The sequence below is a fragment of the Hemitrygon akajei genome, chromosome 15 (assembly GCF_048418815.1).
Source record: "Hemitrygon akajei chromosome 15, sHemAka1.3, whole genome shotgun sequence".
Lineage (NCBI taxonomy): Eukaryota > Metazoa > Chordata > Chondrichthyes > Myliobatiformes > Dasyatidae > Hemitrygon > Hemitrygon akajei.
Window position 1 is genome coordinate 89974402 of NC_133138.1, and position 72089 is coordinate 90046490.

The following is a 72089-nucleotide window of genomic DNA, read 5'->3' on the forward strand; positions in this document are numbered from 1 at the left end:
TCTAGCAGGGATGTCGCATTGGTCTACAGGGATCTAGCAGGGATGTCACAGTGGTCTACAGGGATTTAGCAGGGTCTACAGGGATCTAGCAAGGATGTCGCAGTGGTTTACAGGGATCTAGCAGAGTCTACAGGGATCTAGCAGGGATGTCGCAGTACTCTACAGGAATCTAGCAGGGATGTCGCAGTGGTCTACTGGGATGTCAAAGAGGTCTTCAATGATCTAGCAGGGATGTCACAGTGGTCCACAGGAATCTAGCAGGGATGCCGCAGTGGTCTACAGGGATCTAGCAGGGATGTCGCAGTGGTCAACAGGGATCTAGCAGGGATGTAGCAGTAGTCTACAGGAATCTAGCAGAGATGTCGCAGTGGTCTACAGGGATCTAGCAGGGATGTCACAGTGGTCTACAGGAATCTGTCAGGGATGTCACAGAGGTCTACTGGAATCTGGCATTGATGTGTCAGTAGTCTACAGGGATCTAGCAGGGACCTCACAGTGGTCTACAGGGATCTAGAAGGGATGTCACAGTGGTTTACAGGGATCTAGCAGGGATGTCGCAGAGGTCTACAGAGATGTCACAGTGGTCTACAGCGATATAGCAATGATGTCACAGTGGTCTACAGGTATCTAGCAGGGATGTCACAGAGGCCTACAGGAATCTAGCAGGGATGTCACAGAGGTCTAAAGGAATCTGGCATGGATGTGTCAGTAGTCTACAGGGATCTAGCAGGGATCTCACAGTGGTTTACAGGGATCTAGCAGGGATGTCGCAGTGGTCTACAGAGATGTCACAGTGGTCTACAGCAATATAGCAGGGATGTCACAGTGGTCTACAGGGATCTAGCAGGGATGTCACAGTGGTCTACAGTGATTTGCAGGGATGTCGCAGTGGTCTACAGGGATCTAGCAGGGATGTCGCAGTGGTCTAGAGGGATCTAGCAGGGATGTCGCAGACGTCTACAGGGATGTTGCAGTGGTCTACAGGGATCTAGCAGTGATGTCGCAGTGGTCTACAGGGATGTCGCAGTGGTCTGCAGCGATCTAGCAGGGATGTCGCAGTGGTCTACAGGGATCTAGCAGGGATGTCACAGTGGTCTACAGGGATTTAGCAGGGTCTACAGGGATCTAGCAGGGATGTCGCAGTGGTTTACAAGGATCTAGCAGGGTCTACAGGGATCTAGCAGGGATGTCGCAGTACTCTACAGGAATCTAGCAGGGATGTCGCAGTGGTTTACAGGGTTGTCAAAGTGGTCTTCAATGATCTAGCAGGGATGTCACACTGGTCTACAGGAATCTAGCAGGGATGTCACAGTGGTTTACAGGGATCTAGCAGGGATGTCGCAGAGGTCTACAGAGATGTCACAGTGGTCTACAGCGATATAGCAGGGATGTCACAGTGGTCTACAGGGATCTAGCAGAGATGTTGCTGTGGTCTACAGGGATCTAGCAGGGATGTCGCAGCGGTCTACAGGGATCTAGCAGGGATGTCGCAATGGTCTACAGGGATCTAGCAGGGATGTCGCAGACGTCTACAGGGATGTTGCAGTGGTCTACAGGGATCTAGCAGGGATGTCGCAGTGGTCTACAGGGATGTCACAGTGGTCTGCAGCGATCTAGAAGCGATGTCGCAGTGGTCTACAGGGATCTAGCAGGGATCTCACAGTGGTCTACAGGGATCTAGCAGGGATGTCGCAGAGGTCTACAGAGATGTCACAGTGGTCTACAGCGATATAGCAGGGATGTCACAGTGGTCTACAGGGATCTAGCAGGGATGTAGCAGTAGTCTACAGGAATCTAGCAGAGATGTCGCAGTGGTCTACAGGGATCTAGCAGGGATGTCACAGTGGTTTACAGGGATATAGCAGGGATGTCGCAGAGGTCTACAGAGATGTCACAGTGGTCTACAGCAATATAGCAGGGATGTCACAGTGGTCTACAGGGATCTAGCAGGGATGTCACAGTGGTCTACAGTGATCTAGCAGGGATGTCGCAGTGGTCTACAGGGATCTAGCAGGGATGTCACAGTCGTCTACAGGGATCTAGCAGGGATGTCGCAGACGTCTACAGGGATGTTGCAGTGGTCTACAGGGATCTAGCAGGGATGTCGCAGTGGTCTACAGGGATGTCACAGTGGTCTGCAGCGATCTAGCAGGGATGTCGCAGTGGTCTACAGGGATCTAGCAGGGATGTCACAGTGGTCTGCAGGGATCTAGCAGGGTCTACAGGGATGTAGCAGGGATGTCGCAGTACTCTACAGGAATCTAGCAGGGATGTCGCAGTGGTCTACTGGGATGTCAAAGTGGTCTTCAATGATCTAGCAGGGATGTCACAGTGGTCTACAGGAATCTAGCAGGGATGTCACAGAGGTTCACAGGAATCTAGCAGGGATGTCGCAGTGGTCTACAGGGATCTAGCAGGGATGTCGCAGTGGTCAACAGGGATCTAGCAGGGATGTAGCAGTAGTCTACAGGAATCTAGCAGAGATGTCGCAGTGGTCTACAGGGATCTAGCAGGAATGTCACAGTGGTCTACAGGAATCTAGCAGGGATGTCACAGAGGTCTACAGGAATCTGGCATGGATGTGTCAGTAGTCTACAGGGATCTAGCAGGGACCTCACAGTGGTCTACAGGGATCTAGCAGGGATGTCACAGTGGTTTACAGGGATCTAGCAGGGATGTCGCAGAGGTCTACAGAGATGTCACAGTGGTCTACAGCGATATAGCAATGATGTCACAGTGGTCTACTGGGATCTAGCAGGGATGTCACAGAGGTCTACAGGAATCTAGCAGGGATGTCACAGAGGTCTAAAGGAATCTGGCATGGATGTGTCAGTAGTCTACAGGGATCTAGCAGGGATCTCACAGTGGTCTACAGGGATCTAGCAGGGATGTCACAGTGGTTTACAGGGATCTAGCAGGGATGTCGCAGTGGTCTACAGAGATGTCACAGTGGTCTACAGCAATATAGCAGGGATGTCACAGTGGTCTACAGGGATCTAGCAGGGATGTCACAGTGGTCTACAGTGATCTAGCAGGGTTGTCGCAGTGGTCTACAGGGATCTAGCAGGGATGTCGCAGTGGTCTACAGGGATCTAGCAGGGATGTCGCAGACGTCTACAGGGATGTTGCAGTGGACTACAGGGATCTAGCAGGGATGTCGCAGTGGTCTACAGGGATGTCGCAGTGGTCTGCAGCGATCTAGCAGGGATGTCGCAGTGGTCTACAGGGATCTAGCAGGGATGTCACAGTGGTCTACAGGGATTTAGCAGGGTCTACAGGGATCTAGCAGGGATGTCGCAGTGGTCTACAGGGATCTAGCAGGGATGTTGCTGCGGTCTACAGGGATCTAGCAGGGATGTCACAGTGGTCTACAGTGATCTAGCTGTGGTCTACAGGGATCTAGCAGGGATTACGCAGTGGTCTACAGGGATCTAGAAGGAATGTCACAGTGGTCTACAGGAATCTAGCATGGATGTGTCAGCAGTCTTCAGGGATCTAGCAGGGATCTCACAGTGGTCTACAGGGATCTAGCAGGGATGTCACAGTGGTCTACAGGGATCTAGCAGGGATGTTGCTGCGGTCTACAGGGATCTAGCAGGGATGTCACAGTGGTCTACAGTGATCTAGCAGGGATGTCGCAGTGGTCTACAGGGATCTAGCAGGGATGACGCAGTGGTCTACAGGGATCTAGCAGGAATGTCACAGTGGTCTACAGGAATCTAGCATGGATGTGTCAGTAGTCTTCAGGGATCAAGCAGGGATCTCACAGTGGTCTACAGGGATCTAGCACGGATGTCACAGTGGTTTACAGGGATCTAGCAGGGATGTCGCAGAGGTCTACAGAGATGACACAGTGGTCTACAGCGATATAGCAGGGATGTCACAGTGTTCTACAGGGATCTAGCAGAGATGTTGCTGTGGTCTACAGGGATCTAGCAGGGATGTCGCAGCGGTCTACAGGGATCTAGCAGGGATGTCGCAGACGTCTACAGGGATGTTGCAGTGGTCTACAGCAATCTAGCATGGATGTGTCAGTAGTCTTCAGGGATCTAGCAGGGATCTCACAGTGGTCTACAGGGATCTAGCAGGGATGTCACAGTGGTTTACAGGGATCTAGCAGGGATGTCGCAGTGGTCTACAGGGATCTAGCAGGGATGTCGCAGACGTCTACAGGGATGTTGCAGTGGTTTACAGCAATCTAGCATGGATGTGTCAGTAGTCTTCAGGGATCTAGCAGGGATCTCACAGTGGTCTACAGGGATCTAGCAGGGATGTCACAGTGGTTTACAGGGATCTAGCAGGGATGCTGCAGAGGTCTACAGAGATGTCACAGTGGTCTACAGCGATATAGCAGGGATGTCACAGTGCTCTACAGGGATCTAGCAGAGATGTTGCTGTGGTCTACAGGGATCTAGCAGGGATGTCGCAGTGGTCTACAGGGATGTCACAGTGGTCTGCAGCGATCTAGCAGGGATGTCGCATTGGTCTACAGGGATCTAGCAGGGATGTCACAGTGGTCTACAGGGATTTAGCAGGGTCTACAGGGATCTAGCAAGGATGTCGCAGTGGTTTACAGGGATCTAGCAGAGTCTACAGGGATCTAGCAGGGATGTCGCAGTACTCTACAGGAATCTAGCAGGGATGTCGCAGTGGTCTACTGGGATGTCAAAGTGGTCTTCAATGATCTAGCAGGGATGTCACAGTGGTCCACAGGAATCTAGCAGGGATGCCGCAGTGGTCTACAGGGATCTAGCAGCGATGTCGCAGTGGTCAACAGGGATCTAGCAGGGATGTAGCAGTAGTCTACAGGAATCTAGCAGAGATGTCGCAGTGGTCTACAGGGATCTAGCAGGGATGTCACAGTGGTCTACAGGAATCTGTCAGGGATGTCACAGAGGTCTACAGGAATCTGGCATTGATGTGTCAGTAGTCTACAGGGATCTAGCAGGGACCTCACAGTGGTCTACAGGGATCTAGAAGGGATGTCACAGTGGTTTACAGGGATCTAGCAGGGATGTCGCAGAGGTCTACAGAGATGTCACAGTGGTCTACAGCGATATAGCAATGATGTCACAGTGGTCTACAGGTATCTAGCAGGGATGTCACAGAGGCCTACAGGAATCTAGCAGGGATGTCACAGAGGTCTAAAGGAATCTGGCATGGATGTGTCAGTAGTCTACAGGGATCTAGCAGGGATCTCACAGTGGTTTACAGGGATCTAGCAGGGATGTCGCAGTGGTCTACAGAGATGTCACAGTGGTCTACAGCAATATAGCAGGGATGTCACAGTGGTCTACAGGGATCTAGCAGGGATGTCACAGTGGTCTACAGTGATTTGCAGGGATGTCGCAGTGGTCTACAGGGATCTAGCAGGGATGTCGCAGTGGTCTAGAGGGATCTAGCAGGGATGTCGCAGACGTCTACAGGGATGTTGCAGTGGTCTACAGGGATCTAGCAGTGATGTCGCAGTGGTCTACAGGGATGTCGCAGTGGTCTGCAGCGATCTAGCAGGGATGTCGCAGTGGTCTACAGGGATCTAGCAGGGATGTCACAGTGGTCTACAGGGATTTAGCAGGGTCTACAGGGATCTAGCAGGGATGTCGCAGTGGTTTACAAGGATCTAGCAGGGTCTACAGGGATCTAGCAGGGATGTCGCAGTACTCTACAGGAATCTAGCAGGGATGTCGCAGTGGTTTACAGGGTTGTCAAAGTGGTCTTCAATGATCTAGCAGGGATGTCACACTGGTCTACAGGAATCTAGCAGGGATGTCACAGTGGTTTACAGGGATCTAGCAGGGATGTCGCAGAGGTCTACAGAGATGTCACAGTGGTCTACAGCGATATAGCAGGGATGTCACAGTGGTCTACAGGGATCTAGCAGAGATGTTGCTGTGGTCTACAGGGATCTAGCAGGGATGTCGCAGCGGTCTACAGGGATCTAGCAGGGATGTCGCAATGGTCTACAGGGATCTAGCAGGGATGTCGCAGACGTCTACAGGGATGTTGCAGTGGTCTACAGGGATCTAGCAGGGATGTCGCAGTGGTCTACAGGGATGTCACAGTGGTCTGCAGCGATCTAGAAGGGATGTCGCAGTGGTCTACAGGGATCTAGCAGGGATGTCACAGAGGTCTACAGGGATTTAGCAGGGTCTACAGGGATCTAGCAGGGATGTCACAGTGGTCTACAGGAATCTAGCAGGGATGTCACAGAGGTCTACAGGAATCTAGCATGTATGTGTCAGTAGTCTACAGGGATCTAGCAGGGATCTCACAGTGGTCTACAGGGATCTAGCAGGGATGTCACAGTGGTTTACAGGGATCTAGCAGGGATGTCGCAGAGGTCTACAGAGATGTCACAGTGGTCTACAGCGATATAGCAGGGATGTCACAGTGGTCTACAGGGATCTAGCAGGGATGTCACAGTGGTCTACAGGGATCTAGCAGGGATGTTGCTGCGGTCTACAGGGATCTAGCAGGGATGTCACAGTGGTCTACAGTGATCTAGCAGGGATGTCGCAGTGGTCTACAGGGATCTAGCAGGGATGTCACAGTGGTCTACAGGAATCTAGCAGGGATGTCACAGTGGTCTACAGGGATCTAGCAGGGATGTCACAGTGGTCTACAGTGATCTAGCAGGGAAGTCGCAGTGGTCTACAGTGATCTAGCAGGGATGACGCAGTGGTCTACAGGGATCTAGCAGGGATGTTGCAGTAGTCTACAGGAATTTAGCAGAGATGTCGCAGTGGTCTACAGGGATCTAGCAGGAATGTCACAGTGGTCTACAGGAATCTAGCATGGATGTGTCAGTAGTCTTCAGGGATCTAGCAGGGATCTCACAGTGGTCTACAGGGATCTAGCAGGGATGTCACAGTGGTTTACAGGGATCTAGTAGGGATGTCGCAGTGGTCTACAGAGATGTCACAGTGGTCTACAGCGATATAGCAGGGATGTCACAGTGGTCTACAGGGATCTAGCAGAGATGTTGCTGTGGTCTACAGGGATCTAGTAGGGATGTCGCAGCGGTCTACAGGGATCTAGCAAGGATGTCGCAATGGTCTACAGGGATCTAGCAGGGATGTCGCAGACGTCTACAGGGATGTTGCAGTGGTCTACAGCAATCTAGCATGGATGTGTCAGTAGTCTTCAGGGATCTAGCAGGGATCTCACAGTGGTCTACAGGGATCTAGCAGGGATGTCACAGTGGTTTACAGGGATCTAGCAGGGATGTCACAGTGGTCTACAGGAATCTAGCAGGGATGTCACAGAGGTCTACAGGAATCTGGCATGGATGTGTCAGTAGTCTACAGGGATCTAGCAGGGACCTCACAGTGGTCTACCGGGATCTAGAAGGGATGTCGCAGTGGTTTACAGGGATCTAGCAGGGATGTCGCAACGGTCTACAGGGATCTAGGAGGGATGTCGCAGTGGTCTACAGGGATCTAGCAGGGATGTCGCAGACGTCTACAGGGATGTTGCAGTGGTCTACAGGGATCTAGCAGGGATGTCGCAGTGGTCTACAGGGATGTCGCAGTGGTCTGCAGCGATCTAGCAGGGATGTCGCAGTGGTCTACAGGGATCTAGCAGGGATGTCACAGTGGTCTACAGGGATTTAGCAGGGTCTACAGGGATCTAGCAGGGATGTCGCAGTACTCTACAGGAATCTAGCAGGGATGTCGCAGTGGTCTACAGCGATGTCAAAGTGGTCTTCAATGATCTAGTAGGGATGTCACAGTGGTCTACAGGAATCTAGCAGGGATGTCACAGAGGTCCACAGGAATCTAGCAGGGATGTCGCAGTGGTCTACAGGGATCTAGCAGGGATGTCGCAGTGGTCAACAGGGATCTAGCAGGGATGTAGCAGTAGTCTACAGGAATCTAGCAGAGATGTCGCAATGGTCTACAGGGATCTAGCAGGGATGTCACAGTGGTCTACAGGAATCTAGCAGGGATGTCACAGAGGTCTACAGAAATCTGGCATGGATGTGTCAGTAGTCTACAGGGATCTAGCAGGTATCTCACAGTGGTCTACAGGGATCTAGCAGGGATGTCACAGTGGTTTACAGGGATATAGAAGGGATGTCGCAGAGGTCTACAGAGATGTCACAGTGGTCTACAGCAATATAGCAGGGATGTCACAGTGGTCTACAGGGATCTAGCAGGGATGTCACAGTGGTCTACAGTGATCTAGCAGGGATGTCGCAGTGGTCTACAGGGATCTAACAGGGATGTCAGAGTGGTCTACAGTGATCTAGCAGGGATGTCGCAGTGGTCTACAGGGATCTAACAGGGATGTCACAGTGGTCTACAGGGATCTAGCAGGGATGTCGCAGACGTCTACAGAGATGTTGCAGTGGTCTACAGGGATCTAGAAGGGATGTCGCAGTGGTCTACAGGGATGTCACAGTGGTCTGCAGCGATCTAGCAGGGATGTCGCAGTGGTCTACAGGGATCTAGCAGGGTCTACAGGGATCTAGCAGGGATGTCGCAGTGGTTTACAGGGATCTAGCAGGGTCTACAGGGATCTAGCAGGGATGTCGCAGTAGTCTACAGGAATCTAGCAGGGATGTCGCAGTGGTCTACTGGGATGTCAAAGTGGTCTTCAATGATCTAGCAGGGATGTCACAGTGGTCTACAGGAATCTAGCAGGGATGTCACAGAGGTTCACAGGAATCTAGCAGGGATGTCGCAGTGGTCTACAGGGATCTAGCAGGGATGTCGCAGTGGTCAACCGGGATCTAGCAGGGATGTAGCAGTAGTCTACAGGAATCTAGCAGAGATGTCGCAGTGGTCTACAGGGATCTAGCAGGGATGTCACAGTGGTCTACAGGAATCTAGCAGGGATGTCACAGAGGTCTACAGGAATCTGGCATGGATGTGTCAGTAGTCTACAGGGATCTAGCAGGGACCTCACAGTGGTCTACAGGGATCTAGAAGGGATGTCACAGTGGTTTACAGGGATCTAGCAGGGATGTCGCAGAGGTCTACAGAGATGTCACAGTGGTCTACAGCGATATAGCAATGATGTCACAGTGGTCTACAGGGATCTAGCAGGGATGTCACAGAGGTCTATAGGAATCTAGCAGGGATGTCACAGAGGTCTAAAGGAATCTGGCATGGATGTGTCAGTAGTCTACAGGGATCTAGCAGGGATCTCACAGTGTTCTACAGGGATCTAGCAGGGATGTCACAGTGGTTTACAGGGATCTAGCAGGGATGTCGCAGTGGTCTACAGAGATGTCACAGTGGTCTACAGCAATATAGCAGGGATGTCACAGTGGTCTACAGGGATCTAGCAGGGATGTCACAGTGGTCTACAGGGATCTAGCAGGGATGTCACAGTGGTCTACAGGGATCTAGCAGGGATGTCGCAGTGATCTACAGGGATCTAGCAAGGATGTCGCAGTGGTCTACAGGGATCTAGCAGGGATGTCGCAGACGTCTACAGGGATGTTGCAGTGGACTACAGGGATCTAGCAGGGATGTCGCAGTGGTCTACAGGGATGTCGCAGTGGTCTGCAGCGATCTAGCAGGGATGTCGCAGTGGTTTACAGGGATCTAGCAGGGTCTACAGGGATCTAGCAGGGATGTCGCAGTACTCTACAGGAATCTAGCAGGGATGTCGCAGTGGTCTACAGGGATGTCAAAGTGGTCTTCAATGATCTAGCAGGGATGTCACAGTGGTCTACAGGAATCTAGCAGGGATGTCACAGTGGTTTACAGGGATCTAGCAGGGATGTCGCAGAGGTCTACAGAGATGTCACAGTGGTCTACAGCGATATAGCAGGGATGTCACAGTGGTCTACAGGGATCTAGCAGGGATGTCACAGTGGTCTACAGTGATCTAGCAGGGATGTCGCAGTGGTCTACAGGGATCTAGCAGGGATGTCGCAGACGTCTACAGGGATGTTGCAGTGGACTACAGGGATCTAGCAGGGATGTCGCAGTGGTCTACAGGGATGTCGCAGTGGTCTGCAGCGATCTAGCAGGGATGTCACAGTGGTCTACAGGGATTTAGCAGGGTCTACAGGGATCTAGCAGGGATGTCGCAGTGGTCTACAGGGATCTAGCAGGGATGTTGCTGCGGTCTACAGGGATCTAGCAGGGATGTCACAGTGGTCTACAGGGATCTAGCAGGGATGTCACAGTGGTTTACAGGGATCTAGCAGGGATGTCACAGTGGTCTACAGGAATCTAGCAGGGATGTCACAGAGGTCTACAGCAATCTAGCATGGATGTGTCAGTAGTCTTCAGGGATCTAGCAGGGATCTCACAGTGGTCTACAGGGATCTAGCAGGGATGTCACAGTGGTTTACAGGGATCTAGCAGGGATGTCACAGTGGTCTACAGGAATCTCGCAGGGATGTCACAGAGGTCTACAGGAATCTGGCATGGATGTGTCAGTAGTCTACAGGGATCTAGCAGGGACCTCACAGTGGTCTACCGGGATCTAGAAGGGATGTCGCAGTGGTTTACAGGGATCTAGCAGGGATGTCGCAACGGTCTACAGGGATCTAGGAGGGATGTCGCAGTGGTCTACAGGGATCTAGCAGGGATGTCGCAGACGTCTACAGGGATGTTGCAGTGGTCTACAGGGATCTAGCATGGATGTCGCAGTGGTCTACAGGGATGTCGCAGTGGTCTGCAGCGATCTAGCAGGGATGTCGCAGTGGTCTACAGGGATCTAGCAGGGATGTCACAGTGGTCTACAGGGATTTAGCAGGGTCTACAGGGATCTAGCAGGGATGTCGCAGTACTCTACAGGAATCTAGCAGGGATGTCGCAGTGGTCTACAGCGATGTCAAAGTGGTCTTCAATGATCTAGTAGGGATGTCACAGTGGTCTACAGGAATCTAGCAGGGATGTCACAGAGGTCCACTGGAATCTAGCAGGGATGTCGCAGAGGTCTACAGGGATCTAGCAGGGATGTCGCAGTGGTCAACAGGGATCTAGCAGGGATGTAGCAGTAGTCTACAGGAATCTAGCAGAGTTGTCGCAGTGGTCTACAGGGATCTAGCAGGGATGTCACAGTGGTCTACAGGAATCTAGCAGGGATGTCACAGAGGTCTACAGGAATCTGGCATGGATGTGTCAGTAGTCTACAGGGATCTAGCAGGTATCTCACAGTGGTCTACAGGGATCTAGCAGGGATGTCACAGTGGTTTACAGGGATATAGCAGGGATGTCGCAGAGGTCTACAGAGATGTCACAGTGGTCTACAGCAATATAGCAGGGATGTCACAGTGGTCTACAGGGATCTAGCAGGGATGTCACAGTGGTCTACAGTGATCTAGCAGGGATGTCGCAGTGGTCTACAGGGATCTAACAGGGATGTCAGAGTGGTCTACAGTGATCTAGCAGGGATGTCGCAGTGGTCTACAGGGATCTAACAGGGATGTCACAGTGGTCTACAGGGATCTAGCAGGGATGTCGCAGACGTCTACAGGGATGTTGCAGTGGTCTACAGGGATCTAGCAGGGATGTCGCAGTGGTCTACAGGGATGTCACAGTGGTCTGCAGCGATCTATCAGGGATGTCGCAGTGGTCTACAGGGATCTAGCAGGGTCTACAGGGATCTAGCAGGGATGTCGCAGTGGTTTACAGGGATCTAGCAGGGTCTACAGGGATCTAGCAGGGATGTCGCAGTAGTCTACAGGAATCTAGCAGGGATGTCGCAGTTGTCTACTGGGATGTCAAAGTGGTCTTCAATGATCTAGCAGGGATGTCACAGTGGTCTACAGGAATCTAGCAGGGATGTCACAGAGGTTCACAGGAATCTAGCAGGGATGTCGCAGTGGTCTACAGGGATCTAGCAGGGATGTCGCAGTGGTCAACCGGGATCTAGCAGGGATGTAGCAGTAGTCTACAGGAATCTAGCAGAGATGTCGCAGTGGTCTACAGGGATCTAGCAGGGATGTCACAGTGGTCTACAGGAATCTAGCAGGGATGTCACAGAGGTCTACAGGAATCTGGCATGGATGTGTCAGTAGTCTACAGGGATCTAGCAGGGACCTCACAGTGGTCTACAGGGATCTAGAAGGGATGTCACAGTGGTTTACAGGGATCTAGCAGGGATGTCGCAGAGGTCTACAGAGATGTCACAGTGGTCTACAGCGATATAGCAATGATGTCACAGTGGTCTACAGGGATCTAGCAGGGATGTCACAGAGGTTTACAGGAATCTAGCAGGGATGTCACAGAGGTCTAAAGGAATCTGGCTTGGATGTGTCAGTAGTCTACAGGGATCTAGCAGGGATCTCACAGTGGTCTACAGGGATCTAGCAGGGATGTCACAGTGGTTTACAGGGATCTAGCAGGGATGTCGCAGTGGTCTACAGAGATGTCACAGTGGTCTACAGCAATATAGCAGGGATGTCACAGTGGTCTACAGGGATCTAGCAGGGATGTCACAGTGGTCTACAGTGATCTAGCAGGGATGTCGCAGTGATCTACAGGGATCTAGCAAGGATGTCGCAGTGGTCTACAGGGGTCTAGCAGGGATGTCGCAGACGTCTACAGGGATGTTGCAGTGGACTACAGGGATCTAGCAGGGATGTCGCAGTGGTCTACAGGGATGTCGCAGTGGTCTGCAGCGATCTAGCAGGGATGTCGCTGTGGTCTACAGGGACCTAGCAGGGATGTCACAGTGGTCTACAGGGATTTAGCAGGGTCTACAGGGATCTAGCAGGGATGTCGCAGTGGTTTACAGGGATCTAGCAGGGTCTACAGGGATCTAGCAGGGATGTCGCAGTACTCTACAGGAATCTAGCAGGGATGTCGCAGTGGTCTACAGGGATGTCAAAGTGGTCTTCAATAATCTAGCAGGGATGTCACAGTGGTCTACAGGAATCTAGCAGGGATGTCACAGTGGTTTACAGGGATCTAGCAGGGATGTCGCAGAGGTCTACAGAGATGTCACAGTGGTCTACAGCGATATAGCAGGGATGTCACAGTGGTCTACAGGGATCTAGCAGGGATGTCACAGTGGTCTACAGTGATCTAGCAGGGATGTCACAGTGGTCTACAGGGATCTAGCAGGGATGTCGCAGACGTCTACAGGGATGTTGCAGTGGACTACAGGGATCTAGCAGGGATGTCGCAGTGGTCTACAGGGATGTCGCAGTGGTCTGCAGCGATCTAGCAGGGATGTCACAGTGGTCTACAGGGATTTAGCAGGGTCTACAGGGATCTAGCAGGGATGTCGCAGTGGTCTACAGGGATCTAGCAGGGATGTTGCTGCGGTCTACAGGGATCTAGCAGGGATGTCACAGTGGTCTACAGTGATCTAGCAGGGATGTCGCAGTGGTCTACAGGGATCTAGCAGGGATGTTGCAGTAGTCTACAGGAATTTAGCAGAGATGTCGCAGTGGTCTACAGGGATCTAGCAGGAATGTCACAGTGGTCGACAGGAATCTAGCATGGATGTGTCAGTAGTCTTCAGGGATCTAGCAGTGATGTCACAGTGGTTTACAGGGATCTAGCAGGGATGTCGCAGTGGTCTACAAAGATGTCACAGTGGTCTACAGCGATATAGCAGGGATGTCACAGTGGTCTACAGGGATCTAGCAGAGATGTTGCTGTGGTCTACAGGGATCTAACAGGGATGTCGCAGCGGTCTACAGGGATCTAGCAGGGATGTCGCAATGGTCTACAGGGATCTAGCAGGGATGTCGCAGACGTCTACAGGGATGTTGCAGTGGTCTACAGCAATCTAGCATGGATGTGTCAGTAGTCTTCAGGGATCTAGCAGGGATCTCACAGTGGTCTACAGGGATCTAGCAGGGATGTCACAGTGGTTTACAGGGATCTACCAGGGATGTTGCAGAGGTCTACAGAGATGTCACAGTGGTCTACAGCGATATAGCAGGGATGTCACAGTGGTCTGCAGGGATCTAGCAGAGATGTTGCTGTGGTCTACAGGGATCTAGCAGGGATGTCGCAGTGGTCTACAGGGATGTCACAGTGGTCTGCAGCGATCTAGCAGGGATGTCGCAGTGGTCTACAGGGATCTAGCAGGGATGTCACAGTGGTCTACAGGGATTTAGCAGGGTCTACAGGGATCTAGCAAGGATGTCGCAGTGGTTTACAGGGATCTAGCAGGGTCTACAGGGATCTAGCAGGGATGTCGCAGTACTCTACAGGAATCTAGCAGGGATGTCGCAGTGGTCTACTGGGATGTCAAAGTGGTCTTCAATGATCTAGCAGGGATGTCACAGTGGTCTACAGGAATCTAGCAGGGATGTCACAGAGGTCCACAGGAATCTAGCAGGGATGTCGCAGTGGTCTACAGGGATCTAGCAGGGATGTCGCAGTGGTCAACAGGGATCTAGCAGGGATGTAGCAGAGGTCTACAGAGATGTCACAGTGGTCTACAGCGATATAGCAATGATGTCACAGTGGTCTACAGGGATCTAGCAGGGATGTCACAGAGGTCTACAGGAATCTAGCAGGGATGTCACAGAGGTCTAAAGGAATCTGGCATGGATGTGTCAGTAGTCTACAGGGATCTAGCAGGGATCTCACAGTGGTCTACAGGGATCTAGCAGGGATGTCACAGTGGTTTACAGGGATCTAGCAGGGATGTCGCAGTGGTCTACAGGGATCTAGCAGGGATGTCGCAGTGGTCTACAGGGATCTAGCAGGGATGTCACAGTAGTCTACAGGGATCTAGCAGGGATGTCGCAGTGGTCTACAGGGATCTAGCAGGGATGTCACAGTGGTCTACAGGGATCTAGCAGGGATGTCACAGTGGTCTACAGTGATCTAGCAGGGATGTCGCAGACGTCTACAGGGATGTCGCAGTGGTCTACAGGGATCTAGCAGGGATGTCGCAGTGGTCTACAGGGATCTAGCAGGGATGTCGCAAACGTCTACAGGGATGTTGCAGTGGTCTACAGGGATCTAGCAGGGATGTCGCAGTGGTCTACAGGGATGTCGCAGTGGTCTACAGGGATGTCACAGTGGTCTGCAGCGATCTAGCAGGGATGTCGCAGTGGTCTACAGGGATCTAGCAGGGATTTCACAGTGGTCTACAGGGATTTAGCAGGGTCTACAGGGATCTAGCAGGGATGTCGCAGTGGTTTACAAGGATCTAGCAGGGTCTACAGGGATCTAGCAGGGATGTCGCAGTACTCTACAGGAATCTAGCAGGGATGTCGCAGTGGTTTACAGGGATGTCAAAGTGGTCTTCAATGATCTAGCAGGGATGTCACAGTGGTCTACAGGAATCTAGCAGGGATGTCACAGTGGTTTACAGGGATCTAGCAGGGATGTCACAGAGGTCTACAGAGATGTCACAGTGGTCTACAGCGATATAGCAGGGATGTCACAGTGGTCTACAGGGATCTAGCAGAGATGTTGCTGTGGTCTACAGGGATCTAGCAGGGATGTCGCAGCGGTCTACAGGGATCTAGCAGGGATGTCGCAATGGTCTACAGGGATCTAGCAGGGATGTCGCAGACGTCTACAGGGATGTTGCAGTGGTCTGCAGCGATCTAGAAGGGATGTCGCAGTGGTCTACAGGGATGTCGCAGTGGTCTGCAGCGATCTAGAAGGGATGTCGCAGTGGTCTACAGGGATCTAGCAGGGATGTCACAGAGGTCTACAGGAATCTAGCATGTATGTGTCAGTAGTCTACAGGGATCTAGCAGGTATCTCACAGTGGTCTACAGGGATCTAGCAGGGATGTCACAGTGGTTTACAGGGATATAGCAGGGATGTCGCAGAGGTCTACAGAGATGTCACAGTGGTCTACAGCAATATAGCAGGGATTTCACAGTGGTCTACAGGGATCTAGCAGGGATGTCACAGTGGTCTACAGGGATCTAGCACGGATGTCACAGTGGTCTACAGGGATCTAGCAGGGATGTCGCAGACGTCTACAGGGATGTTGCAGTGGTCTACAGGGATCTAGCAGGGATGTCGCAGTGGTCTACAGTGATCTAGCAGGGATGTCGCAGTGGTCTACAGGGATCTAGCAGGGATGTCACAGTGGTCTACAGGGATCTAGCAGGGATGTCGCAGTGGTCTACAGGGATCTAGCTGAGATGTCACAGTGGTCTACAGTGATCTAGCAGGGATGTCGCAGTGGTCTACAGGGATCTAGCAGGGATGTCACAGTGGTCTACAGGGATCTAGCAGGGATGTCGCAGTGGTCTACAGGGATGTCAAAGTGGTCTGCAGCGATCTAGCAGGGATGTCGCAGTGGTCTACAGGGATCTAGCAGGGATGTCACAGTGGTCTGCAGGGATTTAGCAGGGTCTACAGGGATCTAGCAGGGATGTCGCAGTACTCTACAGGAATCTAGCAGGGATGTCGCAGTGGTCTACTGGGATGTCAAAGTGGTCTTCAATGATCTAGCAGGGATGTCACAGTGGTCTACAGGAATCTAGCAGGGATGTCACAGAGGTTCACAGGAATCTAGCAGGGATGTCGCAGTGGTCTACAGGGATCTAGCAGGGATGTCGCAGTGGTCAACAGCGATCTTGCAGGGATGTAGCAGTAGTCTACAGGAATCTAGCAGAGATGTCGCAGTGGTCTACAGGGATCTAGCAGGGATGTCACAGTGGTCTACAGGAATCTAGCAGGGATGTCACAGAGGTCTACAGGAATCTGGCATGGATGTGTCAGTAGTCTACAGGGATCTAGCAGGGACCTCACAGTGGTCTACAGGGATCTAGCAGGGATGTCACAGTGGTCTACAGCGATATAGCAATGATGTCACAGTGGTCTACAGGGATCTAGCAGGGATGTCACAGAGGTCTACAGGAATCTAGCAGGGATGTCACAGAGGTCTACAGGAATCTGGCATGGATGTGTCAGTAGTCTACAGGCATCTAGCAGGGATCTCACAGTGGTCTACAGGGATCTAGCAGGGATGTCACAGTGGTTTACAGGGATCTAGCACGGATGTCGCAGTGGTCTACAGAGATGTCACAGTGGTCTACAGCAATATAGCAGGGATGTCACAGTGGTCTACAGGGATCTAGCAGGGATGTCACAGTGGTCTACAGTGATCTGGCAGGGATGTCGCAGTGGTCTACAGGGATCTAGCAGGGATGTCGCAGTGGTCTACAGGGATCTAGCAGGGATGTCGCAGACGTCTACAGGGATGTTGCAGTGGACTACAGGGATCTAGCAGGGATGTCGCAGTGGTCTACAGGGATGTCGCAGTGGTCTGCAGCGATCTAGCAGGGATGTCGCAGTGGTCTACAGGGATCTAGCAGGGATGTCACAGTGGTCTACAGGGATTTAGCAGGGTCTACAGGGATCTAGCAGAGATGTCGCAGTGGTCTACAGGGATCTAGCAGGGATGTTGCTGTGGTCTACAGGGATCTAGCAGGGATGTCACAGTGGTCTACAGTGATCTAGCAGGGATGTCGCAGTGGTCTACAGGGATCTAGCAGGGATGACGCAGTGGTCTACAGGGATCTAGCAGGAATGTCACAGTGGTCCACAGGAATCTAGCATGGATGTGTCAGTAGTCTTCAGGGATCTAGCAGGGATCTCACAGTGGTCTACAGGGATCTAGCAGGGATGTCACAGTGGTCTACAGGGATCTAGCAGGGATGTTGCTGCGGTCTACAGGGATCTAGCAGGGATGTCACAGTGGTCTACAGTGATCTAGCAGGGATGTCGCAGTGGTCTACAGGGATCTAGCAGGGATGACGCAGTGGTCTACAGGGATCTAGCAGGAATGTCACAGTGGTCTACAGGAATCTAGCATGGATGTGTCAGTAGTCTTCAGGGATCTAGCAGGGATCTCACAGTGGTCTACAGGGATCTAGCAGGGATATCACAGTGGTCTACAGGGATGTAGCAGGGATGTCACAGTGGTTTACAGGGATCTAGCAGGGATGTCGCAGTGGTCTACAGAGATGTCACAGTGGTCTACAGCAATATAGCAGGGATGTCACAGTGGTCTACAGGGATCTAGCAGGGATGTCACAGTGGTCTACAGTGATCTAGCAGGGATGTCGCAGTGATCTACAGGGATCTAGCAAGGATGTCGCAGTGGTCTACAGGGATCTAGCAGGGATGTCGCAGACGTCTACAGGGATGTTGCAGTGGACTACAGGGATCTAGCAGGGATGTCGCAGTGGTCAACAGGGATGTCGCAGTGGTCTGCAGCGATCTAGCAGGGATGTCGCAGTGGTTTACAGGGATCTAGCAGGGTCTACAGGGATCTAGCTGGGATGTCGCAGTACTCTACAGGAATCTAGCAGGGATGTCGCAGTGGTCTACAGGGATGTCAAAGTGGTCTTCAATGATCTAGCAGGGATGTCACAGTGGTCTACAGGAATCTAGCAGGGATGTCACAGTGGTTTACAGGGATCTAGCAGGGATGTCGCAGATGTCTACAGAGATGTCACAGTGGTCTACAGCGATATAGCAGGGATGTCACAGTGGTCTACAGGAATCTAGCAGGGATGTCACAGAGGTTCACAGGAATCTAGCAGGGATGTCGCAGTGGTCTACAGGGATCTAGCAGGGATGTCGCAGTGGTCAACCGGGATCTAGCAGGGATGTAGCAGTAGTCTACAGGAATCTAGCAGAGATGTCGCAGTGGTCTACAGGGATCTAGCAGGGATGTCACAGTGGTCTACAGGAATCTAGCAGGGATGTCACAGAGGTCTACAGGAATCTGGCATGGATGTGTCAGTAGTCTACAGGGATCTAGCAGGGACCTCACAGTGGTCTACAGGGATCTAGAAGGGATGTCACAGTGGTTTACAGGGATCTAGCAGGGATGTCGCAGAGGTCTACAGAGATGTCACAGTGGTCTACAGCGATATAGCAATGATGTCACAGTGGTCTACAGGGATCTAGCAGGGATGTCACAGAGGTTTACAGGAATCTAGCAGGGATGTCACAGAGGTCTAAAGGAATCTGGCTTGGATGTGTCAGTAGTCTACAGGGATCTAGCAGGGATCTCACAGTGGTCTACAGGGATCTAGCAGGGATGTCACAGTGGTTTACAGGGATCTAGCAGGGATGTCGCAGTGGTCTACAGAGATGTCACAGTGGTCTACAGCAATATAGCAGGGATGTCACAGTGGTCTACAGGGATCTAGCAGGGATGTCACAGTGGTCTACAGTGATCTAGCAGGGATGTCGCAGTGATCTACAGGGATCTAGCAAGGATGTCGCAGTGGTCTACAGGGATCTAGCAGGGATGTCGCAGACGTCTACAGGGATGTTGCAGTGGACTACAGGGATCTAGCAGGGATGTCGCAGTGGTCTACAGGGATGTCGCAGTGGTCTGCAGCGATCTAGCAGGGATGTCGCTGTGGTCTACAGGGACCTAGCAGGGATGTCACAGTGGTCTACAGGGATTTAGCAGGGTCTACAGGGATCTAGCAGGGATGTCGCAGTGGTTTACAGGGATCTAGCAGGGTCTACAGGGATCTAGCAGGGATGTCGCAGTACTCTACAGGAATCTAGCAGGGATGTCGCAGTGGTCTACAGGGATGTCAAAGTGGTCTTCAATGATCTAGCAGGGATGTCACAGTGGTCTACAGGAATCTAGCAGGGATGTCACAGTGGTTTACAGGGATCTAGCAGGGATGTCGCAGAGGTCTACAGAGATGTCACAGTGGTCTACAGCGATATAGCAGGGATGTCACAGTGGTCTACAGGGATCTAGCAGGGATGTCACAGTGGTGTACAGTGATCTAGCAGGGATGTCGCAGTGGTCTACAGGGATCTAGCAGGGATGTCGCAGACGTCTACAGGGATGTTGCAGTGGACTACAGGGATCTAGCAGGGATGTCGCAGTGGTCTACAGGGATGTCGCAGTGGTCTGCAGCGATCTAGCAGGGATGTCACAGTGGTCTACAGGGATTTAGCAGGGTCTACAGGGATCTAGCAGGGATGTCGCAGTGGTCTACAGGGATCTAGCAGGGATGTTGCTGCGGTCTACAGGGATCTAGCAGGGATGTCACAGTGGTCTACAGTGATCTAGCAGGGATGTCGCAGTGGTCTACAGGGATCTAGCAGGGATGTTGCAGTAGTCTACAGGAATTTAGCAGAGATGTCGCAGTGGTCTACAGGGATCTAGCAGGAATGTCACAGTGGTCGACAGGAATCTAGCATGGATGTGTCAGTAGTCTTCAGGGATCTAGCAGTGATGTCACAGTGGTTTACAGGGATCTAGCAGGGATGTCGCAGTGGTCTACAGAGATGTCACAGTGGTCTACAGCGATATAGCAGGGATGTCACAGTGGTCTACAGGGATCTAGCAGAGATGTTGCTGTGGTCTACAGGGATCTAACAGGGATGTCGCAGCGGTCTACAGGGATCTAGCAGGGATGTCGCAATGGTCTACAGGGATCTAGCAGGGATGTCGCAGACGTCTACAGGGATGTTGCAGTGGTCTACAGCAATCTAGAATGGATGTGTCAGTAGTCTTCAGGGATCTAGCAGGGATCTCACAGTGGTCTACAGGGATCTAGCAGGGATGTCACAGTGGTTTACAGGGATCTACCAGGGATGTTGCAGAGGTCTACAGAGATGTCACAGTGGTCTACAGCGATATAGCAGGGATGTCACAGTGGTCTGCAGGGATCTAGCAGAGATGTTGCTGTGGTCTACAGGGATCTAGCAGGGATGTCGCAGTGGTCTACAGGGATGTCACAGTGGTCTGCAGCGATCTAGCAGGGATGTCGCAGTGGTCTACAGGGATCTAGCAGGGATGTCACAGTGGTCTACAGGGATTTAGCAGGGTCTACAGGGATCTAGCAAGGATGTCGCAGTGGTTTACAGGGATCTAGCAGGGTCTACAGGGATCTAGCAGGGATGTCGCAGTACTCTACAGGAATCTAGCAGGGATGTCGCAGTGGTCTACTGGGATGTCAAAGTGGTCTTCAACGATCTAGCAGGGATGTCACAGTGGTCTACAGGAATCTAGCAGGGATGTCACAGAGGTCCACAGGAATCTAGCAGGGATGTCGCAGTGGTCTACAGGGATCTAGCAGGGATGTCGCAGTGGTCAACAGGGATCTAGCAGGGATGTAGCAGTAGTCTACAGGAATCTAGCAGAGATGTCGCAGTGGTCAACAGGGATCTAGCAGGGATGTCACAGTGGTCTACAGGAATCTAGCAGGGATGTCACAGAGGTCTACAGGAATCTGGCATGGATGTGTCAGTAGTCTACAGGGATCTAGCAGGGACCTCACAGTGGTCTACAGGGATCTAGAAGGCATGTCACAGTGGTTTAACAGGGATCTAGCAGGGATGTCGCAGAGGTCTACAGAGATGTCACAGTGGTCTACAGCGATATAGCAATGATGTCACAGTGGTCTACAGGGATCTAGCAGGGATGTCACAGAGGTCTACAGGAATCTAGCAGGGATGTCACAGAGGTCTAAAGGAATCTGGCATGGATGTGTCAGTAGTCTACAGGGATCTAGCAGGGATCTCACAGTGGTCTACAGGGATCTAGCAGGGATGTCACAGTGGTTTACAGGGATCTAGCAGGGATGTCGCAGTGGTCTACAGGGATCTAGCAGGGATGTCGCAGTGGTCTACAGGGATCTAGCAGGGATGTCACAGTAGTCTACAGGGATCTAGCAGGGATGTCGCAGTGGTCTACAGGGATCTAGCAGGGATGTCACAGTGGTCTACAGGGATCTAGCAGGGATGTCACAGTGGTCTACAGTGATCTAGCAGGGATGTCGCAGACGTCTACAGGGATGTCGCAGTGGTCTACAGGGATCTAGCAGGGATGTCGCAGTGGTCTACAGGGATCTAGTAGGGATGTCGCAAACGTCTACAGGGATGTTGCAGTGGTCTACAGGGATCTAGCAGGGATGTCGCAGTGGTCTACAGGGATGTCGCAGTGGTCTACAGGGATGTCACAGTGGTCTGCAGCGATCTAGCAGGGATGTCGCAGTGGTCTACAGGGATCTAGCAGGGATTTCACAGTGGTCTACAGGGATTTAGCAGGGTCTACAGGGATCTAGCAGGGATGTCGCAGTGGTTTACAAGGATCTAGCAGGGTCTACAGGGATCTAGCAGGGATGTCGCAGTACTCTACAGGAATCTAGCAGGGATGTCGCAGTGGTTTACAGGGATGTCAAAGTGGTCTTCAATGATCTAGCAGGAATGTCACAGTGGTCTACAGGAATCTAGCAGGGATGTCACAGTGGTTTACAGGGATCTAGCAGGGATGTCACAGAGGTCTACAGAGATGTCACAGTGGTCTACAGCGATATAGCAGGGATGTCACAGTGGTCTACAGGGATCTAGCAGAGATGTTGCTGTGGTCTACAGGGATCTAGCAGGGATGTCGCAGCGGTCTACAGGGATCTAGCAGGGATGTCGCAATGGTCTACAGGGATCTAGCAGGGATGTCGCAGACGTCTACAGGGATGTTGCAGTGGTCTGCAGCGATCTAGAAGGGATGTCGCAGTGGTCTACAGGGATGTCGCAGTGGTCTGCAGCGATCTAGAAGGGATGTCGCAGTGGTCTACAGGGATCTAGCAGGGATGTCACAGAGGTCTACAGGAATCTAGCATGTATGTGTCAGTAGTCTACAGGGATCTAGCAGGTATCTCACAGTGGTCTACAGGGATCTAGCAGGGATGTCACAGTGGTTTACAGGGATATAGCAGGGATGTCGCAGAGGTCTACAGAGATGTCACAGTGGTCTACAGCAATATAGCAGGGATTTCACAGTGGTCTACAGGGATCTAGCAGGGATGTCACAGTGGTCTACAGGGATCTAGCAGGGATGTCACAGTGGTCTACAGGGATCTAGCAGGGATGTCGCAGACGTCTACAGGGATGTTGCAGTGGTCTACAGGGATCTAGCAGGGATGTCGCAGTGGTCTACAGTGATCTAGCAGGGATGTCGCAGTGGTCTACAGGGATCTAGCAGGGATGTCACAGTGGTCTACAGGGATCTAGCAGGGATGTCGCAGTGGTCTACAGGGATCTAGCTGAGATGTCACAGTGGTCTACAGTGATCTAGCAGGGATGTCGCAGTGGTCTACAGGGATCTAGCAGGGATGTCACAGTGGTCTACAGGGATCTAGCAGGGATGTCGCAGTGGTCTACAGGGATGTCAAAGTGGTCTGCAGCGATCTAGCAGGGATGTCGCAGTGGTCTACAGGGATCTAGCAGGGATGTCACAGTGGTCTGCAGGGATTTAGCAGGGTCTACAGGGATCTAGCAGGGACCTCACAGTGGTCTACAGGGATCTAGCAGGGATGTCACAGTGGTCTACAGCGATATAGCAATGATGTCACAGTGGTCTACAGGGATCTAGCAGGGATGTCACAGAGGTCTACAGGAATCTAGCAGGGATGTCACAGAGGTCTACAGGAATCAGGCATGGATGTGTCAGTAGTCTACAGGCATCTAGCAGGGATCTCACAGTGGTCTACAGGGATCTAGCAGGGATGTCACAGTGGTTTACAGGGATCTAGCACGGATGTCGCAGTGGTCTACAGAGATGTCACAGTGGTCTACAGCAATATAGCAGGGATGTCACAGTGGTCTACAGGGATCTAGCAGGGATGTCACAGTGGTCTACAGTGATCTGGCAGGGATGTCGCAGTGGTCTACAGGGATCTAGCAGGGATGTCGCAGTGGTCTACAGGGATCTAGCAGGGATGTCGCAGACGTCTACAGGGATGTTGCAGTGGACTACAGGGATCTAGCAGGGATGTCGCAGTGGTCTACAGGGATGTCGCAGTGGTCTGCAGCGATCTAGCAGGGATGTCGCAGTGGTCTACAGGGATCTAGCATGGATGTCACAGTGGTCTACAGGGATTTAGCAGGGTCTACAGGGATCTAGCAGAGATGTCGCAGTGGTCTACAGGGATCTAGCAGGGATGTTGCTGTGGTCTACAGGGATCTAGCAGGGATGTCACAGTGGTCTACAGTGATCTAGCAGGGATGTCGCAGTGGTCTACAGGGATCTAGCAGGGATGACGCAGTGGTCTACAGGGATCTAGCAGGAATGTCACAGTGGTCTACAGGAATCTAGCATGGATGTGTCAGTAGTCTTCAGGGATCTAGCAGGGATCTCACAGTGGTCTACAGGGATCTAGCAGGGATGTCACAGTGGTCTACAGGGATCTAGCAGGGATGTTGCTGCGGTCTACAGGGATCTATCAGGGATGTCACAGTGGTCTACAGTGATCTAGCAGGGATGTCGCAGTGGTCTACAGGGATCTAGCAGGGATGACGCAGTGGTCTACAGGGATCTAGCAGGAATGTCACAGTGGTCTACAGGAATCTAGCATGGATGTGTCAGTAGTCTTCAGGGATCTAGCAGGGATCTCACAGTGGTCTACAGGGATCTAGCAGGGATATCACAGTGGTCTACAGGGATGTAGCAGGGATGTCACAGTGGTTTACAGGGATCTAGCAGGGATGTCGCAGTGGTCTACAGAGATGTCACAGTGGTCTACAGCAATATAGCAGGGATGTCACAGTGGTCTACAGGGATCTAGCAGGGATGTCACAGTGGTCTACAGTGATCTAGCAGGGATGTCGCAGTGATCTACAGGGATCTAGCAAGGATGTCGCAGTGGTCTACAGGGATCTAGCAGGGATGTCGCAGACGTCTACAGGGATGTTGCACTGGACTACAGGGATCTAGCAGGGATGTCGCAGTGGTCTACAGGGATGTCGCAGTGGTCTGCAGCGATCTAGTAGGGATGTCGCAGTGGTTTACAGGGATCTAGCAGGGTCTACAGGGATCTAGCTGGGATGTCGCAGTACTCTACAGGAATCTAGCAGGGATGTCGCAGTGGTCTACAGGGATGTCAAAGTGGTCTTCAATGATCTAGCAGGGATGTCACAGTGGTCTACAGGAATCTAGCAGGGATGTCACAGTGGTTTACAGGGATCTAGCAGGGATGTCGCAGATGTCTACAGAGATGTCACAGTGGTCTACAGCGATATAGCAGGGATGTCACAGTGGTCTACAGGGATCTAGCAGGGATGTCACAGTGGTCTACAGTGATCTAGCAGGGATGTCGCAGTGGTCTACAGGGATCTAGCAGGGATGTCGCAGTGGTCTACAGGGATGTCGCAGTGGTCTGCAGCGATCTAGCAGGGATGTCGCAGTGGTCTACAGGGATGTCGCAGTGGTCTACAGGGATTTAGCAGTGGTCTGCAGCGATCTAGCAGGGATGTCACAGTGGTCTACAGGGATTTAGCAGGGTCTACAGGGATCTAGCAGGGATGTCGCAGTGGTCTACAGGGATCTAGCAGGGATGTCGCAGTGGTCTACAGGGATCTTGCAGGGATGTCGCAGTGGTCTACAGGGATCTAGCAGGGATGTTGCAGTGGACTACAGGGATCTAGCAGGGATGTCGCAGTGGTCTACAGGGATGTCGCAGTGGTCTGCAGCGATCTAGCAGGGATGTCACAGTGGTCTACAGGGATTTAGCAGGGTCTACAGGGATCTAGCAGGGATGTCGCAGTGGTCTACAGGGATCTAGCAGGGATGTTGCTGCGGTCTACAGGGATCTAGCAGGGATGTCACAGTGGTCTACAGTGATCTAGCAGGGATGTCGCAGTGGTCTACAGGGATCTAGCAGGGATGTTGCAGTAGTCTACAGGAATTTAGCAGAGATGTCGCAGTGGTCTACAGGGATCTAGCAGGAATGTCACAGTGGTCGACAGGAATCTAGCATGGATGTGTCAGTAGTCTTCAGGGATCTAGCAGTGATGTCACAGTGGTTTACAGGGATCTAGCAGGGATGTCGCAGTGGTCTACAGAGATGTCACAGTGGTCTACAGCGATATAGCAGGGATGTCACAGTGGTCTACAGGGATCTAGCAGAGATGTTGCTGTGGTCTACAGGGATCTAACAGGGATGTTGCAGCGGTCTACAGGGATCTAGCAGGGATGTCGCAATGGTCTACAGGGATCTAGCAGGGATGTCGCAGACGTCTACAGGGATGTTGCAGTGGTCTACAGCAATCTAGCATGGATGTGTCAGTAGTCTTCAGGGATCTAGCAGGGATCTCACAGTGTTCTACAGGGATCTAGCAGGGATGTCACAGTGGTTTACAGGGATCTAGCAGGGATGTTGCAGAGGTCTACAGAAATGTCACAGTGGTCTACAGCGATATAGCAGGGATGTCACAGTGGTCTACAGGGATCTAGCAGAGATGTTGCTGTGGTCTACAGGGATCTAGCAGGGATGTCGCAGTGGTCTACAGGGATGTCACAGTGGTCTGCAGCGATCTAGCAGGGATGTCGCAGTGGTCTACAGGGATCTAGCAGGGATGTCACAGTGGTCTACAGGGATTTAGCAGGGTCTACAGGGATCTAGCAAGGATGTCGCAGTGGTTTACAGGGATCTAGCAGGGTCTACAGGGATCTAGCAGGGATGTCGCAGTACTCTACAGGAATCTAGCAGGGATGTCGCAGTGGTCTACTGGGATGTCAAAGTGGTCTTCAATGATCTAGCAGGGATGTCACAGTGGTCTACAGGAATCTAGCAGGGATGTCACAGAGGTCCACAGGAATCTAGCAGGGATGTCGCAGTGGTCTACAGGGATCTAGCAGGGATGTCGCAGTGGTCAACAGGGATCTAGCAGGGATGTAGCAGTAGTCTACAGGAATCTAGCAGAGATGTCGCAGTGGTCAACAGGGATCTAGCAGGGATGTCACAGTGGTCTACAGGAATCTAGCAGGGATGTCACAGAGGTCTACAGGAATCTGGCATGGATGTGTCAGTAGTCTACAGGGATCTAGCAGGGACCTCACAGTGGTCTACAGGGATCTAGAAGGGATGTCACAGTGGTTTACAGGGATCTAGCAGGGATGTCACAGTGGTCTACAGGGATTTAGCAGGGTCTACAGGGATCTAGCAAGGATGTCGCAGTGGTTTACAGGGATCTAGCAGGGTCTACAGGGATCTAGCAGGGATGTCGCAGTACTCTACAGGAATCTAGCAGGGATGTCGCAGTGGTCTACTGGGATGTCAAAGTGGTCTTCAATGATCTAGCAGGGATGTCACAGTGGTCTACAGGAATCTAGCAGGGATGTCACAGAGGTCCACAGGAATCTAGCAGGGATGTCGCAGTGGTCTACAGGGATCTAGCAGGGATGTCGCAGTGGTCAACAGGGATCTAGCAGGGATGTAGCAGTAGTCTACAGGAATCTACCAGAGATTTCGCAGTGGTCAACAGGGATCTAGCAGGGATGTCACAGTGGTCTACAGGAATCTAGCAGGGATGTCACAGAGGTCTACAGGAATCTGGCATGGATGTGTCAGTAGTCTACAGGGATCTAGCAGGGACCTCACAGTGGTCTACAGGGATCTAGAAGGCATGTCACAGTGGTTTAACAGGGATCTAGCAGGGATGTCGCAGAGGTCTACAGAGATGTCACAGTGGTCTACAGCGATATAGCAATGATGTCACAGTGGTCTACAGGGATCTAGCAGGGATGTCACAGAGGTCTACAGGAATCTAGCAGGGATGTCACAGAGGTCTAAAGGAATCTGGCATGGATGTGTCAGTAGTCTACAGGGATCTAGCAGGGATCTCACAGTGGTCTACAGGGATCTAGCAGGGATGTCACAGTGGTTTACAGGGATCTAGCAGGGATGTCGCAGTGGTCTACAGGGATCTAGCAGGGATGTCGCAGTGGTCTACAGGGATCTAGCAGGGATGTCACAGTAGTCTACAGGGATCTAGCAGGGATGTCGCAGTGGTCTACAGGGATCTAGCAGGGATATCACAGTGGTCTACAGGGATCTAGCAGGGATGTCACAGTGGTCTACAGTGATCTAGCAGGGATGTCGCAGACGTCTACAGGGATGTCGCAGTGGTCTACAGGGATCTAGCAGGGATGTCGCAGTGGTCTACAGGGATCTAGCAGGGATGTCGCAAACGTCTACAGGGATGTTGCAGTGGTCTACAGGGATCTAGCAGGGATGTCGCAGTGGTCTACAGGGATGTCGCAGTGGTCTACAGGGATGTCACAGTGGTCTGCAGCGATCTAGCAGGGATGTCGCAGTGGTCTACAGGGATCTAGCAGGGATTTCACAGTGGTCTACAGGGATTTAGCAGGGTCTACAGGGATCTAGCAGGGATGTCGCAGTGGTTTACAAGGATCTAGCAGGGTCTACAGGGATCTAGCAGGGATGTCGCAGTACTCTACAGGAATCTAGCAGGGATGTCGCAGTGGTTTACAGGGATGTCAAAGTGGTCTTCAATGATCTAGCAGGGATGTCACAGTGGTCTACAGGAATCTAGCAGGGATGTCACAGTGGTTTACAGGGATCTAGCAGGGATGTCACAGAGGTCTACAGAGATGTCACAGTGGTCTACAGCGATATAGCAGGGATGTCACAGTGGTCTACAGGGATCTAGCAGAGATGTTGCTGTGGTCTACAGGGATCTAGCAGGGATGTCGCAGCGGTCTACAGGGATCTAGCAGGGATGTCGCAATGGTCTACAGGGATCTAGCAGGGATGTCGCAGACGTCTACAGGGATGTTGCAGTGGTCTGCAGCGATCTAGAAGGGATGTCGCAGTGGTCTACAGGGATGTCGCAGTGGTCTGCAGCGATCTAGAAGGGATGTCGCAGTGGTCTACAGGGATCTAGCAGGGATGTCACAGAGGTCTACAGGAATCTAGCATGTATGTGTCAGTAGTCTACAGGGATCTAGCAGGTATCTCACAGTGGTCTACAGGGATCTAGCAGGGATGTCACAGTGGTTTACAGGGATATAGCAGGGATGTCGCAGAGGTCTACAGAGATGTCACAGTGGTCTACAGCAATATAGCAGGGATTTCACAGTGGTCTACAGGGATCTAGCAGGGATGTCACAGTGGTCTACAGGGATCTAGCAGGGATGTCACAGTGGTCTACAGGGATCTAGCAGGGATGTCGCAGACGTCTACAGGGATGTTGCAGTGGTCTACAGGGATCTAGCAGGGATGTCGCAGTGGTCTACAGTGATCTAGCAGGGATGTCGCAGTGGTCTACAGGGATCTAGCAGGGATGTCACAGTGGTCTACAGGGATCTAGCAGGGATGTCGCAGTGGTCTACAGGGATCTAGCTGAGAAGTCACAGTGGTCTACAGTGATCTAGCAGGGATGTCGCAGTGGTCTACAGGGATCTAGCAGGGATGTCACAGTGGTCTACAGGGATCTAGCAGGGATGTCGCAGTGGTCTACAGGGATGTCAAAGTGGTCTGCAGCGATCTAGCAGGGATGTCGCAGTGGTCTACAGGGATCTAGCAGGGATGTCACAGTGGTCTGCAGGGATTTAGCAGGGTCTACAGGGATCTAGCAGGGATGTCGCAGTACTCTACAGGAATCTAGCAGGGATGTCGCAGTGGTCTACTGGGATGTCAAAGTGGTCTTCAATGATCTAGCAGGGATGTCACAGTGGTCTACAGGAATCTAGCAGGGATGTCACAGAGGTTCACAGGAATCTAGCAGGGATGTCGCAGTGGTCTACAGGGATCTAGCAGGGATGTCGCAGTGGTCAACAGCGATCTTGCAGGGATGTAGCAGTAGTCTACAGGAATCTAGCAGAGATGTCGCAGTGGTCTACAGGGATCTAGCAGGGATGTCACAGTGGTCTACAGGAATCTAGCAGGGATGTCACAGAAGTCTACAGGAATCTGGCATGGATGTGTCAGTAGTCTACAGGGATCTAGCAGGGACCTCACAGTGGTCTACAGGGATCTAGCAGGGATGTCACAGTGGTCTACAGCGATATAGCAATGATGTCACAGTGGTCTACAGGGATCTAGCAGGGATGTCACAGAGGTCTACAGGAATCTAGCAGGGATGTCACAGAGGTCTACAGGAATCTGGCATGGATGTGTCAGTAGTCTACAGGCATCTAGCAGGGATCTCACAGTGGTCTACAGGGATCTAGCAGGGATGTCACAGTGGTTTACAGGGATCTAGCAGGGATGTCGCAGTGGTCTACAGAGATGTCACAGTGGTCTACAGCAATATAGCAGGGATGTCACAGTGGTCTACAGGGATCTAGCAGGGATGTCACAGTGGTCTACAGTGATCTGGCAGGGATGTCGCAGTGGTCTACAGGGATCTAGCAGGGATGTCGCAGTGGTCTACAGGGATCTAGCAGGGATGTCGCAGACGTCTACAGGGATGTTGCAGTGGACTACAGGGATCTAGCAGGGATGTCGCAGTGGTCTACAGGGATGTCGCAGTGGTCTGCAGCGATCTAGCAGGGATGTCGCAGTGGTCTACAGGGATCTAGCAGGGATGTCACAGTGGTCTACAGGGATTTAGCAGGGTCTACAGGGATCTAGCAGAGATGTCGCAGTGGTCTACAGGGATCTAGCAGGGATGTTGCTGTGGTCTACAGGGATCTAGCAGGGATGTCACAGTGGTCTACAGTGATCTAGCAGGGATGTCGCAGTGGTCTACAGGGATCTAGCAGGGATGACGCAGTGGTCTACAGGGATCTAGCAGGAATGTCACAGTGGTCTACAGGAATCTAGCATGGATGTGTCAGTAGTCTTCAGGGATCTAGCAGGGATCTCACAGTGGTCTACAGGGATCTAGCAGGGATGTCACAGTGGTCTACAGGGATCTAGCAGGGATGTTGCTGCGGTCTACAGGGATCTAGCAGGGATGTCACAGTGGTCTACAGTGATCTAGCAGGGATGTCGCAGTGGTCTACAGGGATCTAGCAGGGATGACGCAGTGGTCTACAGGGATCTAGCAGGAATGTCACAGTGGTCTACAGGAATCTAGCATGGATGTGTCAGTAGTCTTCAGGGATCTAGCAGGGATCTCACAGTGGTCTACAGGGATCTAGCAGGGATATCACAGTGGTCTACAGGGATGTAGCAGGGATGTCACAGTGGTTTACAGGGATCTAGCAGGGATGTCGCAGTGGTCTACAGAGATGTCACAGTGGTCTACAGCAATATAGCAGGGATGTCACAGTGGTCTACAGGGATCTAGCAGGGATGTCACAGTGGTCTACAGTGATCTAGCAGGGATGTCGCAGTGATCTACAGGGATCTAGCAAGGATGTCGCAGTGGTCTACAGGGATCTAGCAGGGATGTCGCAGACGTCTACAGGGATGTTGCAGTGGACTACAGGGATCTAGCAGGGATGTCGCAGTGGTCTACAGGGATGTCGCAGTGGTCTGCAGCGATCTAGCAGGGATGTCGCAGTGGTTTACAGGGATCTAGCAGGGTCTACAGGGATCTAGCTGGGATGTCGCAGTACTCTACAGGAATCTAGCAGGGATGTCGCAGTGGTCTACAGGGATGTCAAAGTGGTCTTCAATGATCTAGCAGGGATGTCACAGTGGTCTACAGGAATCTAGCAGGGATGTCACAGTGGTTTACAGGGATCTAGCAGGGATGTCGCAGATGTCTACAGAGATGTCACAGTGGTCTACAGCGATATAGCAGGGATGTCACAGTGGTCTACAGGAATCTAGCAGGGATGTCACAGAGGTTCACAGGAATCTAGCAGGGATGTCGCAGTGGTCTACAGGGATCTAGCAGGGATGTCGCAGTGGTCAACCGGGATCTAGCAGGGATGTAGCAGTAGTCTACAGGAATCTAGCAGAGATGTCGCAGTGGTCTACAGGGATCTAGCAGGGATGTCACAGTGGTCTACAGGAATCTAGCAGGGATGTCACAGAGGTCTACAGGAATCTGGCATGGATGTGTCAGTAGTCTACAGGGATCTAGCAGGAATGTCACAGTGGTCTACAGGAATCTAGCATGGATGTGTCAGTAGTCTTCAGGGATCTAGCAGGGATCTCACAGTGGTCTACAGGGATCTAGCAGGGATGTCACAGTGGTCTACAGGGATCTAGCAGGGATGTTGCTGCGGTCTACAGGGATCTAGCAGGGATGTCACAGTGGTCTACAGTGATCTAGCAGGGATGTCGCAGTGGTCTACAGGGATCTAGCAGGGATGACGCAGTGGTCTACAGGGATCTAGCAGGAATGTCACAGTGGTCTACAGGAATCTAGCATGGATGTGTCAGTAGTCTTCAGGGATCTAGCAGGGATCTCACAGTGGTCTACAGGGATCTAGCAGGGATATCACAGTGGTCTACAGGGATGTAGCAGGGATGTCACAGTGGTTTACAGGGATCTAGCAGGGATGTCGCAGTGGTCTACAGAGATGTCACAGTGGTCTACAGCAATATAGCAGGGATGTCACAGTGGTCTACAGGGATCTAGCAGGGATGTCACAGTGGTCTACAGTGATCTAGCAGGGATGTCGCAGTGATCTACAGGGATCTAGCAAGGATGTCGCAGTGGTCTACAGGGATCTAGCAGGGATGTCACAGGGGTCTACAGGAATCTAGCAGGGATGTCACAGAGGTCTACAGGAATCTGGCATGGATGTGTCAGTAGTCTACAGGGATCTAGCAGGGACCTCACAGTGGTCTACAGGGATCTAGAAGGGATGTCACAGTGGTTTACAGGGATCTAGCAGGGATGTCGCAGAGGTCTACAGAGATGTCACAGTGGTCTACAGCGATATAGCAATGATGTCACAGTGGTCTACAGGGATCTAGCAGGGATGTCACAGAGGTTTACAGGAATCTAGCAGGGATGTCACAGAGGTCTAAAGGAATCTGGCTTGGATGTGTCAGTAGTCTACAGGGATCTAGCAGGGATCTCACAGTGGTCTACAGGGATCTAGCAGGGATGTCACAGTGGTTTACAGGGATCTAGCAGGGATGTCGCAGTGGTCTACAGAGATGTCACAGTGGTCTACAGCAATATAGCAGGGATGTCACAGTGGTCTACAGGGATCTAGCAGGGATGTCACAGTGGTCTACAGTGATCTAGCAGGGATGTCGCAGTGATCTACAGGGATCTAGCAAGGATGTCGCAGTGGTCTACAGGGATCTAGCAGGGATGTCGCAGACGTCTACAGGGATGTTGCAGTGGACTACAGGGATCTAGCAGGGATGTCGCAGTGGTCTACAGGGATGTCGCAGTGGTCTGCAGCGATCTAGCAGGGATGTCGCTGTGGTCTACAGGGACCTAGCAGGGATGTCACAGTGGTCTACAGGGATTTAGCAGGGTCTACAGGGATCTAGCAGGGATGTCGCAGTGGTTTACAGGGATCTAGCAGGGTCTACAGGGATCTAGCAGGGATGTCGCAGTACTCTACAGGAATCTAGCAGGGATGTCGCAGTGGTCTACAGGGATGTCAAAGTGGTCTTCAATGATCTAGCAGGGATGTCACAGTGGTCTACAGGAATCTAGCAGGGATGTCACAGTGGTTTACAGGGATCTAGCAGGGATGTCGCAGAGGTCTACAGAGATGTCACAGTGGTCTACAGCGATATAGCAGGGATGTCACAGTGGTCTACAGGGATCTAGCAGGGATGTCACAGTGGTCTACAGTGATCTAGCAGGGATGTCGCAGTGGTCTACAGGGATCTAGCAGGGATGTCGCAGACGTCTACAGGGATGTTGCAGTGGACTACAGGGATCTAGCAGGGATGTCGCAGTGGTCTACAGGGATGTCGCAGTGGTCTGCAGCGATCTAGCAGGGATGTCACAGTGGTCTACAGGGATTTAGCAGGGTCTACAGGGATCTAGCAGGGATGTCGCAGTGGTCTACAGGGATCTAGCAGGGATGTTGCTGCGGTCTACAGGGATCTAGCAGGGATGTCACAGTGGTTTACAGGGATCTAGCAGGGATGTCGCAGTGGTCTACAGAGATGTCACAGTGGTCTACAGCAATATAGCAGGGATGTCACAGTGGTCTACAGGGATCTAGCAGGGATGTCACAGTGGTCTACAGTGATCTAGCAGGGATGTCGCAGTGATCTACAGGGATCTAGCAAGGATGTCGCAGTGGTCTACAGGGATCTAGCAGGGATGTCACAGTGGTCTACAGGAATCTAGCAGGGATGTCACAGAGGTCTACAGGAATCTGGCATGGATGTGTCAGTAGTCTACAGGGATCTAGCAGGGACCTCACAGTGGTCTACAGGGATCTAGAAGGGATGTCACAGTGGTTTACAGGGATCTAGCAGGGATGTCGCAGAGGTCTACAGAGATGTCACAGTGGTCTACAGCGATATAGCAATGATGTCACAGTGGTCTACAGGGATCTAGCAGGGATGTCACAGTGGTCTACAGTGATCTAGCAGGGATGTCGCAGTGGTCTACAGGGATCTAGCAGGGATGACGCAGTGGTCTACAGGGATCTAGCAGGAATGTCACAGTGGTCTACAGGAATCTAGCATGGATGTGTCAGTAGTCTTCAGGGATCTAGCAGGGATCTCACAGTGGTCTACAGGGATCTAGCAGGGATATCACAGTGGTCTACAGGGATGTAGCAGGGATGTCACAGTGGTTTACAGGGATCTAGCAGGGATGTCGCAGTGGTCTACAGAGATGTCACAGTGGTCTACAGCAATATAGCAGGGATGTCACAGTGGTCTACAGGGATCTAGCAGGGATGTCACAGTGGTCTACAGTGATCTAGCAGGGATGTCGCAGTGATCTACAGGGATCTAGCAAGGATGTCGCAGTGGTCTACAGGGATCTAGCAGGGATGTCACAGTGGTTTACAGGGATCTAGCAGGGATGTCGCAGAGGTCTACAGAGATGTCACAGTGGTCTACAGCGATATAGCAATGATGTCACAGTGGTCTACAGGGATCTAGCAGGGATGTCACAGAGGTTTACAGGAATCTAGCAGGGATGTCACAGAGGTCTAAAGGAATCTGGCTTGGATGTGTCAGTAGTCTACAGGGATCTAGCAGGGATCTCACAGTGGTCTACAGGGATCTAGCAGGGATGTCACAGTGGTTTACAGGGATCTAGCAGGGATGTCGCAGTGGTCTACAGAGATGTCACAGTGGTCTACAGCAATATAGCAGGGATGTCACAGTGGTCTACAGGGATCTAGCAGGGATGTCACAGTGGTCTACAGTGATCTAGCAGGGATGTCGCAGTGATCTACAGGGATCTAGCAAGGATGTCGCAGTGGTCTACAGGGATCTAGCAGGGATGTCGCAGACGTCTACAGGGATGTTGCAGTGGACTACAGGGATCTAGCAGGGATGTCGCAGTGGTCTACAGGGATGTCGCAGTGGTCTGCAGCGATCTAGCAGGGATGTCGCTGTGGTCTACAGGGACCTAGCAGGGATGTCACAGTGGTCTACAGGGATTTAGCAGGGTCTACAGGGATCTAGCAGGGATGTCGCAGTGGTTTACAGGGATCTAGCAGGGTCTACAGGGATCTAGCAGGGATGTCGCAGTACTCTACAGGAATCTAGCAGGGATGTCGCAGTGGTCTACAGGGATGTCAAAGTGGTCTTCAATGATCTAGCAGGGATGTCACAGTGGTCTACAGGAATCTAGCAGGGATGTCACAGTGGTTTACAGGGATCTAGCAGGGATGTCGCAGAGGTCTACAGAGATGTCACAGTGGTCTACAGCGATATAGCAGGGATGTCACAGTGGTCTACAGGGATCTAGCAGGGATGTCACAGTGGTCTACAGTGATCTAGCAGGGATGTCGCAGTGGTCTACAGGGATCTAGCAGGGATGTCGCAGACGTCTACAGGGATGTTGCAGTGGACTACAGGGATCTAGCAGGGATGTCGCAGTGGTCTACAGGGATGTCGCAGTGGTCTGCAGCGATCTAGCAGGGATGTCACAGTGGTCTACAGGGATTTAGCAGGGTCTACAGGGATCTAGCAGGGATGTCGCAGTGGTCTACAGGGATCTAGCAGGGATGTTGCTGCGGTCTACAGGGATCTAGCAGGGATGTCACAGTGGTTTACAGGGATCTAGCAGGGATGTCGCAGTGGTCTACAGAGATGTCACAGTGGTCTACAGCAATATAGCAGGGATGTCACAGTGGTCTACAGGGATCTAGCAGGGATGTCACAGTGGTCTACAGTGATCTAGCAGGGATGTCGCAGTGATCTACAGGGATCTAGCAAGGATGTCGCAGTGGTCTACAGGGATCTAGCAGGGATGTCACAGTGGTCTACAGGAATCTAGCAGGGATGTCACAGAGGTCTACAGGAATCTGGCATGGATGTGTCAGTAGTCTACAGGGATCTAGCAGGGACCTCACAGTGGTCTACAGGGATCTAGAAGGGATGTCACAGTGGTTTACAGGGATCTAGCAGGGATGTCGCAGAGGTCTACAGAGATGTCACAGTGGTCTACAGCGATATAGCAATGATGTCACAGTGGTCTACAGGGATCTAGCAGGGATGTCACAGAGGTTTACAGGAATCTAGCAGGGATGTCACAGAGGTCTAAAGGAATCTGGCTTGGATGTGTCAGTAGTCTACAGGGATCTAGCAGGGATCTCACAGTGGTCTACAGGGATCTAGCAGGGATGTCACAGTGGTTTACAGGGATCTAGCAGGGATGTCGCAGTGGTCTACAGAGATGTCACAGTGGTCTACAGCAATATAGCAGGGATGTCACAGTGGTCTACAGGGATCTAGCAGGGATGTCACAGTGGTCTACAGTGATCTAGCAGGGATGTCGCAGTGATCTACAGGGATCTAGCAAGGATGTCGCAGTGGTCTACAGGGATCTAGCAGGGATGTCGCAGACGTCTACAGGGATGTTGCAGTGGACTACAGGGATCTAGCAGGGATGTCGCAGTGGTCTACAGGGATGTCGCAGTGGTCTGCAGCGATCTAGCAGGGATGTCGCTGTGGTCTACAGGGACCTAGCAGGGATGTCACAGTGGTCTACAGGGATTTAGCAGGGTCTACAGGGATCTAGCAGGGATGTCGCAGTGGTTTACAGTGATCTAGCAGGGTCTACAGGGATCTAGCAGGGATGTCGCAGTACTCTACAGGAATCTAGCAGGGATGTCGCAGTGGTCTACAGGGATGTCAAAGTGGTCTTCAATGATCTAGCAGGGATGTCACAGTGGTCTACAGGAATCTAGCAGGGATGTCACAGTGGTTTACAGGGATCTAGCAGGGATGTCGCAGAGGTCTACAGAGATGTCACAGTGGTCTACAGCGATATAGCAGGGATGTCACAGTGGTCTACAGGGATCTAGCAGGGATGTCACAGTGGTCTACAGTGATCTAGCAGGGATGTCGCAGTGGTCTACAGGGATCTAGCAGGGATGTCGCAGACGTCTACAGGGATGTTGCAGTGGACTACAGGGATCTAGCAGGGATGTCGCAGTGGTCTACAGGGATGTCGCAGTGGTCTGCAGCGATCTAGCAGGGATGTCACAGTGGTCTACAGGGATTTAGCAGGGTCTACAGGGATCTAGCAGGGATGTCGCAGTGGTCTACAGGGATCTAGCAGGGATGTTGCTGCGGTCTACAGGGATCTAGCAGGGATGTCACAGTGGTCTACAGGGATCTAGCAGGGATGTCGCAGTGGTCAACAGGGATCTAGCAGGGATGTAGCAGTAGTCTACAGGAATCTAGCAGAGATGTCGCAGTGGTCAACAGGGATCTAGCAGGGATGTCACAGTGGTCTACAGGAATCTAGCAGGGATGTCACAGAGGTCTACAGGAATCTGGCATGGATGTGTCAGTAGTCTACAGGGATCTAGCAGGGACCTCACAGTGGTCTACAGGGATCTAGAAGGGATGTCACAGTGGTTTACAGGGATCTAGCAGGGATGTCGCAGAGGTCTACAGAGATGTCACAGTGGTCTACAGCGATATAGCAATGATGTCACAGTGGTCTACAGGGATCTAGCAGGGATGTCACAGAGTTCTACAGGAATCTAGCAGGGATGTCACAGAGGTCTAAAGGAATCTGGCAAGGATGTGTAAGTAGTCTACAGGGATCTAGCAGGGATCTCACAGTGGTCTACAGGGATCTAGCAGGGATGTCACAGTGGTTTACAGGGATCTAGCAGGGATGTCGCAGTGGTCTACAGAGATGTCACAGTGGTCTACAGCAATATAGCAGGGATGTCACAGTGTTCTACAGGGATCTAGCAGGGATGTCACAGTGGTCTACCGTGATCTAGCAGGGATGTCGCAGTGGTCTACAGGGATCTAGCAGGGATGTCGCAGTGGTCTACAGGGATCTAGCAGGGATGTCGCAAACGTCTACAGGGATGTTGCAGTGGTCTACAGGGATCTAGCAGGGATGTCGCAGTGGTCTACAGGGATGTCGCAGTGGTCTACAGGGATGTCGCAGTGGTCTGCAGCGATCTAGCAGGGATGTCGCAGTGGTCTACAGGGATCTAGCAGGGATTTCACAGTGGTCTACAGGGATTTAGCAGGGTCTACAGGGATCTAGCAGGGATGTCGCAGTGGTTTACAAGGATCTAGCAGGGTCTACAGGGATCTAGCAGGGATGTCGCAGTGGTCTACAGAGATGTCACAGTGGTCTACAGCAATATAGCAGGGATGTCACAGTGGTCTACAGGGATCTAGCAGGGATGTCACAGTGGTCTACAGTGATCTAGCAGGGATGTCGCAGTGATCTACAGGGATCTAGCAAGGATGTCGCAGTGGTCTACTGGGATCTAGCAGGGATGTCGCAGACGTCTACAGGGATGTTGCAGTGGACTACAGGGATCTAGCAGGGATGTCGCAGTGGTCTACAGGGATGTCGCAGTGGTCTGCAGCGATCTAGCAGGGATGTCGCAGTGGTTTACAGGGATCTAGCAGGGTCTACAGGGATCTAGCTGGGATGTCGCAGTACTCTACAGGAATCTAGCAGGGATGTCGCAGTGGTCTACAGGGATGTCAAAGTGGTCTTCAATGATCTAGTAGGGATGTCACAGTGGTCTACAGGAATCTAGCAGGGATGTCACAGTGGTTTACAGGGATCTAGCAGGGATGTCGCAGAGGTCTACAGAGATGTCACAGTGGTCTACAGCGATATAGCAGGGATGTCACAGTGGTCTACAGGGATCTAGCAGGGATGTCACAGTGGTCTACAGTGATCTAGCAGGGATGTCGCAGTGGTCTACAGGGATCTAGCAGGGATGTCGCAGTGGTCTACAGGGATGTTGCAGTGATCTGCAGCGATCTAGCAGGGATGTCGCAGTGGTCTACTGGGATGTCGCAGTGGTCTGCAGCGATCTAGCAGGGATGTCACAGTGGTCTACAGGGATTTAGCAGGGATGTCGCAGTGGTCTACAGGGATCTAGCAGGGATGTCGCAGTGGTCTACAGGGATCTAGCAGGGATGTCGCAGTGGTCTACAGGGATCTAGCAGGGATGTTGCAGTGGACTACAGGGATCTAGCAGGGATGTCGCAGTGGTCTACAGGGATGTCGCAGTGGTCTGCAGCGATCTAGCAGGGATGTCACAGTGGTCTACAGGGATTTAGCAGGGTCTACAGGGATCTAGCAGGGATGTCGCAGTGGTCTACAGGGATCTAGCAGGGATGTTGCTGCGGTCTACAGTGATCTAGCAGGGATGTCACAGTGGTCTACAGTGATCTAGCAGGGATGTCGCAGTGGTCTACAGGGATCTAGCAGGGATGTTGCAGTAGTCTACAGGAATTTAGCAGAGATGTCGCAGTGGTCTACAGGGATCTAGCAGGAATGTCACAGTGGTCGACAGGAATCTAGCATGGATGTGTCAGTAGTCTTCAGGGATCTAGCAGTGATGTCACAGTGGTTTACAGGGATCTAGCAGGGATGTCGCAGTGGTCTACAGAGATGTCACAGTGGTCTACAGCGATATAGCAGGGATGTCACAGTGGTCTACAGGGATCTAGCAGAGATGTTGCTGTGGTCTACAGGGATCTAACAGGGATGTCGCAGCGGTCTACAGGGATCTAGCAGGGATGTCGCAATGGTCTACAGGGATCTAGCAGGGATGTCGCAGACGTCTACAGGGATGTTGCAGTGGTCTACAGCAATCTAGCATGGATGTGTCAGTAGTCTTCATGGATCTAGCAGGGATCTCACAGTGGTCTACAGGGATCTAGCAGGGATGTCACAGTGGTTTACAGGGATCTAGCAGGGATGTTGCAGAGGTCTACAGAGATGTCACAGTGGTCTACAGCGATATAGCAGGGATGTCACAGTGGTCTACAGGGATCTAGCAGAGATGTTGCTGTGGTCTACAGGGATCTAGCAGGGATGTCGCAGTGGTCTACAGGGATGTCACAGTGGTCTGCAGCGATCTAGCAGGGATGTCGCAGTGGTCTACAGGGATCTAGCAGGGATGTCACAGTGGTCTACAGGGATTTAGCAGGGTCTACAGGGATCTAGCAGGGATGTCGCAGTACTCTACAGGAATCTAGCAGGGATGTCGCAGTGGTCTACTGGGATGTCAAAGTGGTCTTCAATGATCTAGCAGGGATGTCACAGTGGTCTACAGGAATCTAGCAGGGATGTCACAGAGGTCCACAGGAATCTAGCAGGGATGTCGCAGTGGTCTACAGGGATCTAGCAAGGATGTCGCAGTGGTCAACAGGGATCTAGCAGGGATGTAGCAGTAGTCTACAGGAATCTAGCAGAGATGTCGCAGTGGTCAACAGGGATCTAGCAGGGATGTCACAGTGGTCTACAGGAATCTAGCAGGGATGTCACAGAGGTCTACAGGAATCTGGCATGGATGTGTCAGTAGTCTACAGGGATCTAGCAGGGACCTCACAGTGGTCTACAGGGATCTAGAAGGGATGTCACAGTGGTTTACAGGGATCTAGCAGGGATGTCGCAGAGGTCTACAGAGATGTCACAGTGGTCTACAGCGATATAGCAATGATGTCACAGTGGTCTACAGGGATCTAGCAGGGATGTCACAGAGTTCTACAGGAATCTAGCAGGGATGTCACAGAGGTCTAAAGGAATCTGGCAAGGATGTGTAAGTAGTCTACAGGGATCTAGCAGGGATCTCACAGTGGTCTACAGGGATCTAGCAGGGATGTCACAGTGGTTTACAGGGATCTAGCAGGGATGTCGCAGTGGTCTACAGAGATGTCACAGTGGTCTACAGCAATATAGCAGGGATGTCACAGTGTTCTACAGGGATCTAGCAGGGATGTCACAGTGGTCTACAGTGATCTAGCAGGGATGTCGCAGTGGTCTACAGGGATCTAGCAGGGATGTCGCAGTGGTCTACAGGGATCTAGCAGGGATGTCGCAAACGTCTACAGGGATGTTGCAGTGGTCTACAGGGATCTAGCAGGGATGTCGCAGTCGTCTACAGGGATGTCGCAGTGGTCTACAGGGATGTCGCAGTGGTCTGCAGCGATCTAGCAGGGATGTCGCAGTGGTCTACAGGGATCTAGCAGGGATTTCACAGTGGTCTACAGGGATTTAGCAGGGTCTACAGGGATCTAGCAGGGATGTCGCAGTGGTTTACAAGGATCTAGCAGGGTCTACAGGGATCTAGCAGGGATGTCGCAGTGGTCTACAGAGATGTCACAGTGGTCTACAGCAATATAGCAGGGATGTCACAGTGGTCTACAGGGATCTAGCAGGGATGTCACAGTGGTCTACAGTGATCTAGCAGGGATGTCGCAGTGATCTACAGGGATCTAGCAAGGATGTCGCAGTGGTCTACAGGGATCTAGCAGGGATGTCGCAGACGTCTACAGGGATGTTGCAGTGGACTACAGGGATCTAGCAGGGATGTCGCAGTGGTCTACAGGGATGTCGCAGTGGTCTGCAGCGATCTAGCAGGGATGTCGCAGTGGTCTGCAGCGATCTAGCAGGGATGTCGCAGTTGTTTACAGGGATCTAGCAGGGTCTACAGGGATCTAGCTGGGATGTCGCAGTACTCTACAGGAATCTAGCAGGGATGTCGCAGTGGTCTACAGGGATGTCAAAGTGGTCTTCAATGATCTAGCAGGGATGTCACAGTGGTCTACAGGAATCTAGCAGGGATGTCACAGTGGTTTACAGGGATCTAGCAGGGATGTCGCAGAGGTCTACAGAGATGTCACAGTGGTCTACAGCGATATAGCAGGGATGTCACAGTGGTCTACAGGGATCTAGCAGGGATGTCACAGTGGTCTACAGTGATCTAGCAGGGATGTCGCAGTGGTCTACAGGGATCTAGCAGGGATGTCGCAGTGGTCTACAGGGATGTTGCAGTGATCTGCAGCGATCTAGCAGGGATGTCGCAGTGGTCTACTGGGATGTCGCAGTGGTCTGCAGCGATCTAGCAGGGATGTCACAGTGGTCTACAGGGATTTAGCAGGGATGTCGCAGTGGTCTACAGGGATCTAGCAGGGATGTCGCAGTGGTCTACAGGGATCTAGCAGGGATGTCGCAGTGGTCTACAGGGATCTAGCAGGGATGTTGCAGTGGACTACAGGGATCTAGCAGGGATGTCGCAGTGGTCTACAGGGATGTCGCAGTGGTCTGCAGCGATCTAGCAGGGATGTCACAGTGGTCTACAGGGATTTAGCAGGGTCTACAGGGATCTAGCAGGGATGTCGCAGTGGTCTACAGGGATCTAGCAGGGATGTTGCTGCGGTCTACAGGGATCTAGCAGGGATGTCACAGTGGTCTACAGTGATCTAGCAGGGATGTCGCAGTGGTCTACAGGGATCTAGCAGGGATGTTGCAGTAGTCTACAGGAATTTAGCAGAGATGTCGCAGTGGTCTACTGGGATGTCGCAGTGGTCTGCAGCGATCTAGCAGGGATGTCACAGTGGTCTACAGGGATTTAGCAGGGATGTCGCAGTGGTCTACAGGGATCTAGCAGGGATGTCGCAGACGTCTACAGGGATGTTGCAGTGGACTACAGGGATCTAGCAGGGATGTCGCAGTGGTCTACAGGGATGTCGCAGTGGTCTGCAGCGATCTAGCAGGGATGTCGCAGTGGTTTACAGGGATCTAGCAGGGTCTACAGGGATCTAGCTGGGATGTCGCAGTACTCTACAGGAATCTAGCAGGGATGTCGCAGTGGTCTACAGGGATGTCAAAGTGGTCTTCAATGATCTAGTAGGGATGTCACAGTGGTCTACAGGAATCTAGCAGGGATGTCACAGTGGTTTACAGGGATCTAGCAGGGATGTCGCAGAGGTCTACAGAGATGTCACAGTGGTCTACAGCGATATAGCAGGGATGTCACAGTGGTCTACAGGGATCTAGCAGGGATGTCACAGTGGTCTACAGTGATCTAGCAGGGATGTCGCAGTGGTCTACAGGGATCTAGCAGGGATGTCGCAGTGGTCTACAGGGATGTTGCAGTGATCTGCAGCGATCTAGCAGGGATGTCGCAGTGGTCTACTGGGATGTCGCAGTGGTCTGCAGCGATCTAGCAGGGATGTCACAGTGGTCTACAGGGATTTAGCAGGGATGTCGCAGTGGTCTACAGGGATCTAGCAGGGATGTCGCAGTGGTCTACAGGGATCTAGCAGGGATGTCGCAGTGGTCTACAGGGATCTAGCAGGGATGTTGCAGTGGACTACAGGGATCTAGCAGGGATGTCGCAGTGGTCTACAGGGATGTCGCAGTGGTCTGCAGCGATCTAGCAGGGATGTCACAGTGGTCTACAGGGATTTAGCAGGGTCTACAGGGATCTAGCAGGGATGTCGCAGTGGTCTACAGGGATCTAGCAGGGATGTTGCTGCGGTCTACAGTGATCTAGCAGGGATGTCACAGTGGTCTACAGTGATCTAGCAGGGATGTCGCAGTGGTCTACAGGGATCTAGCAGGGATGTTGCAGTAGTCTACAGGAATTTAGCAGAGATGTCGCAGTGGTCTACAGGGATCTAGCAGGAATGTCACAGTGGTCGACAGGAATCTAGCATGGATGTGTCAGTAGTCTTCAGGGATCTAGCAGTGATGTCACAGTGGTTTACAGGGATCTAGCAGGGATGTCGCAGTGGTCTACAGAGATGTCACAGTGGTCTACAGCGATATAGCAGGGATGTCACAGTGGTCTACAGGGATCTAGCAGAGATGTTGCTGTGGTCTACAGGGATCTAACAGGGATGTCGCAGCGGTCTACAGGGATCTAGCAGGGATGTCGCAATGGTCTACAGGGATCTAGCAGGGATGTCGCAGACGTCTACAGGGATGTTGCAGTGGTCTACAGCAATCTAGCATGGATGTGTCAGTAGTCTTCATGGATCTAGCAGGGATCTCACAGTGGTCTACAGGGATCTAGCAGGGATGTCACAGTGGTTTACAGGGATCTAGCAGGGATGTTGCAGAGGTCTACAGAGATGTCACAGTGGTCTACAGCGATATAGCAGGGATGTCACAGTGGTCTACAGGGATCTAGCAGAGATGTTGCTGTGGTCTACAGGGATCTAGCAGGGATGTCGCAGTGGTCTACAGGGATGTCACAGTGGTCTGCAGCGATCTAGCAGGGATGTCGCAGTGGTCTACAGGGATCTAGCAGGGATGTCACAGTGGTCTACAGGGATTTAGCAGGGTCTACAGGGATCTAGCAGGGATGTCGCAGTACTCTACAGGAATCTAGCAGGGATGTCGCAGTGGTCTACTGGGATGTCAAAGTGGTCTTCAATGATCTAGCAGGGATGTCACAGTGGTCTACAGGAATCTAGCAGGGATGTCACAGAGGTCCACAGGAATCTAGCAGGGATGTCGCAGTGGTCTACAGGGATCTAGCAGGGATGTCGCAGTGGTCAACAGGGATCTAGCAGGGATGTAGCAGTAGTCTACAGGAATCTAGCAGAGATGTCGCAGTGGTCAACAGGGATCTAGCAGGGATGTCACAGTGGTCTACAGGAATCTAGCAGGGATGTCACAGAGGTCTACAGGAATCTGGCATGGATGTGTCAGTAGTCTACAGGGATCTAGCAGGGACCTCACAGTGGTCTACAGGGATCTAGAAGGGATGTCACAGTGGTTTACAGGGATCTAGCAGGGATGTCGCAGAGGTCTACAGAGATGTCACAGTGGTCTACAGCGATATAGCAATGATGTCACAGTGGTCTACAGGGATCTAGCAGGGATGTCACAGAGTTCTACAGGAATCTAGCAGGGATGTCACAGAGGTCTAAAGGAATCTGGCAAGGATGTGTAAGTAGTCTACAGGGATCTAGCAGGGATCTCACAGTGGTCTACAGGGATCTAGCAGGGATGTCACAGTGGTTTACAGGGATCTAGCAGGGATGTCGCAGTGGTCTACAGAGATGTCACAGTGGTCTACAGCAATATAGCAGGGATGTCACAGTGTTCTACAGGGATCTAGCAGGGATGTCACAGTGGTCTACAGTGATCTAGCAGGGATGTCGCAGTGGTCTACAGGGATCTAGCAGGGATGTCGCAGTGGTCTACAGGGATCTAGCAGGGATGTCGCAAACGTCTACAGGGATGTTGCAGTGGTCTACAGGGATCTAGCAGGGATGTCGCAGTGGTCTACAGGGATGTCGCAGTGGTCTACAGGGATGTCGCAGTGGTCTGCAGCGATCTAGCAGGGATGTCGCAGTGGTCTACAGGGATCTAGCAGGGATTTCACAGTGGTCTACAGGGATTTAGCAGGGTCTACAGGGATCTAGCAGGGATGTCGCAGTGGTTTACAAGGATCTAGCAGGGTCTACAGGGATCTAGCAGGGATGTCGCAGTGGTCTACAGAGATGTCACAGTGGTCTACAGCAATATAGCAGGGATGTCACAGTGGTCTACAGGGATCTAGCAGGGATGTCACAGTGGTCTACAGTGATCTAGCAGGGATGTCGCAGTGATCTACAGGGATCTAGCAAGGATGTCGCAGTGGTCTACAGGGATCTAGCAGGGATGTCGCAGACGTCTACAGGGATGTTGCAGTGGACTACAGGGATCTAGCAGGGATGTCGCAGTGGTCTACAGGGATGTCGCAGTGGTCTGCAGCGATCTAGCAGGGATGTCGCAGTGGTCTGCAGCGATCTAGCAGGGATGTCGCAGTTGTTTACAGGGATCTAGCAGGGTCTACAGGGATCTAGCTGGGATGTCGCAGTACTCTACAGGAATCTAGCAGGGATGTCGCAGTGGTCTACAGGGATGTCAAAGTGGTCTTCAATGATCTAGCAGGGATGTCACAGTGGTCTACAGGAATCTAGCAGGGATGTCACAGTGGTTTACAGGGATCTAGCAGGGATGTCGCAGAGGTCTACAGAGATGTCACAGTGGTCTACAGCGATATAGCAGGGATGTCACAGTGGTCTACAGGGATCTAGCAGGGATGTCACAGTGGTCTACAGTGATCTAGCAGGGATGTCGCAGTGGTCTACAGGGATCTAGCAGGGATGTCGCAGTGGTCTACAGGGATGTTGCAGTGATCTGCAGCGATCTAGCAGGGATGTCGCAGTGGTCTACTGGGATGTCGCAGTGGTCTGCAGCGATCTAGCAGGGATGTCACAGTGGTCTACAGGGATTTAGCAGGGATGTCGCAGTGGTCTACAGGGATCTAGCAGGGATGTCGCAGTGGTCTACAGGGATCTAGCAGGGATGTCGCAGTGGTCTACAGGGATCTAGCAGGGATGTTGCAGTGGACTACAGGGATCTAGCAGGGATGTCGCAGTGGTCTACAGGGATGTCGCAGTGGTCTGCAGCGATCTAGCAGGGATGTCACAGTGGTCTACAGGGATTTAGCAGGGTCTACAGGGATCTAGCAGGGATGTCGCAGTGGTCTACAGGGATCTAGCAGGGATGTTGCTGCGGTCTACAGGGATCTAGCAGGGATGTCACAGTGGTCTACAGTGATCTAGCAGGGATGTCGCAGTGGTCTACAGGGATCTAGCAGGGATGTTGCAGTAGTCTACAGGAATTTAGCAGAGATGTCGCAGTGGTCTACTGGGATGTCGCAGTGGTCTGCAGCGATCTAGCAGGGATGTCACAGTGGTCTACAGGGATTTAGCAGGGATGTCGCAGTGGTCTACAGGGATCTAGCAGGGATGTCGCAGTGGTCTACAGGGATCTAGCAGGGATGTCGCAGTGGTCTACAGGGATCTAGCAGGGATGTTGCAGTGGACTACAGGGATCTAGCAGGGATGTCGCAGTGGTCTACAGGGATGTCGCAGTGGTCTGCAGCGATCTAGCAGGGATGTCACAGTGGTCTACAGGGATTTAGCAGGGTCTACAGGGATCTAGCAGGGATGTCGCAGTGGTCTACAGGGATCTAGCAGGGATGTTGCTGCGGTCTACAGTGATCTAGCAGGGATGTCACAGTGGTCTACAGTGATCTAGCAGGGATGTCGCAGTGGTCTACAGGGATCTAGCAGGGATGTTGCAGTAGTCTACAGGAATTTAGCAGAGATGTCGCAGTGGTCTACAGGGATCTAGCAGGAATGTCACAGTGGTCGACAGGAATCTAGCATGGATGTGTCAGTAGTCTTCAGGGATCTAGCAGTGATGTCACAGTGGTTTACAGGGATCTAGCAGGGATGTCGCAGTGGTCTACAGAGATGTCACAGTGGTCTACAGCGATATAGCAGGGATGTCACAGTGGTCTACAGGGATCTAGCAGAGATGTTGCTGTGGTCTACAGGGATCTAACAGGGATGTCGCAGCCGTCTACAGGGATCTAGCAGGGATGTCGCAATGGTCTACAGGGATCTAGCAGGGATGTCGCAGACGTCTACAGGGATGTTGCAGTGGTCTACAGCAATCTAGCATGGATGTGTCAGTAGTCTTCATGGATCTAGCAGGGATCTCACAGTGGTCTACAGGGATCTAGCAGGGATGTCACAGTGGTTTACAGGGATCTAGCAGGGATGTTGCAGAGGTCTACAGAGATGTCACAGTGGTCTACAGCGATATAGCAGGGATGTCACAGTGGTCTACAGGGATCTAGCAGAGATGTTGCTGTGGTCTACAGGGATCTAGCAGGGATGTCGCAGTGGTCTACAGGGATGTCACAGTGGTCTGCAGCGATCTAGCAGGGATGTCGCAGTGGTCTACAGGGATCTAGCAGGGATGTCACAGTGGTCTACAGGGATTTAGCAGGGTCTACAGGGATCTAGCAGGGATGTCGCAGTACTCTACAGGAATCTAGCAGGGATGTCGCAGTGGTCTACTGGGATGTCAAAGTGGTCTTCAATGATCTAGCAGGGATGTCACAGTGGTCTACAGGAATCTAGCAGGGATGTCACAGAGGTCCACAGGAATCTAGCAGGGATGTCGCAGTGGTCTACAGGGATCTAGCAGGGATGTCGCAGTGGTCAACAGGGATCTAGCAGGGATGTAGCAGTAGTCTACAGGAATCTAGCAGAGATGTCGCAGTGGTCAACAGGGATCTAGCAGGGATGTCACAGTGGTCTACAGGAATCTAGCAGGGATGTCACAGAGGTCTACAGGAATCTGGCATGGATGTGTCAGTAGTCTACAGGGATCTAGCAGGGACCTCACAGTGGTCTACAGGGATCTAGAAGGGATGTCACAGTGGTTTACAGGGATCTAGCAGGGATGTCGCAGAGGTCTACAGAGATGTCACAGTGGTCTACAGCGATATAGCAATGATGTCACAGTGGTCTACAGGGATCTAGCAGGGATGTCACAGAGTTCTACAGGAATCTAGCAGGGATGTCACAGAGGTCTAAAGGAATCTGGCAAGGATGTGTAAGTAGTCTACAGGGATCTAGCAGGGATCTCACAGTGGTCTACAGGGATCTAGCAGGGATGTCACAGTGGTTTACAGGGATCTAGCAGGGATGTCGCAGTGGTCTACAGAGATGTCACAGTGGTCTACAGCAATATAGCAGGGATGTCACAGTGTTCTACAGGGATCTAGCAGGGATGTCACAGTGGTCTACAGTGATCTAGCAGGGATGTCGCAGTGGTCTACAGGGATCTAGCAGGGATGTCGCAGTGGTCTACAGGGATCTAGCAGGGATGTCGCAAACGTCTACAGGGATGTTGCAGTGGTCTACAGGGATCTAGCAGGGATGTCGCAGTGGTCTACAGGGATGTCGCAGTGGTCTACAGGGATGTCGCAGTGGTCTGCAGCGATCTAGCAGGGATGTCGCAGTGGTCTACAGGGATCTAGCAGGGATTTCACAGTGGTCTACAGGGATTTAGCAGGGTCTACAGGGATCTAGCAGGGATGTCGCAGTGGTTTACAAGGATCTAGCAGGGTCTACAGGGATCTAGCAGGGATGTCGCAGTGGTCTACAGAGATGTCACAGTGGTCTACAGCAATATAGCAGGGATGTCACAGTGGTCTACAGGGATCTAGCAGGGATGTCACAGTGGTCTACAGTGATCTAGCAGGGATGTCGCAGTGATCTACAGGGATCTAGCAAGGATGTCGCAGTGGTCTACAGGGATCTAGCAGGGATGTCGCAGACGTCTACAGGGATGTTGCAGTGGACTACAGGGATCTAGCAGGGATGTCGCAGTGGTCTACAGGGATGTCGCAGTGGTCTGCAGCGATCTAGCAGGGATGTCGCAGTGGTCTGCAGCGATCTAGCAGGGATGTCGCAGTTGTTTACAGGGATCTAGCAGGGTCTACAGGGATCTAGCTGGGATGTCGCAGTACTCTACAGGAATCTAGCAGGGATGTCGCAGTGGTCTACAGGGATGTCAAAGTGGTCTTCAATGATCTAGCAGGGATGTCACAGTGGTCTACAGGAATCTAGCAGGGATGTCACAGTGGTTTACAGGGATCTAGCAGGGATGTCGCAGAGGTCTACAGAGATGTCACAGTGGTCTACAGCGATATAGCAGGGATGTCACAGTGGTCTACAGGGATCTAGCAGGGATGTCACAGTGGTCTACAGTGATCTAGCAGGGATGTCGCAGTGGTCTACAGGGATCTAGCAGGGATGTCGCAGTGGTCTACAGGGATGTTGCAGTGATCTGCAGCGATCTAGCAGGGATGTCGCAGTGGTCTACTGGGATGTCGCAGTGGTCTGCAGCGATCTAGCAGGGATGTCACAGTGGTCTACAGGGATTTAGCAGGGATGTCGCAGTGGTCTACAGGGATCTAGCAGGGATGTCGCAGTGGTCTACAGGGATCTAGCAGGGATGTCGCAGTGGTCTACAGGGATCTAGCAGGGATGTTGCAGTGGACTACAGGGATCTAGCAGGGATGTCGCAGTGGTCTACAGGGATGTCGCAGTGGTCTGCAGCGATCTAGCAGGGATGTCACAGTGGTCTACAGGGATTTAGCAGGGTCTACAGGGATCTAGCAGGGATGTCGCAGTGGTCTACAGGGATCTAGCAGGGATGTTGCTGCGGTCTACAGGGATCTAGCAGGGATGTCACAGTGGTCTACAGTGATCTAGCAGGGATGTCGCAGTGGTCTACAGGGATCTAGCAGGGATGTTGCAGTAGTCTACAGGAATTTAGCAGAGATGTCGCAGTGGTCTACAGGGATCTAGCAGGAATGTCACAGTGGTCGACAGGAATCTAGCATGGATGTGTCAGTAGTCTTCAGGGATCTAGCAGTGATGTCACAGTGGTTTACAGGGATCTAGCAGGGATGTCGCAGTGGTCTACAGAGATGTCACAGTGGTCTACAGCGATATAGCAGGGATGTCACAGTGGTCTACAGGGATCTAGCAGAGATGTTGCTGTGGTCTACAGGGATCTAACAGGGATGTCGCAGCGGTCTACAGGGATCTAGCAGGGATGTCGCAATGGTCTACAGGGATCTAGCAGGGATGTCGCAGACGTCTACAGGGATGTTGCAGTGGTCTACAGCAATCTAGCATGGATGTGTCAGTAGTCTTCAGGGATCTAGCAGGGATCTCACAGTGGTCTACAGGGATCTAGCAGGGATGTCACAGTGGTTTACAGGGATCTAGCAGGGATGTTGCAGAGGTCTACAGAGATGTCACAGTGGTCTACAGCGATATAGCAGGGATGTCACAGTGGTCTACAGGGATCTAGCAGAGATGTTGCTGTGGTCTACAGGGATCTAGCAGGGATGTCGCAGTGGTCTACAGGGATCTAGCAGGGATGTCGCAGTGGTCTACAGGGATTTAGCAGGGTCTACAGGGATCTAGCAAGGATGTCGCAGTGGTTTACAGGGATCTAGCAGGGTCTACAGGGATCTAGCAGGGATGTCGCAGTACTCTACAAGAATCTAGCAGGGATGTCGCAGTGGTCTACTGGGATGTCAAAGTGGTCTTCAATGATCTAGCAGGGATGTCACAGTGGTCTACAGGAATCTAGCAGGGATGTCACAGAGGTCCACAGGAATCTAGCAGGGATGTCGCAGTGGTCTACAGGGATCTAGCAGGGATGTCGCAGTGGTCAACAGGGATCTAGCAGGGATGTAGCAGTAGTCTACAGGAATCTAGCAGAGATGTCGCAGTGGTCAACAGGGATCTAGCAGGGATGTCACAGTGGTCTACAGGAATCTAGCAGGGATGTCACAGAGGTCTACAGGAATCTGGCATGGATGTGTCAGTAGTCTACAGGGATCTAGCAGGGACCTCACAGTGGTCTACAGGGATCTAGAAGGGATGTCACAGTGGTTTACAGGGATCTAGCAGGGATGTCGCAGAGGTCTACAGAGATGTCACAGTGGTCTACAGCGATATAGCAATGATGTCACAGTGGTCTACAGGGATCTAGCAGGGATGTCACAGAGGTCTACAGGAATCTAGCAGGGATGTCACAGAGGTCTAAAGGAATCTGGCATGGATGTGTCAGTAGTCTACAGGGATCTAGCAGGGATCTCACAGTGGTCTACAGGGATCTAGCAGGGATGTCACAGTGGTTTACAGGGATCTAGCAGGGATGTCGCAGTGGTCTACAGAGATGTCACAGTGGTCTACAGCAATATAGCAGGGATGTCACAGTGTTCTACAGGGATCTAGCAGGGATGTCACAGTGGTCTACAGTGATCTAGCAGGGATGTCGCAGTGGTCTACAGGGATCTAGCAGGGATGTCGCAGTGGTCTACAGGGATCTAGCAGGGATGTCGCAAACGTCTACAGGGATGTTGCAGTGGTCTACAGGGATCTAGCAGGGATGTCGCAGTGGTCTACAGGGATGTCGCAGTGGTCTGCAGCGATCTAGCAGGGATGTCGCAGTGGTCTACAGGGATCTAGCAGGGATTTCACAGTGGTCTACAGGGATTTAGCAGGGTCTACAGGGATCTAGCAGGGATGTCGCAGTGGTTTACAAGGATCTAGCAGGGTCTACAGGGATCTAGCAGGGATGTCGCAGTGGTCTACAGGGATGTCGCAGTGGTCTGCAGCGATCTAGCAGGGATGTCGCAGTGGTTTACAGGGATCTAGCAGGGTCTACAGGGATCTAGCTGGGATGTCGCAGTACTCTACAGGAATCTAGCAGGGATGTCGCAGTGGTCTACAGGGATGTCAAAGTGGTCTTCAATGATCTAGCAGGGATGTCACATTGGTCTACAGGAATCTAGCAGGGATGTCACAGTGGTTTACAGGGATCTAGCAGGGATGTCGCAGAGGTCTACAGAGATGTCACAGTGGTCTACAGCGATATAGCAGGGATGTCACAGTGGTCTACAGGGATCTAGCAGGGATGTCACAGTGGTCTACAGTGATCTAGCAGGGATGTCGCAGTGGTCTACAGGGATCTAGCAGGGATGTCGCAGTGGTCTACAGGGATGTTGCAGTGGTCTGCAGCGATCTAGCAGGGATGTCGCAGTGGTCTACTGGGATGTCGCAGTGGTCTGCAGCGATCTAGCAGGGATGTCACAGTGGTCTACAGGGATTTAGCAGGGATGTCGCAGTGGTCTACAGGGATCTAGCAGGGATGTCGCAGTGGTCTACAGGGATCTAGCAGGGATGTCGCAGTGGTCTACAGGGATCTAGCAGGGATGTTGCAGTGGACTACAGGGATTTAGCAGGGATGTCGCAGTGGTCTACAGGGATGTCGCAGTGTTCTGCAGCGATCTAGCAGGGATGTCACAGTGGTCTACAGGGATTTAGCAGGGTCTACAGGGATCTAGCAGGGATGTCGCAGTGGTCTACAGGGATCTAGCAGGGATGTTGCTGCGGTCTACAGGGATCTAGCAGGGATGTCACAGTGGTCTACAGTGATCTAGCAGGGATGTCGCAGTGGTCTACAGGGATCTAGCAGGGATGTTGCAGTAGTCTACAGGAATTTAGCAGAGATGTCGCAGTGGTCTACAGGGATCTAGCAGGAATGTCACAGTGGTCGACAGGAATCTAGCATGGATGTGTCAGTAGTCTTCAGGGATCTAGCAGTGATGTCACAGTGGTTTACAGGGATCTAGCAGGGATGTCGCAGTGGTCTACAGAGATGTCACAGTGGTCTACAGTGATATAGCAGGGATGTCACAGTGGTCTACAGGGATCTAGCAGAGATGTTGCTGTGGTCTACAGGGATCTAACAGGGATGTCGCAGAGGTCTACAGGGATCTAGCAGGGATGTCGCAATGGTCTACAGGGATCTAGCAGGGATGTCGCAGACTTCTACAGGGATGTTGCAGTGGTCTACAGCAATCTAGCATGGATGAGTCAGTAGTCTTCAGGGATCTAGCAGGGATCTCACAGTGGTCTACAGGGATCTAGCAGGGATGTCACAGTGGTTTACAGGGATCTAGCAGGGATGTTGCAGAGGTCTACAGAGATGTCACAGTGGTCTACAGCGATATAGCAGGGATGTCACAGTGGTCTGCAGGGATCTAGCAGAGATGTTGCTGTGGTCTACAGGGATCTAGCAGGGATGTCGCAGTGGTCTACAGGGATCTAGCAGGGATGTCGCAGTGGTCTACAGGGATTTAGCAGGGTCTACAGGGATCTAGCAAGGATGTCGCAGTGGTTTACAGGGATCTAGCAGGGTCTACAGGGATCTAGCAGGGATGTCGCAGTACTCTACAGGAATCTAGCAGGGATGTCGCAGTGGTCTACTGGGATGTCAAAGTGGTCTTCAATGATCTAGCAGGGATGTCACAGTGGTCTACAGGAATCTAGCAGGGATGTCACAGAGGTCCACAGGAATCTAGCAGGGATGTCGCAGTGGTCTACAGGGATCTAGCAGGGATGTCGCAGTGGTCAACAGGGATCTAGCAGGGATGTAGCAGTAGTCTACAGGAATCTAGCAGAGATGTCGCAGTGGTCAACAGGGATCTAGCAGGGATGTCACAGTGGTCTACAGGAATCTAGCAGGGATGTCACAGAGGTCTACAGGAATCTGGCATGGATGTGTCAGTAGTCTACAGGGATCTAGCAGGAACCTCACAGTGGTCTACAGGGATCTAGAAGGGATGTCACAGTGGTTTACAGGGATCTAGCAGGGATGTCGCAGAGGTCTACAGAGATGTCACAGTGGTCTACAGCGATATAGCAATGATGTCACAGTGGTCTACAGGGATCTAGCAGGGATGTCACAGAGGTCTACAGGAATCTAGCAGGGATGTCACAGAGGTCTAAAGGAATCTGGCATGGATGTGTCAGTAGTCTACAGGGATCTAGCAGGGATCTCACAGTGGTCTACAGGGATCTAGCAGGGATGTCACAGTGGTTTACAGGGATCTAGCAGGGATGTCGCAGTGGTCTACAGAGATGTCACAGTGGTCTACAGCAATATAGCAGGGATGTCACAGTGTTCTACAGGGATCTAGCAGGGATGTCACAGTGGTCTACAGTGATCTAGCAGGGATGTCGCAGTGGTCTACAGGGATCTAGCAGGGATGTCGCAGTGGTCTACAGGGATCTAGCAGGGATGTCGCAAACGTCTACAGGGATGTTGCAGTGGTCTACAGGGATCTAGCAGGGATGTCGCAGTGGTCTACAGGGATGTCGCAGTGGTCTACAGGGATGTCGCAGTGGTCTGCAGCGATCTAGCAGGGATGTCGCAGTGGTCTACAGGGATCTAGCAGGGATTTCACAGTGGTCTACAGGGATTTAGCAGGGTCTACAGGGATCTAGCAGGGATGTCGCAGTGGTTTACAAGGATCTAGCAGGGTCTACAGGGATCTAGCAGGGATGTCGCAGTACTCTACAGGAATCTAGCAGGGATGTCGCAGTGGTCTACAGGGATCTAACAGGGATGTCGCAGCGGTCTACAGGGATCTAGCAGGGATGTCGCAATGGTCTACAGGGATCTAGCAGGGATGTCGCAGACGTCTACAGGGATGTTGCAGTGGTCTACAGCAATCTAGCATGGATGTGTCAGTAGTCTTCAGGGATCTAGCAGGGATCTCACAGTGGTCTACAGGGATCTAGCAGGGATGTCACAGTGGTTTACAGGGATCTAGCAGGGATGTTGCAGAGGTCTACAGAGATGTCACAGTGGTCTACAGCGATATAGCAGGGATGTCACATTGGTCTACAGGGATCTAGCAGAGATGTTGCTGTGGTCTACAGGGATCTAGCAGGGATGTCGCAGTGGTCTACAGGGATCTAGCAGGGATGTCGCAGTGGTCTACAGGGATTTAGCAGGGTCTACAGGGATCTAGCAAGGATGTCGCAGTGGTTTACAGGGATCTAGCAGGGTCTACAGGGATCTAGCAGGGATGTCGCAGTACTCTACAGGAATCTAGCAGGGATGTCGCAGTGGTCTACTGGGATGTCAAAGTGGTCTTCAATGATCTAGCAGGGATGTCACAGTGGTCTACAGGAATCTAGCAGGGATGTCACAGAGGTCCACAGGAATCTAGCAGGGATGTCGCAGTGGTCTACAGGGATCTAGCAGGGATGTCGCAGTGGTCAACAGGGATCTAGCAGGGATGTAGCAGTAGTCTACAGGAATCTAGCAGAGATGTCGCAGTGGTCAACAGGGATCTAGCAGGGATGTCACAGTGGTCTACAGGAATCTAGCAGGGATGTCACAGAGGTCTACAGGAATCTGGCATGGATGTGTCAGTAGTCTACAGGGATCTAGCAGGGACCTCACAGTGGTCTACAGGGATCTAGAAGGGATGTCACAGTGGTTTACAGGGATCTAGCAGGGATGTCGCAGAGGTCTACAGAGATGTCACAGTGGTCTACAGCGATATAGCAATGATGTCACAGTGGTCTACAGGGATCTAGCAGGGATGTCACAGAGGTCTACAGGAATCTAGCAGGGATGTCACAGAGGTCTAAAGGAATCTGGCATGGATGTGTCAGTAGTCTACAGGGATCTAGCAGGGATCTCACAGTGGTCTACAGGGATCTAGCAGGGATGTCACAGTGGTTTACAGGGATCTAGCAGGGATGTCGCAGTGGTCTACAGAGATGTCACAGTGGTCTACAGCAATATAGCAGGGATGTCACAGTGTTCTACAGGGATCAAGCAGGGATGTCACAGTGGTCTACAGTGATCTAGCAGGGATGTCGCAGTGGTCTACAGGGATCTAGCAGGGATGTCGCAGTGGTCTACAGGGATCTAGCAGGGATGTCGCAAACGTCTACAGGGATGTTGCAGTGGTCTACAGGGATCTAGCAGGGATGTCGCAGTGGTCTACAGGGATGTCGCAGTGGTCTACAGGGATGTCGCAGTGGTCTGCAGCGATCTAGCAGGGATGTCGCAGTGGTCTACAGGGATCTAGCAGGGATTTCACAGTGGTCTACAGGCATTTAGCAGGGTCTACAGGGATCTAGCAGGGATGTCGCAGTGGTTTACAAGGATCTAGCAGGGTCTACAGGGATCTAGCAGGGATGTCGCAGTACTCTACAGGAATCTAGCAGGGATGTCGCAGTGGTTTACAGGGATGTCAAAGTGGTCTTCAATGATCTAGCAGGGATGTCACAGTGGTCTACAGGAATCTAGCAGGGATGTCACAGTGGTTTACAGGGATCTAGCAGGGATGTCACAGAGGTCTACAGAGATGTCACAGTGGTCTACAGCGATATAGCAGGGATGTCACAGTGGTCTACAGGGATCTAGCAGAGATGTTGCTGTGGTCTACAGGGATCTAGCAGGGATGTCGCAGCGGTCTACAGGGATCTAGCAGGGATGTCGCAATGGTCTACAGGGATCTAGCAGGGATGTCGCAGACGTCTACAGGGATGTTGCAGTGGTCTACAGGGATCTAGCAGGGATGTCGCAGTGGTCTACAGGGATGTCGCAGTGGTCTGCAGCGATCTAGAAGGGATGTCGCAGTGGTCTACAGGGATCTAGCAGGGATGTCACAGTGGTCTACAGGGATCTAGCATGTATGTGTCAGTAGTCTACAGGGATCTAACAGAGGTCTACAGGGATCTAGCATGTATGTGTCAGTAGTCTACAGGGATCTAGCAGGGATCTCACAGTGGTCTACAGGGATCTAGCAGGGATGTCACAGTGGTTTACAGGGATCTAGCAGGGATGTCGCAGAGGTCTACTGAGATGTCACAGTGGTCTACAGTGATATAGCAGGGATGTCACAGTGGTCTACAGGGATCTAGCAGGGATGTAGCAGTAGTCTACAGGAATCTAGCAGAGATGTCGCAGTGGTCTACAGGGATCTAGCAGGGATGTCACAGTGGTCTACTGGAATCTAGCAGGGATGTCACAGAGGTCTACAGGAATCTGGCATGGATGTGTCAGTAGTCTACAGGGATCTAGCAGGTATCTCACAGTGGTCTACAGGGATCTAGCAGGGATGTCACAGTGGTTTACAGGGATATAGCAGGGATGTCGCAGAGGTCTACAGAGATGTCACAGTGGTCTACAGCAATATAGCAGGGATTTCACAGTGGTCTACAGGGATCTAGCAGGGATGTCACAGTGGTCTACAGTGATCTAGCAGGGATGTCGCAGTGGTCTACAGGGATCTAGCAGGGATGTCACAGTGGTCTACAGTGATCTAGCAGGGATGTCGCAGTGGTCTACAGGGATCTAGCAGGGATGTCACAGTGGTCTACAGGGATCTAGCAGGGATGTCGCAGTGGTCTACAGGGATCTAGCAGGGATGTCGCAGACGTCTACAGGGATGTTGCAGTGGTCTACAGGGATCTAGCAGGGATGTCGCAGTGGTCTACAGGGATGTCACAGTGGTCTGCAGCGATCTAGCAGGGATGTCGCAGTGGTCTACAGGGATCTAGAAGGGATGTTGCAGTGGTCTACAGGGATCTAGCAGGGATGTCTCAGTGGTCTATAGGGATCTAGCAGGGATGTCACAGTGGTCTATAGGAATCTTGCAGGGATGTCACATTGGTCTACCGGTATCTAGCAGGGTCTACAGGGATCTAGCAGGGATGTCACAGTGGTCTACAGGGATGTCACATTGGTCTACAGGGATGTCGCAGTGGTCTACAGGGATGTCACAGTGGTCTACAGGGATCTAGCAGGGATGTCACAGTGGTCTACAGGGATGTTGCAGTGGTCTACAGGGATGTCACAGTGGTCTACAGGGATGTCGCAGTGGTCTACAGGGATGTCACAGTGGTCTATAGGGATGTCGCAGTGGTCTACAGGGATGTCACAGTGGTCTACAGTGATCTAGCAGGGATGTCGCAGTGGTCTACAGGAATCTAGCTGGGATGACGCAGTTGTCTACAGGGAAGTCAAAGTGGTCTACAGGGATCTAGCAGGGTCAACAGGGATCTAGCAGGGATGTCACAGTGGTCTACAGGGATCTAGGAAGGTCTACAGGGATCTAGCAAGGCTGTCACAGTGGTCTACAGGGTTCTAGCAGAGATGTCACAGTGGTCTACAGCGATCTAGCAGGGATGTGACAGTTGTCTACAGGTATCTAGCAGGGATGTCACAGTGGTCTACAGGGATCTAGCAGGGATGTCCCAGCGGTTTACAGGGATCTAGCAGGGATGTCGCAGTGGTCTACAGGGATCTAGCAGGGATGTCCCAGCGGTTTACAGGGATCTAGCAGTAATGCCGCTGTTGTTTACAGGGATCTAGCAGTAATGCCGCTGTTGTTTACAGGGATGTCGCAGGGATGTCGCAGTGGTCTACAGGGATGTCACAGTGGTCTACAGGGATCTAGCTGGGTCTACAGGGATCTAGCAGGGATGTCACAGTGGTCTACAGGGATCTAGCAGGGTCTACAGGGATCTAGCAGGGATGTCACAGTGGTCTGCAGCGATCTAGCAGCGATGTCGCAGTGGTATACAGGGATCTAGCAGGGATGTCACAGTGGTCTACAGGGATCTAGCTGGGTCTACAGGGATCTAGCAGGGATGTCACAGTGGTCTACAGGGATTTAGCAGGGTCTACAGGGATGTCGCACTACTCTACAGGAATCTAGCATGGATGTCGCCGTGGTCTACAGGGATGTCAAAGTGGTCTACAGGGATTTAGCAGGGTCTACAGTGATCTAGCAGAGATGTCACAGTGGTCTACAGGGATCTAGCAGCGATGTCGCAGTGGTCTACAGGGATTTAGCAGGGATGTGACAGTGGTCTACAGGGATCTAGCAGGGATGTGACAGTGGTCTACAGGGATCTAACAGGGATGTGACAGTGGTCTACAGGAATCTAGCAGGGATGTCACAGTGGTCTACAGGAATCTAGCAGGGATGTCACAGTGGTCTACAGGGATCTAGCAGGGTCCACAGGGATCTAGCAGGAATGTCGCAGCAGTCTACAGGGATGTCACAGTGGTGTACAGGGATCTAGCAGGGATGTCACAGTGGTCTACAGGGATCTAGCAGGGTCCACAGGGATCTAGCAGGAATGTCGCAGTAGTCTACAGGAATCTAGCAGGGATGTCGCAGTGGTCTACTGGGATGTCACAGTGGTCTACAGGGATCTAGCAGGGTCTACAGGGATCTAGCTGGGATGTCACAGTGGTCTACAGGGATCTAGCAGGGATGTCGCAGTGGTCTACTGGGATGTCACAGTGGTCTACAGGGATCTAGCAGGGTCTACAGGGATCTAGCTGGGATGTCACAGTGGTCTACAGGGATCTAGCAGGGTATACAGGGATGTCGCAGTACTCTACAGGAATCTAGCATGGATGTCGCAGTGGTCTACAGGAATCTAGCAGGGAAGTCACAGTGGTCTACAGGGATCTAGCAGGGATGTCGCAGTGGTTTACAGGGATCTAGCAGGGTCTACAGGGATCTATCAGGGATGTTGCAGTAGTCTACAGGGATGTCACAGTGATCTACAGGGATCTAGCAGGGATGTCGCAGTGTTTTACAGGGATGTCACAGTGCTCTACAGGGATCTAGCAGGGCCTACAGGGATCTAGCAGGGATGTCACAGTGGTCTACAGTGATCTAGCAGGGTCTACAGGGATGTCGCAGTACTCTACAGGAATCTAGCAGGGATGTCGCAGTGGTCTACAGGGATCTAGCAGGGATGTCACAGTGGTCTACAGGGATGTCACAGTGGTCTACAGCGATCTAGCAGGGATTTCGCAGTGGTCTACAGGGATCTAGCAGGGATATCACAGTGGACTACAGGGATCTAGCAGGAATGTCACAGTGGTCTACAGGGATCTATCAGGGATGTTGCAGTGGTCTACAGGGCTCTAGCAGGGATGTCACAGTGGTCTACAGGGATCTAGCAGGGATGTCGCAGTGGTCTACAGGGATCTAGCAGGGATGTCAGAGTGGTCTACAGGGATCTAGCATGGATGTCACAGTGGTCTACAGGAATCTAGCAGGGATGTCACAGTGGTCTACAGGGATCTTGCATGGTCTGCAGGGATCTAGCAGGGATGTCACAGTGGTCTACAGGGATCTAGCAGGGTCTACAGGGATCTAGCAGGGATGTCACAGTGGTCTACAGGGATCTAGCAGGATCTACAGGGATGTCGCAGTACTCTACAGGAATCTAGCAGGGATGTTGCAGTGGTCTACAGGGATCTAGCAGGGATGTCGCAGTGGTCTACAGGGTTCTAGCAGGGATGTCACAGTGGTCTACAGGGATCTAGCAGGGATGTTGCAGTGGTCTACAGGGATCTAGCAGGGATGTCTCAGTGGTCTACAGGGATCTAGCAGGGATGTCACAGTGGTCTATAGGAATCTTGCAGGGATGTCACATTGGTCTACCGGGATCTAGCAGGGTCTACAGGGATCTAGCAGGGATGTCACAGTGGTCTACAGGGATGTCGCAGTGGTCTACAGGGATGTCACATTGGTCTACAGGGATGTCGCAGTGGTCTACAGGGATGTCACAGTGGTCTACAGGGATCTAGCAGGGATGTCACAGTGGTCTACAGGGATGTCGCAGTGGTCTACAGGGATGTCACAGTGGTCTACAGGGATGTCGCAGTGGTCTACAGGGATGTCACAGTGGTCTACAGGGATGTCACAGTGGTCTACAGGGATGTCGCAGTGGTCTACAGGGATGTCACAGTGGTCTACAGTGATCTAGCAGGGATGTCGCAGTGGTCTACAGGGATCTAGCAGGGATGTCACAGTGGTCTACAGTGATCTAGCAGGGATGTCGCAGTGGTCTACAGGGATCTAGCAGGGATGTCACAGTGGTCTACAGGGATCTAGCAGGGATGTCGCAGTGGTCTACAGGGATCTAGCAGGGATGTCGCAGACGTCTACAGGGATGTTGCAGTGGTCTACAGGGATCTAGCAGGGATGTCGCAGTGGTCTACAGGGATGTCACAGTGGTCTGCAGCGATCTAGCAGGGATGTCGCAGTGGTCTACAGGGATCTAGAAGGGATGTTGCAGTGGTCTACAGGGATCTAGCAGGGATGTCTCAGTGGTCTATAGGGATCTAGCAGGGATGTCACAGTGGTCTATAGGAATCTTGCAGTGATGTCACATTGGTCTACCGGTATCTAGCAGGGTCTACAGGGATCTAGCAGGGATGTCACAGTGGTCTACAGGGATGTCACATTGGTCTACAGGGATGTCGCAGTGGTCTACAGGGATGTCACAGTGGTCTACAGGGATCTAGCAGGGATGTCACAGTGGTCTACAGGGATGTTGCAGTGGTCTACAGGGATGTCACAGTGGTCTACAGGGATGTCGCAGTGGTCTACAGGGATGTCACAGTGGTCTACAGGGATGTCACAGTGGTCTATAGGGATGTCGCAGTGGTCTACAGGGATGTCACAGTGGTCTACAGTGATCTAGCAGGGATGTCGCAGTGGTCTACAGGAATCTAGCAGGGATGACGCAGTTGTCTACAGGGAAGTCAAAGTGGTCTACAGGGATCTAGCAGGGTCAACAGGGATCTAGCAGGGATGTCACAGTGGTCTACAGGGATCTAGGAAGGTCTACAGGGATCTAGCAAGGCTGTCACAGTGGTCTACAGGGTTCTAGCAGAGATGTCAGAGTGGTCTACAGCGATCTAGCAGGGATGTGACAGTTGTCTACAGGTATCTAGCAGGGATGTCACAGTGGTCTACAGGGATCTAGCAGGGATGTCCCAGCGGTTTACAGGGATCTAGCAGGGATGTCGCAGTGGTCTACAGGGATCTAGCAGGGATGTCCCAGCGGTTTACAGGGATCTAGCAGTAATGCCGCTGTTGTTTACAGGGATCTAGCAGTAATGCCGCTGTTGTTTACAGGGATGTCGCAGGGATGTCGCAGTGGTCTACAGGGATGTCACAGTGGTCTACAGGGATCTAGCTGGGTCTACAGGGATCTAGCAGGGATGTCACAGTGGTCTACAGGGATCTAGCAGGGTCTACAGGGATCTAGCAGGGATGTCACAGTGGTCTGCAGCGATCTAGCAGGGATGTCGCAGTGGTATACAGGGATCTAGCAGGGATGTCACAGTGGTCTACAGGGATCTAGCTGGGTCTACAGGGATCTAGCAGGGATGTCACAGTGGTCTACAGGGATTTAGCAGGGTCTACAGGGATGTCGCACTACTCTACAGGAATCTAGCATGGATGTCGCCGTGGTCTACAGGGATGTCAAAGTGGTCTACAGGGATTTAGCAGGGTCTACAGTGATCTAGCAGAGATGTCACAGTGGTCTACAGGGATCTAGCAGCGATGTCGCAGTGGTCTACAGGGATTTAGCAGGGATGTGACAGTGGTCTACAGGGATCTAGCAGGGATGTGACAGTGGTCTACAGGGATCTAACAGGGATGTGACAGTGGTCTACAGGAATCTAGCAGGGATGTCACAGTGGTCTACAGGAATCTAGCAGGGATGTCACAGTGGTCTACAGGGATCTAGCAGGGTCCACAGGGATCTAGCAGGAATGTCGCAGCAGTCTACAGGGATGTCACAGTGGTCTACAGGGATCTAGCAGGGATGTCACAGTGGTCTACAGGGATCTAGCAGGGTCCACAGGGATCTAGCAGGAATGTCGCAGTAGTCTACAGGAATCTAGCAGGGATGTCGCAGTGGTCTACTGGGATGTCACAGTGGTCTACAGGGATCTAGCAGGGTCTACAGGGATCTAGCTGGGATGTCACAGTGGTCTACAGGGATCTAGCAGGGATGTCGCAGTGGTCTACTGGGATGTCACAGTGGTCTACAGGGATCTAGCAGGGTCTACAGGGATCTAGCTGGTATGTCACAGTGGTCTACAGGGATCTAGCAGGGTATACAGGGATGTCGCAGTACTCTACAGGAATCTAGCATGGATGTCGCAGTGGTCTACAGGAATCTAGCAGGGAAGTCACAGTGGTCTACAGGGATCTAGCAGGGATGTCGCAGTGGTTTACAGGGATCTAGCAGGGTCTACAGGGATCTATCAGGGATGTTGCAGTAGTCTACAGGGATGTCACAGTGATCTACAGGGATCTAGCAGGGATGTCGCAGTGTTTTACAGGGATGTCACAGTGCTCTACAGGGATCTAGCAGGGCCTACAGGGATCTAGCAGGGATGTCACAGTGGTCTACAGTGATCTAGCAGGGTCTACAGGGATGTCGCAGTACTCTACAGGAATCTAGCAGGGATGTCGCAGTGGTCTACAGGGATCTAGCAGGGATGTCACAGTGGTCTACAGGGATGTCACAGTGGTCTACAGCGATCTAGCAGGGATTTCGCAGTGGTCTACAGGGATCTAGCAGGGATATCACAGTGGACTACAGGGATCTAGCAGGAATGTCACAGTGGTCTACAGGGATCTATCAGGGATGTTGCAGTGGTCTACAGGGCTCTAGCAGGGATGTCACAGTGGTCTACAGGGATCTAGCAGGGATGTCGCAGTGGTCTACAGGGATCTAGCAGGGATGTCAGAGTGGTCTACAGGGATCTAGCATGGATGTCACAGTGGTCTACAGGAATCTAGCAGGGATGTCACAGTGGTCTACAGGGATCTTGCATGGTCTGCAGGGATCTAGCAGGGATGTCACAGTGGTCTACAGGGATCTAGCAGGGTCTACAGGGATCTAGCAGGGATGTCACAGTGGTCTACAGGGATCTAGCAGGATCTACAGGGATGTCGCAGTACTCTACAGGAATCTAGCAGGGATGTTGCAGTGGTCTACAGGGATCTAGCAGGGATGTCGCAGTGGTCTACAGGGTTCTAGCAGGGATGTCACAGTGGTCTACAGGGATCTAGCAGGGATGTTGCAGTGGTCTACAGGGATCTAGCAGGGATGTCTCAGTGGTCTACAGGGATCTAGCAGGGATGTCGCAGTGGTCTATAGGAATCTTGCAGGGATGTCACATTGGTCTACCGGGATCTAGCAGGGTCTACAGGGATCTAGCAGGGATGTCACAGTGGTCTACAGGGATGTCGCAGTGGTCTACAGGGATGTCACATTGGTCTACAGGGATGTCGCAGTGGTCTACAGGGATGTCACAGTGGTCTACAGGGATCTAGCAGGGATGTCACAGTGGTCTACAGGGATGTCGCAGTGGTCTACAGGGATGTCACAGTGGTCTACAGGGATGTCGCAGTGGTCTACAGGGATGTCACAGTGGTCTACAGGGATGTCACAGTGGTCTACAGGGATGTCGCAGTGGTCTACAGGGATGTCACAGTGGTCTACAGTGATCTAGCAGGGATGTCGCAGTGGTCTACAGGGATCTAGCAGGGATGTCACAGTGATCTACACGTACAATTGAAATGCAAAGGCTTTAGACCCCCCACTCCCCACTATCCTGTTGGCACGTGTACAGCCTCTGGAAAATAAAACTGAAGACCTCAGAACAACATTGCTGTGCCAGAGGAACATCAGTGACTGCACTCTGTTTTATAGAAACATGGCTCACACTGGCAATTTTGGATGCAGCACTGTAGCCTGACAGCAGCGCATTCTCCACAAAGATAGGACATCTCAGTCTTTTGAAGGCAGAAGAATTGAAGTATGCTTTATGATCAAGTCATTTTGGTGCACAAACATTGCAGTTCTGTCTCGGTTCTGCTTACCCGACTTGAAATATCTAACAGTCAAGGGTTGACTAGTTTATCTGCTAAGGGAATTTTACGCCATCATCATGGTAGTGATGTATATTCCACCTCTGACCAATGTCAAGTAGGTACTAGATTTGCTGATCAACATAATCAGCAGGAGCAAAATTGTGCACCATGATACATTCCTTTTTATTGCAGAAGATTTCACCCAGGCCAGCTTGAAGAAGTTTCTGACCAGCTCGCACCAACATATCTCCTGTGGAGCCAAAGGGGCCAAAACACTTGACAACTGTTATACCACCATACTTATCCTGCCATACCACACCCATACCTTGGAAAGTCTGATCACCTGGCTGTGCTTCTACACCCAGCGTAAAGGCAAAGACTAGAGACTGCAGCACCAATGGTGAGGACCAAGAAGGAATGGTCAAGGGAGGTGGAGAAGTGCTTACAGGACTGCTTTGAGTCAATTACTAGATAATATTCAGGGATTTGTCTTTGAGTCTGAATATGCCACATTTATCATTGACTTCATCAAGACCTTTTTAGATGAATGTGTGCCTTTGAAAACATACTGGACATAAGCAATCCAAAACCCATAGATGAACCAGAAGATTCATAGTCTGCTGAGGGCTAGAACTATGACTTTCAAGACCAGTTATCCAGAACTATACAAGAAGTCCAGTTACAACCTTTTGCTACCTTAAGGGTGAAAAAACAATTCCAATTCAGGTTAGAGATTGAATCGGATGCACATCATCTCTGGTAGGGTTTTCAGGCTATTTCCTATGAAGTGATATTTAACATCATGAATAGCTGTGATGCTTCACTCCCAGATGAGCTCAACGTCTTTTATGTAAGCTTTGAAAGGGAGAATAAAACTACACCTGTGCAAATCTCTGCAGCACCTGGTGACCCTGTGATCTCTGTTTTGGAGAACAACTAAGAGCCTTTGCAAGGTGACAGGCCCTGATGGTGTACCTCGTAGGGCACTGTAAACCTGTGCCAACCAACTAGCAGAGTATTCAAGAACATCATCAGTCCCTTACTGCTGCAGACAAAGAGTTCCATCTGCTTCAAAATGGTGACAATTATACCAGTGCCTAAGAAGAGCCTCAATGACTATTGCCTGGTGGCACTCACATCTACTGTGATGAAGTGCTTTGAGACGTAAGTGATGGCAAGAATCAACTCCTCCCTAATCAAGGACCTGGACCCACTGCAGTTTGCCTATCATCACAATAGGTCAACTGTGGATGCAATCTCACTATCTCTCCACTCAGCTTTGGATCACCTGGCCAATAGTACTATCCACATCAAGCTGCTGTTTAATGGCTACAGCTCAGCATTGAACAAAATTATATCTTCAGTTCTAATCACAAAACTCCAAAACTGGGCCTTTGTACCTCCCTCTGCAACTGGATCCTTGATTTGCTCAACTGGGGATCATAATCTGTGCTCCTAAAGGATGCATGCTTAGTCCACAGCTCTACTCTCCCTACACTCATGACTGTGTGGCTAGGCACAGCTCAAATGCCATCTATAAATTTGCTGATGATACAACTACTGTTGGCAGAATTTCAGATGGTGATGAGGAGGTGTGCAGAAGAGAGATAGATCAGCTGGTTGAGAGGGTTTGCAGCAACAACCTTGCACTAAATGTGAATAAGACCAAGGAATTGATTGTGGACTTCAGGAAGGGGAAGTCTAGGGAACATATACCAGTTCTAATCAGGTGATCAGAAGTGGAAAGGGTGAGCAGTTTCAAGTTTCTGAGTATCTCTCCTGGCCCCACCATATTGTTGGAATTACAAAGATGGCGTGACAGCACTTCATTTCATTAGGAGTTTGAGAAGAATTAGGACAAATTTAGCACAGCTCTGTGGTGTAGCTTTTCTATGTTTCTATGTTTCTAATTGGTATGTCACCAAAGACCCTCGCAAATTTCTACAAATGTACTGCAGAGAGCATTCTCACTGGTTGCATACATCTGGTATGGTGGGGACACTGCTCAGGGATGAAAAAAAACGCTGCAGAAAGTTGTAAACTCAGCCAACTCCATCATGGGGACCAGCCTCCCCAGCATCCAGGACACCTTCAAATGGTGATGCCTGAAGAAGGTGATATCCATCATCAGGATCCCCATCACCCAAGACATGTCCTCTTCTCATTACTGCATTAAGGAGGAGGTTGAGGAACCTGAAGATACACGTTCATCATTTCAGGAATAGCTTCTTCCTCTCCAACATTAGATTCCTGAATGGATAATGAACTCATGAACACTACCTCAATAATATTTTCCTCTCTTTGCAATACTTATTTAATTTGATGTTCTAATATATACTTATTGTAATTTACAGTTTTTATTATTACACATCTGGAGAAGAAAAATACTTATGTGAGAATGCCGTTCTTAGACTACAGTTCAACATTCAACACCATAGTTCCATCCAGGTTCAACAAGAAACTCAGAGAATTCGGCCTTGACCCTGCACCCCTTGTGCAGATGGATCCTGGACTTCCTGTTAGATAAGTGGCAGGTGGTAAGAGTGGGCTACCTCACCTCCACCCCTCTGAATCTCAATACAGGAACCCCTCAGGACTGTTACTAAGTCCCCTCCTTTACTCCCTGTATACCCATGACTGTATCGCCACCCACAGCTCTAATCTGCTAATTAAATTTGCCTTATCTCAAACAATAACAAGATGGCCTTACAGGGAAGAAGTCATCTCTCTGACACAGTGGTGTCAAGAAAACAATCTCTCCCTCAATGTCGCAAACACAAAGGAGCTGGTTGTGGATTACAGGAGGAATGTAGACAGGCTAACCACTATTGACATCAATGGATCTGGGGTTGAGAGGGTAAAGAGCTTTCAGTTTGTCAGCATCCACATCACTGAGGACCTCATGTGGTCTGCACACTCCACCTGTGTTGTAAAAAAGGCATAGCAGCTGCTCACCTTTTCCACCATTCACTCCTCAATGTGTGTTTCCTGATTTCTTCCTGAAGTCTGCAGTCAGTTCCTTGGTCTCGTTGACATTTGACATGATGTTGTTATTGCAGAGACTGAGAAATGAACCAACTGTTGCAGAACATCAGGGCCACTCCTGTGATAATGTGAAGCCTTTCCAAAGATAGTTGAACAAAAATAGCCTGAAGATCAAAAAAAATTCAGCCCAATAAACCAATGAACCCAAAATCCATTCACAAACCTCAAGTCGTCTTCGTCGTGGCTATCCCTCGAGGTCGAGGATGATGGTCTTCGTTCCATACAGAGTGAAGACACCTGTGCGTGTATTTGTTTAATGTGTACTTGATGTTGCACTCCAAGAAGCACACAATACTTCACAAATCAACCAACTGATTCCAATGGCATGGAAACCACGACGATTGGAGCTGATGGATTTGTTCATCCACTTTCACAGCCATTGAGTTCGAAGTAACTTCGTCCGCCTGTTCCACCGTTGAGGTCTTGGTTGGATTGTTCTTTGTCAGGGACCTCACCCTCGACCTTACCACCATGGGTGACCCTACCAGGAGCATAGCTCCAGACGGGATCACTCTCGGGATCTCAGGACCACACAAGCTTCTCCACCATGACAAACCTCAAGTAAACATCTCATGGAAGTATGCCTTTTGTGTTACTAGTTTAAAAGGGAAAATCTTTTTTCTTTTTTTGGATCTGTAATGGTTTGTGGCCTACTTCACAATAAAATATAGCCAAGGTAAACATAAATAAATATACAGACCTGTTAGTAGTGAAACCACATGGTTGCTGTGCCTAGGTGCATCTTCAGGCTACATCCTGAAGATGTTTGCTTTCTTTTTAGCTCATACTCTATCTGAGGACAGTCTGTAAAACAGCCTTGGGGGAGAATGTTGAGGAAAAAAAATATTGGTGGGGGGATGAATTTACAAAGTGTGAATTCTTTCCCTTGACCATCTTGCAGATAAATCTCCCCAGAATATTTACCGTAGATTCCGGATTTTAAGCCGCTACTTTTTTCCCACATTTTGAACAGCTTTGAACTTTGCGGCCAATAATCCGAAGCGGCTAATACATGGTTTTTTTCATGCCGCCTCGTAAACATTTTGCCTCGTAACAGTAGACCAATAAAATTGATGAGTAGTTCACAGAGGTCCAATGAAATTGTACGATAAATCAAGCGCACTTTCACAATTAAATTATTGTAAATCAGTCATTTGTACTCACCCTCATCAACATGGAAAACACTCGAAGCATTGTGCTACCTACCCTACTTAGTTTAAACTATATTTGTTTTCTGTACTACATCGCGGGATGCTATGACGACACACCCGGTTTCGCGGTGTCTTGTGGGAAAATGCCGTTTGCGATGAAACGGAAAGGAGGGGGGAGCGCATTACGCGAGCGGCTTTGGATCCGAGCGAACTCTGCTTTTAAATGCCGTTTGCGATGAAACGGAAAGGAGGGGGGAGCGCATTACGCGAGCGGCTTTGGATCTGAGCGAACTCTGCTTTTAAGTTAAAGGTATCAATAACTTTTCCTGGTAGGCTGCAGTATATATATTTTTTACCAGTCGTTAGGAGATATTGGAATGTTGTTCAGTAAAGAAGTATACGCAACGTATATTTAAAAGTAGCCGCGTACGGGCACGGTTCGAAAAAAAGCATTTGCAATATGTATTTGTTTTTGTTACCATATGGATTTAATTAAAAGTTAAAAAAATCCTCACGTGTAATATCTTTCTGTGTAAATATCTCATATTACAACGTGGGACACCTGCGGCCGAAAATCCGGTGCGGCCTAAAATCCGGTGCGGCCTTTACAATTAAAAAAATGATTTTATTTCTAAAATTAGAGCCAGCGGCTTAAAATCAGGTGCGCTCTGTAGTCCGGAATCTACGGTAATTGTCTAGTTGAACTCCACATAGGCACATTGTGTCCCAGTGAAAAATTATGGATGGGCACAAAAATGGGTTAAAAAGCAAGTGTAATGTTGGTCTTTATCTCTGGAGAGGAAGACAAAGAGTGTTAAGGCATAGAGACACACTCAGTTCAGCCCTGGACATCAAATATTGTGCAGGGTAGCAAGAGCTCAGAGTGATATTGGGATATTAAGCTGAGGAGGGCAGGGTGTATGGAGGAGGTTTATATTTTGTGGCCCCCAGGAGGTTGATAATGTAACTGAATTGAGAGAAATTTGTCAGAGAATGAGGGAAGTGTTAAAATGAAAGCCAGGACCTCATGTAAAGGGTAAATGAAATCTAGTACTCGGTTCCTGGATCCTGGAGTAATTAAAAGGCCCAGGATTGAAAGCAATGGATACTTTTCCTTTGAACTACGGAGAGGTGAAGAAAGTGAATGGAATTGAAGTAATCAGCTTTAATCAAACTAAATGGCAAGACAGGTTTTGAGGGCAGAAACACCTGGACCTTTGCTCCCTTTTCCAATTAATTAGGTGCAGTCCTTAAACTGTTTATACAGCAATACACACAAGAATGTAAGAATGTATGAATTCTGCTCAAAATCTTATGGGCACATTACTCCCCATCATCCATTGTATCAAAAGCAGGTGTTGTCTCAAGATATCAACATATATCATCAAAGATTGCCACCATTCAAGTAAGACCATTTTCTCACAGCTGCCATTGGACAGGAGGTTCTGAAGCCCGTAGCCCCACACCACCAGGTTCAAGATCAGTTGCTTCTCTTCACCATTCAGTTCTTGAACCAACTGCCATAGTCCTGATCATGCAAACATGAGAAAATCTGCAGATGCTGGAAATTCAAGCAGCACACACAAAAAGCTGGTGGAACGCAGCAGGCCAGACAGCATCTATAGGAAGAAGTACAGTTGACGTTTCGGGCTGAGACCCTTCATCAAGACTAACTGAAAGAAAAGATAGTAAGAAATTTGAAAGTGGGAGGGGAGCACCAGAGGGAGATGGAGAGCAGACAAGGAGTGATTGTGAGAGGGACAGAGAGAGAAAAGAGATAAAAAAAGGGAAAAAAGTAATAAATACATACATACTTACATACATACATAAATCAGGGATGGGGTAAGAAGGAAAGGAGGGGCATTAACAGAAGTTAGAGAAATCAATGTTCATGCCATCAGGTTGGAGCTACCCAGACGGAAAATGAGCTGTTGTTTCTCCAACTTGAGTGTGGCTTCATCTTGACAGTAGAGGAGGCCATGGATAGACATATCAGAATGGGAATGGGACGTGGAATTAAAATGTGTGACCATTGGGAGATCCTGCTTTCTCTGGCGGACCGAGCGTAGGTGTTCAGCGAAATGGTCTCCCAGTCTGCGTCGGGTCTCACTAATATCTAGAAGGCCGCACCGGGAGCACCGGACGCAGTATATCACACCAGCCGACTCACAGGTGAAGTGTCGCCTCACCTGGAAGGAATGTCTGGGGCCCTGAGTGGTGGTGAGGAAGGAAGTGTAAGGGCAGGTGTAGCACTTGTTCCGTTTACCAGGATAAGTGCCAGGAGGGAGATTCCTCACCTAGCACTGCACCAGCCTCCGGGTCCAACGTATAATTCTCTGTAACTTCTGCCACCTCCAACAGGATCCCACTACCAAGCACATCTTTCCCTCCCCCCTCTTTCTTCTTTCCGCAGGGATTGCTCCCTACGCGACTCCCTTGTCCATTTGGCCCCTCCATCCCTTGCGATCGATCTCCCTCCCGGCACTTATCCTTCTAAGTGGAACAAGTGCTACACCAGCCCTTACACTTCCTTCCTCACCACCATTCAGGGCTCCAGATAGTCCTTCCAGGTAAGGCGACGCTTCACCTGTGAGTCGGTTGGTGTGGTATACTGTGTCTGGTGCCTCCTATGTAGCCTCCTATATATTGGTGAGATCCGATGCAGACTGGGAGACGGTTTCGCTGTCTCTGTCCGCCAGAGAAAGCAGGATCACCCAGTGGCAACACATTTTAATTCCATGTCCCATTCCTATTCTGATATGTCTATCCATGGCTTCACATGTCAAGATGAAGCAACACTCAGGTTGGAGAAACAACACCTTATGTTCCATCTGGGTACCTCCAACCTGATGGCATGAACATTGATTTCTCTAACTTCTATTAATGCCCCTCCTTCCCTTCTCACCCCATCCCTTATTTATTTATTTATGTATGTATGTATGTATGAATGTATGTATGTATGTATGTACGCATGTATTTATTTATTAT